This window comes from Copidosoma floridanum, unplaced genomic scaffold (genome assembly GCF_036245765.1).
Source record: "Copidosoma floridanum isolate Cflo_tuat_1 unplaced genomic scaffold, Cflo_Japanese_pri ptg000043l, whole genome shotgun sequence".
In the NCBI taxonomy this organism is placed as follows: Eukaryota; Metazoa; Arthropoda; class Insecta; order Hymenoptera; family Encyrtidae; genus Copidosoma; species Copidosoma floridanum.
This window is the reverse complement of record NW_028321920.1, coordinates 196,268-267,629: the sequence shown is the minus strand read 5'-3', so window position 1 is coordinate 267,629 and position 71,362 is coordinate 196,268. Positions and strand designations below refer to the sequence as shown.

The window sequence follows — 71,362 nt, the reverse complement described above, 5'->3', positions numbered from 1 at the left end:
AAGTCAAACAGATAGTTTGTATACTAGCTCAGGACTCTATCGCTCGGACAACGAAAAATTTATCCGTGACAAGAAAAAACAATTAGGATTCTTTCATGACAAGCTTATCTCCAGGTATTCACTAATAACACGCATAAATGGGTGAACAAGATAAACAGCATGTCTAGATCTCTATATTACTGTTGTATAACTCTTTCATATTGTAATTATTTATTTGCGTTGAAGTACAGTATTAATTGTATAAATTATACCAATTTAATCAACATTGCATATAAAATATAACTCCTATTCTGTTGAAAGTTGTCCAAATTAAATTATTCTAATATTTCAACTACTCGCTGCTACATTTAATGATATTTAAAGATGTAAAAAATAAAATGCATAATTCCACAACAAGGTCAAACACACATTAGTTGATACCGACAATAACTTGTATACTAAAGAATTTCTCGTCAAACAATACATTTCATTATTTTCTACCTCTTTATGATGGTAAAATACCTTAAAGCAACCGACTCGGATTATTTGTCCTTGAAAATCATTTCTGCGCTGATCAAAAGTCAGATTAGTTGCCCCTAATCCTTTTTTTTCATCCCAAGTTCCAAAATGACTTTTAATCAATTCTCGATCCCTTGCAATTTAGTAAACTTCGCTAAGCTCTCGAGCATTTATACCCGTAATTTTCTGCACTACGAGAAAAAGGCAGTTGAAAGGAATGTAGTTGTTGGAGAAAAATTCTTCAGCTTTTGTTTTTTCACTCAAAAAAATCATCCATTGAATGTTGTCCGTTACAAACCACAAGGATATTTCCTAAAAGCGTATCGCACACTCAATTACTGTGATTACAAAAGTAGTATAAAAACGTACAAATTATAGTTTTTATGTATACAAATAAATAAAAACTGCTTATCAAAAACTATCTTCAGATCGTGAAGTCTGAAAAGTGGTTCTTGTTTCTTTAATCAAGTTCACGACTACAAACATTTTTGATCAAAACAAAACAACCAAAATTAACATAATGCTAACTTTAAGAAACTGTTTCATCTCTTCGGAGTCATTCATTAGCACGATCAAGGTATTCTGCAATTCAGAAATATCAATTTTCATCTAGAGAAAGAAGTATCAGAGAACGTTGGTGGCATATAAATATTTTAATTAATGATCAGTGATTATTACGAAAATCATTAAATAATTCTAGTATGATTGTCTGTCAAATCATGCATGTATTAGATAAACTGAATGCATAAAAATGATGGTTCTTTTTCGAGTAGAAATTTTTATGTTTTACCGAAATGAGAATGTCATATATAATTCATTGCAAGGCCATCATCACACGTAACAGCGCAATGTATAAAATATTTTTATGCTTGCAGAGCCCAAAGATTTTAATTCAAGGACTATCTTGTGCACAAATATACAAATAAAGCTGTTTTTCTTCTTATGGACTAAATAATCAAGTATATAATCACTTTCATACGCAGCACAAGACAAACTTGACTTTTTATGCTAATAATTATTTTTACCCCGTCAAATAGTATTGTAATGCGTCCAACTACTTTTATTTTTAATTAAAAGCCACTGTGTACTGATAATGCCTGAAAACGATCTCGGTGATCCTTTTTAAAATGTACAATTAAATAATATTAAATGTTTTGTTCAAAGATTTTTTTAAAGTCAAAAAAATGTATTCAGTTGCTAACTAAAAGTTTTGTTTCATTACCCTTGATTTAAAGACTTCTATCTGATTAAAACATATTTTTACCATCGGCAAATAGATTTTTATGGTATAAATAAGCATATTAAGCACGTGGTATGGATTGAAAAAAAAAAATTGCAAAAATTTGGGTGCGCACAACCGCGCTTGAGCCAGGTATTAGCTGACCTGTCATCCCTAGTAGTTGTTATTACAATCTTCTAACACCCTAAGTGAGGCTCCTGGCTCAGTTTCCCTATCCTACTTTATATCTGACCCTACAACCCCTCAATGTGCTACTTATGATTCTACCTTAGATCTAGGTATTAACTCTACCTTATTTCTATTTTTCTTATTCTATCTCACACCTATTTTTTTATTCTACGTTATTTCTAATTATTATTCTAATTATTCTACCTTAAGATCTACTCTTATTGTTATACCTTACATCTAGTCTTACTACTCTACCTTCAATCTACGATTTTTAATTCTACATTAAAATCTATTTGCTTACTGACTAAGGCTTATAGATTAATTAATTTCTACCCAACACCGCTTAAAACTACGTCGAAGGTTGGTCTCGAACCCGGACCTCCTGGCAACTCAATATCTGATAGCTAAAGCTTTCATACGCATTTAACCACGCAGCTACTGGGCTCTTGCTGCCCGGCTTGTTTAATAGTAAATTTTAATCATTAGTTTGGTATAGATAAAAAAATGCCTGTAAGTGAGATACTTGTGTATGTGTTGATTGCTTGGCGTATCGGTAAGTATATCTATATGCCCGACCAACTTGACTGTAATCGGTTATACAGATATACTGATATCATGCTAGGCCCACATAGTTATCAAATTTCTCGTTGGAGGGCGCCGTTTTTGCAACGCAATTGAGGCCCAGCTGACACATAATGATGTGCAAACGTAGCCGTGGGTGTTTGCTTAAAATAATTACAATGTATCATCTTATAATATTGTATCACACTGGAAGAAAAGTGGCAACAAAAAGCCAATGCGATGTTAAAAGCGTCGCATTTCAGATGATAAGTTTTATCTTCTACGCCCCCTGGCGTGAGAAAAACAAAGCGTCTACGTGAGTAACATTGCAGCTAATGTGCAGCTGAATAAAATTAAAAGCGTATGACGTGCGCTATTGAATGACAAATGAGCGGATATTTCGTATTTATTTGTTAAAGAAAATGAATCTTTGATCTCCAACTGAAAATTTACCAAAAACTGGCGCCTCACGTGTTTTGTTGGTATAGCAAGTGCATTTGTCGGTCAGCTGGATCCCTAAGTGTGTTGAGTATACCTATACGTACGTAATTATTATTATATATTATCATAACAACTCGCCGCGACGATGCGCTGGTATATAGATATACAAAACTCGATGGAAATCTGACCGACCGACTGAAAAATGCTAATGATACTAATTACCAGGTCAGATTATGTTCATCACTAATTATTTTTCCACACTATAGATGGCATATAAGCTTTGCTTTGATAAGTATAAGCTCACTTGTAAAATAATAAAAAGTGTTGTTCTGCACACAGGATATAGTATTGTGGTCGTTGTGAACGATGACGGTTAATCAAGTCCGAAAGAGGCTGTTTCGAATTAAATGTACGTGTATGTGTATACACGACGAGGCTTGAGCACTTGTCCATTGTAACGTGTATTTACGCGCCTCCGCTGTTCATCCGTACCTACATATTTATATCATCATCATCATCGATAGGAAGTTGAAAGTTTGAAGATCAGTCAAATGTGCGTATTGTGTAAATACATTTAGACGTATCTTCCCCATCTACTACATCGTAATCCATAGGCTCGAGAGGGTTCAAGCACAATTAAATACGTACAAGAGGTGCCACTTTTTTCTGTTTTTTTGTTTATTTGTTTCTCGTTAATTTAATTACTTTCATCTTTTTTTTTTCTCATCATCAAAGTAGTCAATTTTTTTTTTCGACTCGTCTATACATGCGTTTTTCTAAACAATCACGAGATGATACGGTTTACAATATATGGCGTAGAAATCTCCATTGTTCTTCAAGTTACTGGAAAATCTAGTGATTGTTTCTTTCCCGATGCCATCACTACAATTATTAATTCAATGAGACATTTGGCTGACCCAGTTGTTGATGACGTGATGAATTTTTTCAACCAAATGTCCTAAAACAAAAAAAGGGCCTTACAAGATATAAATGTAAAAATATAACATCGAAATCATTGCACGTGTACTATAGCGTCGGAAAGACTGTCATGTATTTCGAGTTGCGATGGTCGTGTTGCACAACTGATTGTTGTACATGTTTCCAACATTAAAACTCCCGACGGTGTACGACACGATCTGACAACGCTACACTATAAAATACTGCCTAATTAAAATAAAAATATCTTACAATAGGCGACGTTACGTAGTCAAAATTAGTAGTTGTATTTTTTAAATTACTGTTTGACGAGTAAACGTTCATATGTTACACGATTCATTTATCTAGAAGCAGTTGTGTTTTAAATATTATTTGAAAATGTTACTGAAAACTTTCATAAATATGTATACTAACTGCACTTTATATTTTTAATATTTATTTGTTGCAAAAAGATTTTAATATTTTCAACGTGTTACGAAATGCAAATAGTTTAAAAGTATTTCTAGAATCATTTACATGATGTTTTCTCAGTAATTAAAATTCATACAATATTTTAGAACCGCATCTATGCTGCTAAAAAAAATAGGCGATGTAAAAGATTTCTTTCATCGACATTGCAATAGTTTCTTGGAGAAAACTTTGTATAACTAGTTAAAACAAGTTGATTGTATGGTTTAGTGGAATTTTTTATGAATCACTTGCGCATTGAATTGCAGGAGTAATTTAAATTAAAATAGATGATCATGAAAATAAAATAAGAAATAATACAAACATAATTAAACCTACTTGATATTTTTATACTCTAAAAAAATATATTCACGCCAAAGACTTAATTTGGTTCAAATGGAGACAATATAAAATTTCACTAAGTTTTTCAATACATCTTGCTTTAATTATATTACGTCGCTTGGATTTCAAAAAAAATTATTTTTGAACTACCGCTTATTCGTTTAACGATATTGCATTAAGTCTAAATATTAACAAAATGTGTTACCCAAATGTACCCGACTGTCAAAATTGCCGAACTTCTTGTCACAAACAAAATCACAGAGACACGACGCACCACCTGTATATACCTATACCAAACCCATCAACCGAGAATCTGCATGAAAGTAATAATCCAACTCACGTTGCAATTTGCAGAGGGAAGGGAAAAAAGAAAAATTCACACGCACAACACAGAGAGAGAGAGAGAGAGAGAGACGGCTCAGCTGGTGGGTGCTCTCGCCACGAGGTCGGTGCCGTGCATCCCGCTATAAATAAAATATCAGGTGTATAAATATATACATATATAATTAGAAGGAGCGCGAGAAAGACGTGGCGGGACGGGAGGAGGGGTGGGAGATAAAGATTGAGCCGCGGGCGACCAGCTTGTAGTTTTGTCGGTTGCAAAAGATGCGGCCCGTGTCTACCGCGCGCTCACGACCCGCGACAACGCCGAGAAAAACCGCGAGGTGATCGCCGATTCCGTCGCCACCGTCTTTTTTAAATCATCCCCATCGTCGTTCAACCCGACCCCAATTGCGCCCCCCGCGCCGACGACACTCGAGCAGCCCATGGCTGTGGATACCGATTACGAGGATTACCCGCCGATTCGCAGGCTCCAGGTATACACACTTTAGTCATTTTTAACGGGCCCACGTATATATACTTACGTTGTTGTTGTTGTACATGCATTATTGTCAATCAGCTCTCTCATCTATAAATATAATATATATATACGTAAGCTGACGCGGGCTTGTGTGTATTGTACTTTTACTTCTGATGTGTGCGTCGGTATAAGTAAATATATGTGCCGATGTTGACGAGAGCGACTCGCGTGCGTCAAACCGATTTTTTTTTTTTTTCGTCTATTTTACCTTTTACATGGCCGAGCGCGAAGGAACCATCCGAACTATCGATCGAGGAACGACAACAAAAAAGTGAATTTTGCAGCTACACGTCGTATCGCAGCGTCACATATCGGTAGAAGGAGATAGATACATGTATGTAATACCGTGTGCGAGTGTAGCGACCTGTTCTCTGGCGCCTGTTTTTTCTTTTCCATCAAAAATAGCCGCTAGCCAGCGGAAAATTGTGTCATTGTGACTCTAGGTTTCCCCCCCCCCCCTATCTCGCGCTTTCTCTCATTTCATTGACGAACCGCAACAGCAGCTCTTGGAAATTCTTGGAAATTTTTCGCACGGGTACTTAATCTCCGATTGTTGCTCCACGGTGGTATAAATAATTGTAGTTTCCGAAGTAAACGCCCCATCGGGTATTTAGGGCGTTTTTTGAGATGTGTGATCGCACAAGTGACAAATGCCGTTTTTCCTCCCTTAATCGGTATAATTTACACCGTACGAGTAAAAATACTTCCAATTTTGGCGTTTGTAATTTTTTGCCCAGCTAAAAGTGTGCACTCGTGCATTGTAATCCACCTTAATAAATATACGTATATGCCATTAAATTTGTACACAATTACAGAAGGTGGTGCGCTGTCGAGTATATTCAATACACACAATATAATATAATCGTAACGAGGTACAAGTGTAAACCCCATTAGAAAACTGTACGTAATTGGTTTTCGAAAAGCGTTCTCGGTGTGGTCGTCGCCACGCGCGTCTCGGGAAATAAGCGACTCTTGGCCGGAGGGGGTTATAAATAGTATACTTCACGAAGGTTTCCACAGCGAGCTTTTACGCTTTTGCCGCCGCTATGCTGGTTTCATTCAAGAAAACCAGCCGGTTTTATTTTCATTTTAACTTTGCCACTTGTACGACCGACCGCGGCTCGTTCGCTTGACGTTGTGTACGTCTAGTTTGTTATTTATTTATTTTTTTTGGTAACCACGAGTATTCAAGATTTTTACACGGCAACGTTAAATTTTATCCCACCGAGCGAGCTGTACACTCACATTGATTGTGAAACAATCGGTCAGTCGCGGAGACTTGTTTATCTATCGCCGAGAGATAAGATAGCAATTGTTTATTATCTTTTTGCAAAAAATGTGAATACATATATATATATTACCTCAACTTATGTGACTACAGTACATTTTCGCGCTTAAGCTTTAAATTGAAAAAAATTTTAATTAAGATTTCACATGGGTCGTAGGCGCACGTGTAACAAGTCTCAACGATCGGATTGCGTGACTCGGGCACCGGCGATATTTCACTAGAGTGTTAACAATTCTAAATTGATATAGAGACCGGTACACTTGCACCTATACGTGCATATACTACTCGTTGGACGGCACATCATATTCCTCAAGGAACTATGACGCGAGTATCGCTATTTTTTCGATTGCCCGTCCATTGAAGGTAAAATCGGTAACAAAGTGTGATGCATATGCTGCTAAAGTTGTTTAAATTATTTTTTGAGAGAATTTTCAAACTTGTTTCTTTCGTTATTATTAACGTGGGTCTCCTGTGTCAAAGCTAACGATCAATAGATCGGTAAAACGAAAGGACCCAAAAATCGTTGAGTCAGGGCGCATTATATGTTGGAGCAAGCCAGTAGCTTCTCTAAAGTTCTCCCTACAAAAATACCGGACAATATGAGAAAAAAATCGGCCCTAAACTCGTACATTTTTAACATTTAATACAAAACTGGTAACAGGTACTTTCTCGTCTCTGTTTCTCTATACATCTCCGAAAAATGTATGCATCTCGCGAGACTGGTGGTTGTGCTAGCGAGTGGATAACGATAGGAAGGGGAGGTAGGTTCAACCTAAAGTTCCTCTGGCCTATCCTGTTTTAGTTTATTTTCACCACCGATAATACCTACCTATAAGCGCACAGTCACCTTGTTTTCCAAATCGTGCGGAGGATGAGGAAGGACACGTATACAGTGAAACTTCGGCGAATGGAAATTCTGCCCCGCGAATAAAGCTCGAAATCCAGCTCGGGGGACCGGAATTTCACGCTCCCTTGGCCCACCGATTTCCTGGTGAATAGTTTTCGTCCTCTTTATCCACGACCGCATCGTTCGTCCCTATATTGGCATTCGTCCCACGTATGTGCCTACACGCCATACGCAAGTTTGGGGGGGAAGAGATACACAAAGTAGGTATCCGAGGAGACGGAAAATCCTGGCGTCTTGGCCCATGTAATGTAACCTTATGTGTGCACAATAGACTCAGAGATGAGAGTGCTGTTTTACATGTACCATTCCCAAGATATTATTGTTGTTTTTTTTTTTAACAGTAGTTGACATAAATAAGTAACGCTGGATAAATTAATCGAGTGCCGGTTCAACTGTCGCAAGCTCGAACGAGATAAAAGTTGCAGACGATCGAGTTGAAATAAAAAAAAAAACACGAGAGGTAAACAAGTGGCCAACCCAAACTCGATCCCGCCCCGAGTAAACTCGCCAAGGTCGGCCCCTCCAGATAAGACATAGCCAGCCTATACAGCTAGCTACCCTCCCCGAAAAAAAAAAAAAAAAAAAAAAAAGTGGCGTAGTAAAGCCGCCGCGTCATGCACGCACACCCTCGCACTTGTTACGGAGTACCATATACCTTATATTGATCGGTAGAGTGCGAGCATGAGATACATGAGCGCGTGTGCCATGCACGCTTGGATATATGTATAGTATAGTATATTATCGCAGGGACGTATTTTATTTATGGAGTTTTTTTTTTTCCTCCCAGACGGAGGAAAAAAAGTGTTTTTTTTTTGTCCACCTCCTTTCGACGATTTTGGGAGAAGCTGGGTCAGGGGACCTTGAATTATTCAGGAAGGACGAAGAGCATGCAATTCTCAACATCGGGGAGAGAGAGGTGGTGCATATTACATTTTGCATTCCCGATACAGTATATTGATGCCGATTCGGCACTCGTGTACACACACACACACACACACACACACACACATAGGCAATGGCTTTCAAGAGTTTTATACGTATGGGGTGAGGAAAGCTTACGACGAGAATCATTATAGGTATATGCATCTCTATCTCAGGAAAGGGATGTTTAAAGCTGATTTGAAAAAGACGAATTTTGAATAAAAAATGATTAACGTATACGATCGGTTTCGCTCGAGTTTGTCGCAACACGTGCCCAAAACCACACGATCGGTTAATCGGTATGCATATATAGTATATTTATATATGCAGCTGTTGAGCTTGCAAAAGCTCCGTAAACTCCGAGTACACTCCAGCTCGGTATACTTGAAAATGCAACACATGCTGGCGCTGAACGTATAAGCAAAGGGCTGCCGTTGTCGAAAAGAGGGGATTCGCGGAGGCCGCGGAGATGAATCGGACGGTGAGTCATCATGTAGGTACCGGTGCATCGGTGGATTTCGCTAATACCGGAGCATTGAAAATACGACGACGACAACGGGAAGTATAGGTATCGTTGCGTGCGAGGGGTACATCAATGTGTGTAATTAAAACACATACACCCAACGCTTTCCCAGCTCCCCACGGACCGAAGTCAACTAATTTAATTAATTAAACCATGGACAATCGATAGCGTGCCGTTGTTTTTTCCCAAAAAAAATCATCGGTCGCAATTAAACGAGATGAAAATATAAATGATTATGTATATTGAAGGAGCAAAGCGACACTCTCTGCGTCCCTCGCACAAGACGGGGGAAGAAAAAATAAACAAGCCCGTCGACGCACCTCTCAACCTTATACGCGTAGCGCCTGATAAAAAAAAGCTCTCCACTCTTTTGCGCCGCCCAATGTGTATATACGTGCGGAGTCCTGATGGACGGAGGATAGCAGTTGCATTATCCTCGAGTAATCACGGGGACAAAGCGGGTGCCAAGGGCCGAGCAGAGGACGAGACAAAAGGGACCACGAGAACACGCACAGAGAGGCTCGATGGGTGGCTGTATAATATATGGATAGGTTGAAGAGAACCAGCCGCGTGTGCAGTGAGCTGTAAGAGAAAGAGAGGTACAATCGAGGGGACGTTTTTTTTTTTTTTTTTCATATATAGTGTTCGCGGGTTGACTGCGGAGGGAATAAATAAGTGATGAAGCTAAATACGTAATAAGATGCGCGTCTGAGAGAGAACAGCAGCTGACGGCCCGGCCGGTGTGTGTATACGACATGGATGGATGGATAAGGGGTTAAAAGGGCCGATTAGTTGCTCGTTAATCAGTTCGATGATTCGATCGTTTTGTTTATAGGTGCTAACGTGCGCGTGTGTGTATTTAGTTATATAGCGTTGAGTCGGCCGATGGATATAATATCGGCTCCAAGGGTATCGACGTATACGTATACGAAGAGCAAAGCGAGGAGTACTTACATACGCGTGGGGCAAAATTTATTTTTAGACGCGTTGAAAAAGAGAGATAGGAGAGGAGGAGGGCTTATCAATCTTGGCGTTTATATTTGGGCGGTGATGGAAGTTGACGGTATATAACCGCGTGGGCGTGCTCGAGTACACGTGTGAGGTGCGCGTCAACAAACAATGATGGTCCGTGCATTTTTTTTTGTTTTTCAACTGCTCGATTGATTCTTTAGGCGGTGGAGGACATGGCTTTTCTTTATTATTATCATGTAACATGATGGGTGTAAACACATCTGGTTCCATCATATAGGTACTCTTTGTAAAATGAAGCAACCGATCAGTTAAAAACTTCATCATTGCCACTTTCAGGATCGATTGTGTCGGGGATCCAATTGTCAAAACCGCCGATTCGACATCGATCGGCGCGTGTACTCGATACAGGACAAATAGAAACGGGAAGACAAATGGAGCACGCACGTAAGCTTTTACCCCCCCTTCTCCGCACGTGTGGTCGCACCTGTGAAAAAATAATGAACGTCGATCGGTAAGCGGAAGCGAACCCGGAGGGTCGTGGGCAGTTTTTCTCCGGTTACCACTGGGCCCTGTTCACCGCACCTGCCAAATACGACTCCGATCGATCGGGTATTTTTTTTTTAAGTATCACCGAGCGATCCAATTCTTTGAATCAAAGAAAAATTTCTTCACCCTCATTCCGTTAAATATTTTCTTATAAGTAAAAAAATATAATAATTAAACAAAAATATTTAACGGAATGAGGGTAAAGAAATGTTCTTTGATTCAAAGAATCGGGTCGCTCAGCCAAGGCACGAAAAAAAAAAAATAAATAATAATTTCAAACAACTCCCAAGGTGAGAATTGCACGACATTGCCACAGAAACTTCAGCCTTCATATAAACGACGGGAGAGTAAAATTCCAGGATCGATCTGATTAGCGCTCAAACGGAGCCGAGGAAAATACGAGCCATCCCTCGGTTATACCCACTCCCCCTTGGTTACCCTCACGCAAACCTTTCGGGAGCTACGTAATCATCATGTATATGTATGTCTTCCAAAGACACACTCGCTATAGTTTCGTCGTCGCGCAATATAAGCACACGCATGACGATCGAGAAAGCAAAAAATCACAATGAGAGAGAGAGAGAAAAAAAAAAGAATTAAAAGAAAAACTCCTCCCTTCTTGCTCTGCAGGATGTATGTGTGTATATATACAATAAAAACAAAGTGCGCGGGCGCGTGCGACTGCGCCCATCCGAGCTTCTTCTTTCCACCCCCCTCGATATCTCGGTGTGCCGGTGTAGCACGATCGCGTGCCGGTTTTGTTGCGTGTATTCCACATCAGGGGGGTGAGCGCGCGCGTGTGTAAAAGCCCTCGTCTTTATAGGTATACGAGGAAATCCGCAAAAAATATCCCGTTTTTGTCCCCCATTTTAATGAAAAATAACATTTTCTTTGAAGCACACCCTCTATATAGGGCTCATTTTATTCGCGATGTCATGTACATTTTCAACACGGATTTTCAGTGAGGGTGACAATGCTATTATTATTTCTATATAAACATAATTTTAACATGTAAATCGTGGAAATAAAACAATGTCACTCTCCGTGTTGAAAAATGTTTTCCTCGTAGTACGTGACAACAACAAAATATTTTGTGCTTAACAATGTGCTTTTTTTATTAAAATGGGGAACAATTTTGTGGGATAATTTTTGATATATTTTGTAAAGGATGTGCACTTTTCCAAGAATAGCTAATCAAGTTCAAACACGCATCGCCCGCCTAACTAAACCACTGTTCCTCCAAAAATGCGCCCATAGAGAGTTGACTTAGTTTACCCGCTGAAATTGAGACTTGTATAATTTTTCCCTTTTCCATCACCGCGTAGGCGTGGTTGTAAGTACTTTTTTTTCCAACTAAAAACCCATTGCTAGTCCCAAGGGGAGTCGAGCTCTACCACGCGCCTATCAATCTCTATGAGCTCTAATAAGAGATTCTACGATTCGGCATCCTTCAAATCGAAGTCACGAATGTCCTCACTTGCATCTGCACGTGTAACTTGAATGACGGTAAACTTGGGTACAACTTTTGCGTGATAGGTGCACATTTCAGGGAGAACCAAAGAAAAGAGAAAAAAAAAGAACCCCAACAATTTTCATTCTCGGTGCGGCTATTTAATCCGCCTTGATATGCATGCTAATATCGGCAGTACGATTTACATAATGCCGTTCACCGCGTGCATGCACACACGTACATACGCGACATCGCCGATCGATCGTCTCCAAATAGAAAAAAAAAAATATATATATATCCTGCAACGTAACGAGAATAAGGGATTCTCACTGACGTTAAGACAGTAATCCCCGAAAAACACTGTGCTGATATGAAAAAAAAAAGTCACCCCTCCCCCCCTACACCTCCCGACATGGAAAAAGAGCTACACCAGTGCAGTGCATATATATGTACACAAAGGGAACTAGAGGGTGGGTCGCGGTGACGCGTACACACGGACGTCAGTGGGGGTGGAGTGGTGGCGTTGGAGCCCGTATATGTATACAACAACACACACACACGTAGGGGTGTAGAACGGGCGTCTCGACGCCCTTAGCGCAACCTACACACGCTCGGCCGAGGAGAGAGAGAGAGAGAGAGAGAGCAGCAACCGGGGAAGAAACGAACAGAAGGTTGCCGCGAGCGGTGCGTGCCGCGCCGGCCAGCCCATCATCCGTATCATACGTATAATACGCACTGCTGTCATTACATCGCGCACGAGTACATCGAGTCGGTCATTTTTCTTCAAAATTGAAATATATATAAAAAAAAAAGAAAAAGTGCAATATGCCATGATCGACCATTTTGACAACCCCTGTGGGTGATCCTCGAGGGTGTACATGCCGTGAGGGTGTAGTGCGCGATAAGCTCCGGTTGTGGTGATTGTGTTGCACGAGTGCCCCGTGTGTGTGTGTGTAGTGTGATTCGTTCCGATCCTTAAGGAAGAGGCTGGCAGGGGCGCAGCGCCGCGATGGTTACCGACAACCAGACCACCAGCCAGGTACACCCTCGCTCTACAAATTATCTTACAAAGTCGAAAAACCCCTCGATTGTCGTGCCGATAGATCTGTTTGTTTGTTTTTCTTTTTTTTTTTTTCTCCTCCGATCTCACCGTCACGTTTCACGCGTACACCTCGAGTGGTTTACAACACCGAAGGGTCGTGAGAGCTTTTTTTCCCCTCCCCCTTCGTGTCTGTCCACATTTGTGCACGCAGGGGGGCTTTCTTCCTCCTCCACTTGGTGAAGGGGGGAGTTGAAAAAAGGAGAGTCGGTGCCGGAGAGAAACATGATTATCTTTCTCGTGGGCTCATCGCGTTCTTCTTACGTCAAGGGAGGGACCGATCGTCCTGGCTTCCCCAAACGAAAACGCGATGAAAAAAAAAAAAAAAAACAAAAAAACAACGAGAGTCAACGCGTCATCTTGATCTTCCGATCAATCGATTCTTCCACCTCCATTATTTACCCTCCCGTGGCCTTAGGACCTCCAAATGGATACGTACAGCGCTCGAAATGATTTACCCGCAAGCTCCCCTGCTCCCATCGGTTACCTGCATACTAAAGGCTGTGGACGATGCATGTTGTACTTGTGTTTGTTGTACCCTGTGGGATTCCATATAATGATAACACCAACAACAACGGAGAGTCGATCGCAAGTGTATACGTGGTATCATACACCGGCTGTGGGAAATATGTACAAGTGCTCCCTGTGCTGTGTGTGTAGGCGTATACATATATATCATGTACAGCACAGCCGGCGGATCGAATTCAGCCTCGGCGCCGTCGAGGGGCTCCACTGACGCGCTCCAGCTCCCTCTTTCTCTCTCGCGGTCTTTCAGGGGTGTGGAACCTACTCGAGGGTGGAATATATGTACATGGTACACTAGAGAAAGAGAGAGATAAATACGTGTACACGTGTGTACGTGTGTGGGCGTCAGTGTCGAGGGGAGGGAAAAAATATCCAGGGGGTGGCCAGGAGATGCCGGCTCGTGACTCGTTTTCGCCAAGGTGGACATCGAAGTGGAACAACAGCGATGGCTTTTTTTAAATTTTATTTTATTTTTACCAGGGACGACGTTTGTTTCTGGACGTAATTTCCCCACGCGACAAAGGTACATCCACGCGAAAGTTGAGTTGAATGTCATATTTTGGACGATGATATACTGTTGAAAAATAATAAACTACATCTTCATCAATTACTTTTTTTTTTTTTTTTTTTTTTTTTTTTTTCATATTCCCCTAGAAGAAAGGGATACCAGATTCGTACGCGCAACAAATATGTGGGTATCGATCACGAGTGAGCGACCGCATATTTTCATGTACACGTACACCCCCTTAAAGATAAAATGAAGGTTCGACGAGTGACATGCGAGTGTTGTCATTTTTGTTGTGCAATCTTTTTTTTTTTGGGGGGGGGGGGAAATTATACTCTAAAAAAAAATTGTTTTCTTTTTTTCTTTCTCCTCTTTCCGAGTTTAAGTAAACCCACATTGATCTACAATGTACATAAAGAACCTCAGCCAAGTTGGATTCCTCGTGAACCCCGTACGGGATACATCATGCATGTTATCCGGTTGGTTTGCCATCTTTGAATTCGCAACGTTTTTGCTTCCGTGATTTTGTTTGTGAAAAAACATCGGCAGCTCCAGTAGACCCGGTAAAACCCCAGTCTCCGGTGCGTATGAAAAATACACGCAGCAAGTAGACAACTGCCAAAAAAAAAAAAAAAAAAAAAAACAATAGTCCAAAAGGAGCACACGCGCGTGTGCTCGATTGTGTAATAGTCACTACGGATAAAAACACATATATGTGTGTGCACATGTACATGATGGAGGAGAGGCGAAATATGCGCCGACTTGGCACGAGTAGCGCGTTGTTCCTTGTTTTGGTCTAGTTCGTCGGGACCGGGTGGACGATTCGACGCCACTCCTCCACACACCGCTATGGCCTCCTTCGTTTTTTGTTTCCCTTCATCCCCCTTGGCTACCGCTCTTGGCTGGGATGAAAATTTTTTTCCTTCTCTCTCTCTCTCTCCTCCATCTGTTTCTTCACTGCTAGCTTGTAAGTATATACGTCATGCTGCAAGCGACATACTTTTCACGCTTGCTCGAGTGGCTGGATGGGGTATCGGAGAGGGGACTCTCTATTTTCTTCCAGGGGGTGGGTTTGTCTTCCCTATGGGGTAAGAAACAACGCGAGGAGGGGCGGCAGCCGATGGACAAACACGGTAATCAAGATGCCGGCACTGTCTACGTAGAGGCAAGCTTGAACGGACTCATCCCCCCCCCCCGTTGTAGGCGTAACTCATTTTCTTGATGGGTCATTTTCATCCGATCGATCGAGCGTGTATTATGTACGTGGGTGCGCATTTTTAATTACTCTTTTTCTCGAGGGTCCATTACTTTTCGAAGGTTTACGGTGCGCTTGAACGATATACGTATGTGTTTGTACAAGAGTGGCGTATGATTTATTGCCACATGCAGAGAGACCGATTGCCAGGTCTATTAACACTCGTAGGAAATTTATGAGCACGAAAACAAACGTTACTTAAGGTTTGGTTGAAAAAACAAAAAAAAAAATAAACAATTTATTTTCAATTCTGTCCTACGTCTTGTAATCGTACAAGTTTTTTTTACGCTTTTACGCTTCAATGACAACCGATGCTGTCCGATACGATCGATGAAAGACGGAGTAAACTGATAACAAAGCACACGGGGCAAAAGGGTAAACATTATTTTGGAAAAGTAAAATTTTCTTTCATTTGACGTTTTTGCGAGTCTTGCCTGCGTAAACGCCGATAACGATAGTGTTCAAGGGCCGTTTGGGTAAATGTTATATCGGGATTTATCGCCAAGAGGTACTCCACGCGAACGTCAAGTGTTTTCGCGTGGCTATCTGATCACGTACACTTTTGGCGCGATTGTCTTATAAATTTGCAACAACTAATATCTAATCATAATTGTTTTTTAATTGCGTCGCGTTTAGTTGGAAACTGAACGAAAAATTTTTCCATACAAAAAACAGAAAACAAATATTCAAGTATGGTTTGATGCTTTTGAAATTACAAATGGCACTATGTATTGACTAGAAAATATTCCCAGAGCAAATGTCTGCAAACAAAACAAAATTTATGCGAAACACTTTGTCTTGCATGTGACTATTTAAATAACAGAATTCAATTATTATTCTAATTAACAAACTTATGTGCTACAAAGCACTTTTTTAACCATTTTGAAACTGTTTTCGATATTTATTATATTATAACAACACTATAGATGGAATCAGTCAATGCAAACAAGTGTATTTTTGGAAGATCTATAACTTTTTTATCAATCATTTCGTCTAAAAATGTAATGTACAAAAATAAGATGGTGTAAAACGATTTTTGACGATTAAATCGTTAAGAAGGTACTTGACAGACAAACTTGCTTTACAAAAAAGTTTCATTTTAATGGGCTTCACAACTTTTGTATTTAACACTTTGTTGTAGGATTTAAATTTATTTCTGTAAGTGGCAAAAAACGGGTTTTTCTCGTTGTTTTCGTGCATAAATTTTGCCTTACAGAGCAACACGTATTATAGAAAAAAGTTATATTTTATCGTGATCTACAACTTTGGATAACAATTGTTGGTCAAAAAATTTGATAACATACATACATCCACAAATACACCACATGACCAACTCAGATAGCCCTCATGCTAAGTTAAAAATTTGTTTTACACTAAAAATAGACGATTTATAAGTGGCTACACTTTTTGCTCCGACAAAATTACAGGGCCCCTAAAAATGAAACAACACCGTCAACTCGCGTGCCTCGATTTCGTCCCACAAAACGCCCCAATGCCATAATGTCCACATGTTAAACATCGTTCCAATCCTTCTGGGCATTGTTCTTGTACACACACGCGTCGGGATCAAACTCGCGAGCCTGGGCCGATGGTTTCCTGACCATCTCGTCGACGAAGAACAGGTCCTTCAACCTGCCCACGTTGAACTCGTTGAGAAGAACGTCCCTTTCCTCGTCCGTTGGCACCACATTGGCTATGTGTTTCACGTAGTCCTCGGCCGGGCAAAACTCCCCGCAAGCGCCGACCCTCACGGCTATCGTTTTGTCCTCGATCGGGCTGTACACTAGAAACTACAAACCTGATCTGCCGATTGTTTCAAAGAGAAAACATATGAATAACACAAACAGTTACCCTCACGAAAACCCGATTATTGCGGGAGTCCCGGAGCTTCTCGAGTACGATGGTCGTGCCAAAGTCAACGTGATCGTGATCGCCGACATCCAACGCCTTGAAAAACCCATACAGGGTCATGTCGTGTCCGCTGTATAGGTACATCTTTCGTGGATTGGTCAAGCTCCCGTTCAAGTTCATGTTCTCCAGGGTGGTCCTCACCAAGGGGCCGCCGTCGAGTCTCCTTTGCCTGATCGTGTGGGCCTTTGACCGCATCACCTCGGCGTAGGCGCTCCTGTGCTCCCTTTTGACCTCCTCGGTGTACCAATCCGGCAACGGCAGGCCCAATTTTTCCTACGAGAAGCCAATAAACGGTCTCCACCAAATGCCTCTTTCGTGCTCAAACCGAGTGCGCGTGTGTTTTGACTCACGTTGATTTGAAGCAGATTGAACATACCGATCACCGGGTTTGGACAGTGATACGACACGAGCATGTTCGTCTTGTTCCTCATCAAGTCGAATACGCCCGAGTGCTTGGACACGGCTCTCACATACTCTGGCCCTCTTCGCACTTGTTGAAGCATCTGGTCGCACCTGCGTGTTGTATAATCAACGTTTATTTATCGAGTAGAGTATATACGTCAACCGATTTACTCCATTTTTGTAATTTTCGAGAAAAACGGCTTTAACGATTGAAAAGCTGCTTTTCGACAGTGCAGAAACTGCGCGTTTCTTGCTGTGACTAAAGTTAAGCACTAACACAATACTTTAATATTGTCGCTTTTGGAGAGTTATTCGGTTAGGCCGGGAACATAGAACTTATTAGATTATTCGTGAATATTCAGCAAAAGGGTGTATTTAACCAAAAGGACATGTATGCCATGCCTGCTTGCCAATTAGTTGTCATCGAGTAGTACATTTTTATTACTTAAACAGAGCATTGCGGTACTTCGTGCAGTTATAGCAACAAAACAATGATCCCAACCAAAAGTAACATGATTAGTTCTTTTTTTTTCCGTTTAAAATTGACATTGAAAAATTTGAATCGAGTACATTTTTGTAGGAAACAAGACTTGGACTACAATTGCAGGGATTTTAACTAAAGTAAGTTAGCGTTAGGTGACGAATTTTGATATCTGCAAGAGGTGAACGCTCTCCTACGGCATAGGCCCGACATCAGTGCCTATATTTTACACCCCTGTATAAATTTTTCTAAAGTGTGGATATTGGAGTCCAATATAATACACATTACCCTTATATATCCTTGTATATTGCAGTAAAAAGTTTTTTGCTCTCTCTCTCTTAAAACAGCCAAAATGTGACGTAAGTTGCACATACCGTACGTATGCATACTATACGAAGGACTTTGATTATTTATCCGTAAAAGCCACATACTTACGCTGAAAATTACTAAGTACGGTATTCTTCCATGATTTTCGCACCTTAAATCAACGATTTCTGCTGTAGCAACGAGTTTTTTTTACATCACTTATTCAGTTGGCCCGGGAAAATGTAAGTTAATCCATGAGGAACCGATAACTCGAATTATTTTAAAAGTTTGACAAATCAGTTTTGACAAAAACACAGAGTTTATCGGTTAGACCGGTATGAGCCATATATAGCGTAGCCGCGCAAAAGTAAAGACTTACTCTTTACTCTCGTAGGATTTCATGAGCACGTCGACCTCCCTGGGAGTGTAGCGAAACGGAAGGGGTATCCACTCCAAGTTTGGGTTCCAGACGAAACCCGGAGTTGGCGGGTAAAGCCCGGCCAGGACCAACTGGAGGGACGTTTTCGTCCGATCGTCCGCGCTCGAGTACGCGTACACCTCCTCCGAGACGTACTTCTCGCTCAAGTGGCCGTCGTACCGCTTCCGCAGCATCCGGCCCACGTTGTACATCTGCTCCTTACCCCTCTGGGACGCGCCAAGTTTTTTTTTTTGAGAAAACAACGACAAGGCTGTATTCATCGGCTGGTGTATACTCACGTTGGTCAGCTGGCCGAATCCGTAGGGCTCGTACACCGATGCGTCGAGGTACGGGTACGAGGCGTACTCTATCGGCAAGCTCGTCCTCTCGCCGTGCCTGAAAAACTTGGAAACCAACGTCACCAGGTGCAATACGCGAGTCGATCCGAAACACAAGCGCCCGCACTTACGGCCTGAACGAGGTCCAGTTTGAGCCCCCGTGGAACGGCGGAGCTCTCGTCCCTCTGGGCCACCGTGGCGCCGAACAAAAGACCAAGGCACACCACCGTCGTTACCATCGCGAGGCGCACTTTCCTAGGATACCTTCCCGAGTTGGCTCTCTATTTATACGCGATCGTCCGACGCGGCCAACGTAACGTGTAGGAAGAGATAAGAAAGTTAGAAAAAAAAAAAAAAAAAAATGAGCGGTGTAGCGGTCAATTGGAAGCGGCCGTTTCTTTTGAATCGTCCTCGCGCGTGCTTGCAACGATCGGGTTTTTTCATTGGCTCAAGTGGCTTTGACTCTTTCGAAATTAGATAGAGTATAGTGTTGAAGCTATTGCGGTGCCGTCGGATTGAAGGACACGGTGATGTAATATACAGCGCGTGGCAGGGGCTGGATGATAATTGGAAGCATCCGAGACAAATGTGATTTGATTGATTTTTTTTTCTTTTTGTTTCGAGTTATCGCGTGTTTTCAGATTTAACGAGTTCGCGCGTGTCTTTTGGATTATTTTATTGGTTTCATCCGTAAAAATGGTCCGAGACGAAACAAGTGTACACAGCGAGTTGATATATTTATTGTTTACTATGTGTATATTCATTGGATAAACTGTGCCGTTTATACACTGAGAGATAAAAAATAATAAAAATTACTGTGCCAAAATGGTAATCTGGTGGCTAAGAACTTTTTACTTTGGCTAACCAAATTTTTACCATTTCATTGCTGGACAGTAATTTCTATTTTACATACAGTAAGTATTTTCACTGTACTTAAAACAAAAATTATTGTTCCAAACGATAAAGATCATTGTTTAAATAATAAAAAGTCTCTAGACGACCGAATAGTACCAGATTATCATTGTAGAACAGTAATTTTTATTATTTTTTTTCTCTCGGTATAAATACTTGATATAACAATGTACGAACAAAACAATACGTCATCGGCATAATAATAATGCACCATAAAATACTGTCAGATATTTTGAAAAGCAAAATTTTCTTGAACCTGCATATATATTTGTGTATGAAAAGAAAGCACTTTGGTATTTTTCTCGACCACCTATAATTATAATACCCCCTTCCGATCTAATGCTTGCAAACACTTGCACTGTAAACGCACTGGTAATGTTCGTCACGGAAGCGCTGGATTACTTACCGAGGGCACGGCAAACGTCCAAAGAAAAACGCCACGAGGGAGGAAAAATATTATTTTCAAAGATAGTACTAAATGGCACTTTTGGTCAAATGGTTCCAAATGAATTCGACGACTGTGAATAACTGACGCGAAAAAGGCACGAAAAATTTCACTCGCAAGAGATGGGTACCGTTCCCAACCATCAATCCCAAACGACTTCCTCGTCTCTGCTTTTATTGTCAAAGAGCGACACTCTTCTCATTGGTAGGATATGCACACACTTGTGTAAACGAAAAAGGCGCGCCTCCGTGCTCGTAATACGAATTTTCCACTCCATAGTTTTTTTTTTTTTTTTGGGTACCTCGCGTTATACTCTACACGTAAATTAAAAAAAAAAAGGGGCGGGGATTAAGGGGTGGCGGAAGTATTGAAGGCTCGTTGGCAAGTACACCTACTTGTACTATCGATTTCACGTTTAACCAACGGATTAAGTGACGCTCGGCACCGAACTCACTTCCCCTCGCCCGTTTCTCCTTAAAAAGGCAGAAACTCAAAGTACACCCACATACAATTGCACCGTGTGTTGATTACCTTCGATTGGTCCCTTTGTTTTTTTTCCTCGCTCTCATCGATACAAAAGTGGTTTTTTGGTGGTTTGGTGATTTCGAGGAAATTTCCAGCTGTTCGTATAATATACATAATATGTACAAAAAGGGTTGGCGAATGGCGTTACGTAACGATTTTTACTCCGAGCTCTTCAAACGGATCGCGGATGTAAAAGAAAAAAAAGATATAAGAGGCTTAAGCGAATGCATTTTTTTCCCCTCAATGCACTCGCAAGCTTATACATCAGCTACAAGTTCCTCCGTTGGGATGCATTGCCAATGTTTCTACGCGATTACTCCTGATTTTCGTTCGAGGAAGCAGTCGGAGCTGATAAAACTTTCTTTCATTGGCGCGTTTACCATTTTCGAGTCGATCGGCACAATGTCGCGAGATAAGGGGTACACGTGTACGGGAATCCGCCCAGAAAGCCGATCGTCCCCCGTTGATCCATCGCGAAACAGGTGACTTTAAACTCTTCAGTCCTGTGCGATATCCCCCCACCCCCCTCACAAGTTTTTGTTTTGTTTTTTTCTTTCTCAAGAGATAATTGGCAATTATCTTTTTGCAGAGCGACGCCACCACGGCATTTCTCCGGGCCGCGCGGTCCGGTAACCTCGAGAAGGTCGTCGAGTACCTCGACACTAACCTCGACATCAACACAGCCAACTCGGTAAGTTTTTTGTTTTTTCATTCATACTATACGTACATTTTATCACGCAACAATGAATATTCTGATAATGATGAGTTACTTTGTGACCTTGGCTTTGACGTTTTTACGTGTAATTGAATAATTTCTTTGGGTAAAAGATTTTTTGAAAAACGAAGAAAACGCACTTAAATGATAAATACAAGGTTGTTGATGCAAGTGCATTGAAACGACACGTTTGAGGCGTGCAATTGGAAATTAATTTTTTTTTTGTTTGTCATACACCACCGATTCGAACAATTAATTGTTCTCTTCGGCAGTTGATGGATAAATCGTGGTTGTTCATCGAATGGCGGCTAAAGCTGAATTTATTGAGCAAAAAAAAAAAAAAAAGGGAGGGAGGGGCAAGTATAACGTGAATAAAATGGATGACGCATTGGTTTCAGAACGGCTTGAACGCGCTGCATTTGGCTTCGAAGGATGGCCACGTGGAGATCGTGACGGAACTCCTGAAGCGGGGCGCAAAGGTCGACGCCGCCACGAAAAAGGGGAACACCGCATTGCACATAGCGTCCCTAGGTTGTACATGAATCACCCCTACTCTTCCACCCACCCAACAAACTTTCTCCTCTCTCGCGTGAAAGATCTCGACTGTACTCGAAGGAAACTCATTTTTTTTTTTTTTTTTTTTTTGCGCTCAATGGATTATTTCTGTTTTAAAATAAATGCTTGTTCCCTCGGGTTACTCGAGGATTAAATATAAATTCCTATCACCCCATTGAGTTGCCATAAACTACATTGCCCATCCATGAATGTATTTTAACGTCGTCTCATCCTCACAGCTGGTCAATCGGAGGTGGTGACCATTCTCATCCAATACGGCGCCGCCGTGAATATCCAGTCGCAAAATGGATTCACGCCGCTTTACATGGCCGCCCAAGAGAACCACGACCAAGCCGTCAAGATCCTGCTCGGCAACGGGGCGAACCAAAGTCTCGCGACGGAGGTACGTATAAACGACGTTTTTGTTGAAAAAAATGAAGCAACCTTAAACTTATCGCCGGTTTATCCCAGGATGGTTTTACACCACTGGCGGTGGCGATGCAACAGGGCCACGACAAGGTAGTCAGCGTGCTATTGGAGAACGACTCGAAGGGCAAAGTGAGGCTGCCGGCGCTGCACATAGCCGCGAAAAAGGACGACTGCAAGGCAGCCGATTTACTCTTACAGGTGAGAAAACAAAGCGACTTTATCGATTATCGGATCACCTTTCATCCTTTTCGCTCTATTTTTCTTTTTTCCACAATTTATTTATACCCTTTGTTGCCCGTTCATGGGAGCTAATTGTTTTTTTGTTTGCGCTTCGCTTCTGACCGCGTATACGCGTAATCGTCTATTGGAACGCGATCGAGCGAAACGAGGCGCAAAAAGAATAATGAAACGCACGCTCGAGGTGGTATGAGCACAGTGACGGCGATTGTTGTTACTTTTCAGAACGACCACAAGCCGGACGTGACGTCAAAGAGCGGCTTCACTCCGCTGCACATAGCCGCTCATTACGGCAACGAAGACATCGCCCGGCTACTCATCAAACGAGGAGCCGATGTTAATTATTTGGCCAAGGTAAATCGACCACCCCACCCTCCCCCTTTGTCTCAATGTACCTCTTCTTCAACTTATACATTTCGATCTCTCGCTGCGCTGCCGTAATTAATTGTCACGTGTCACGGAGCGCCGAGGAAAGAGATACGTGTATTGACGCGTTAATCGATCGGTCATTTGGAAATTAAAATGTAAGAGGCTCGCGACCAAAAAAGGAACTCGATTTGCCGTCTGACCACAGCTCGACTGTTTCTACTTGGTGCGTCAAAAAAAAAAAGCCTGTATACATCATCGGAATACTGTTACAGCACAACATAAGTCCATTGCACGTGGCGGCGAAATGGGGGAAAAACAACATGGTGAAAATCCTGTTGGAGCACGGGGCCGTCATAGACGCCAAGACGAGGGACGGCCTGACCCCGTTGCACTGCGCCGCAAGATCGGGCCACGAACAGTGCGTGACGACCCTCCTCGAGAGCTCGGCGCCCATCAGCGCCCGATCAAAGGTACAACGGTTTATCATTACAATTGGAAAAAGTAGGAAATAAAAACTTCCTTCCCTCCCCCTATCAGAACGGCCTCGCGCCGCTGCACATGGCCTCCCAAGGAGACCACGTGGACGCCGTCCGGGTGCTCCTGTACCACCGTGCCCCCGTGGACGAAGTGACGATCGACTACTTGACGTCGCTGCACGTGGCAGCGCACTGTGGACACGTGCGGGTGGCCAAGTTGCTGCTCGATCGTAAGGCCGATCCCAACGCCCGGGCCCTCAACGGGTTCACGCCCCTCCACATCGCTTGCAAGAAGAACCACATAAAGGTCGTCGAGTTGCTCCTGAAACACGGGGCGTCCATCGAGTCCACCACCGAGTCCGGCCTCACGCCGCTCCACGTCGCCAGGTTTGCACCGGCAAACAAATAAAAATAAAATAAAATAACAAAAAATAATGGTCCACCCCGTGAGCATACTTTGTGCTTCAGTTTCATGGGCTGCATGAACATCGTGATCTACCTGCTGCAGCACGAGGCGAGCCCGGACGTGCCCACCGTGCGCGGGGAAACGCCGTTGCACCTCGCCGCCCGGGCCAACCAGACCGACATCATACGGATACTGCTGAGAAACGGGGCGAAGGTTGACGCCCGCGCGAGGGTGAGGCGTTTTATTCTTCTTTATAGGTTTTTTTTTTTTTTTTAATTTTTTTTTATTTTTTTATTGAAACGATGGTGTAATAAAAATGGCGTGGATTAATTTTTGGAAAATTTCCCTTCCGGCGACAGGAACAGCAGACACCTCTGCACATAGGTAAGCCAAGTGTCCAAAATTTGTTTAGAGCGAAAGAAAAGAAAAGAAAAGAAAAAACCAATTGTCCGCAGCCTCGCGTCTGGGCAACGTGGACATAGTGATGCTGCTGCTGCAGCACGGGGCGGCCGTGGACACGACGACCAAGGACATGTACACGGCGCTGCACATAGCTGCCAAGGAGGGCCAGGAAGAGGTAATGACGGACGCCGAGCGCTTCGAGCTCGGTCGCATCGCCGAGCTCGTGAGTCTGCGTAACCTGAGGTTCCTCTACTGGAACCGGCGCCGCGAGTACCTTATCTGATGAACCTCATCTCGTTTTGCCGCGTTTTTTATTTATTTATTTATTTATTTTTTTTTTTTTTTTTTGTCGACACGACGCTGTTAGGGTGTATTTTTGGGTGCACCCACTGTGAAAATGTATATGTGAGCTGTGTGTGCTATGATGGACTGTACTTTGAGTGTACTTTGTACGTCGACGGTATCCGGCATCCCATGAGAAACGAGAAAAAAATACAACCCGCCCGAACTGCCCCCTGCGTAACATTGTTACACCGTAATTTTTAAGATTTCATCTTTCGTCGCTGAAACCGCCGCCGTTTCCTTTTTTCTCGCCGAATCATATATATATTTTGTACAGTCACACGCGCAATATATCCACCCTTACGCTACTTTATGTCATCGTACCGATTTTCAATTTACTTCTCGTCCACCGGATGACTATGTTTTTTTTTTTTTTCTCTTTCTCGTTGTCAATTCACTTCAACTCAACGATACCTTTTAATTTCTGTACTTGCGACGTTTTGCTTGTTTCATCGATTTATTTTATAATTCACCCGTAAACAATAATAATAATAATAACAATAAAAGCTGTTATTCGTTTGTACATCACTTTGTTTCACGTTTTATTTTTCACTCTTTTTCTCCATCAGCTTCTTGCGACACCTCACTCAACATTGAACATGTACATTTTATTTTTTTCACTTTAATCGTCGTAAGTATATATATATATCCATGCACTCCCCATTATTTAGCTGAGTGCACAAGCAGAATAGTTGTTGATACACACTTGTTGACACGAGTGGCTTTTCATGGCTCTCATGCCCCCGCGGGACAGGTAAGGTATTTGTATTAATATCCTGCCTTTATTCACCAAGGTGCTTTTTGTACTTTCACCCCAATAACCGTAAATATATATACGCTCACAAAGTTGCGTCATTAACCGTGTCCAAATATACTCACACGACTAACGAAAAACCCTCACTGTTGGCGCGTCGCTCACACCCTTGGTCGTACTTTGGCAGGTCGCAGCGATTTTGGTGGACAACAACGCGTCGGTCACGGCGACGACGAAAAACGGCTTCACCCCCCTGGCGGTGGCCGCAAAGTACGGCAACATGAACGTCGCCAAGATACTGCTGCAAAAGGAGGGCAAACTCGACGCCCAAGGAAAGGTATATTATTTTACACTTGGACGATATATATATATATATATGTATAATCATATCGTGTTTTTGCCTCAGAACAACATAACTCCCTTGCTGCTGGCCTGCCACTACGACCACCCGAACGTCGCGCAGTTGCTGATGGAGAAGGGCGCCTCGCCGCACCTCGCCTCGCAAAACGGCCAGACGCCGTTGCACGTGGCTGCCCGTAAAAACCAGGTAAAACAATAACCCGGCTAGAAGCAAGTGTAAGAACGTTGAATAAAGTGTACGCTTGGGCCGTTGCAGATGGACATAGCCATGACTCTGATCGAGCACGGGGCCAAGGCGGACGTGGAGTCGAAGGCGGGCTTCACGCCGCTGCACCTGAGCGCCCAGAAGGGCCACTACGACATGACGAACCTGCTCATTGAGCACGGGGCCGACCCCAACCACAGGGCCAAAAATGGCCTCACGGCTCTGCACCTGTGCGCCCAAGAGGACTTTATCAGGGTGGCGTCGATCCTCGTCAAGAACGGGGCCCACGTCGAGAGCCAGACAGAGACCGGATATAGGCCCATACACGTGGTCAATATACCCTTCTCTTATTACTTCGCACTGAGATTTCTTTTCCCACCAATATCCCGGCTGTTCCCGGAATGTTGCGCTACAAGCGGCTTTTTGTCCATAAAGTGCCATTGTCAAACTAACATCAAAGAACGCCGCATCTATATTTCAAGGGTTTTTTTCGGTTGATTTTCATTGCGTCTGTACGGCGAACTCGAAAAATTACATGATTACTTGAGTCTGTAACGATCGTCGTAACGATATAGACTGAGCCTGGCGAGGTTGACAAACATCCAACAGTTTGGAGTTTGTTATTCTCACTCCTTGATCAGCTCTTACTGATAGTGTGCTTGTGCACTGACCCTCAAGTAATTACTTTAACTATTTTGAGTTTGATTAAGTGAACGAAGAAATAAATTTATTTCAAAACAAGTCAATTGGGTGCCAACAGAAAATATTTACAAACGGGCTTCCTACGTATTGTATACACCTTTTTTATTTTTATTTTTAAATGATTTTTTTTTAAATCAACCCCTGTACAGGCGGCCCACTTTGGAAACCTGTCGATGGTGCGTTTTCTACTCAAGCACGGAGCCGAGATAAACGTAAAGACCAAACAAAACTACACCCCTTTGCATCAGGCTGCTCAGCAGGGACACGCTCACATCGTCTCTGCTCTTGTCGAGGGCAATGCTTCACACCGTGCTCGCACCAATGTAATTTTGAATTTAATTTTTTTTTTTTTTTTCGAACCTTTGGACCATATTTTTGTTGTTGTGTTGCAAAATCATAAAATTTTAACTCACGTTTCGCAGGACGGATTGACTGCCCTCAACGTAGCCCAAAAATTGGGGTACATCTCGGTGATGGAAGTACTGAAGGGCCTGTCTTACGACGGCGTGACGCCGGACAACAAGAATTGGGAGGAAAAGTACAAAGTCATCGCCCCGGAGAGCTTACAAGAGACGAGTCTCATGTCAGATTCCGACGACGAAGGAGGTTCGTACCGATTCCCATGCCGATTTTTCGTTTTCGTGAAAATTTTTATTCCACAAATCACGTGGGCGAAAAGATACTCACAACGTAGTGCATAGAGGATTTGTTGTGCTCGACAGGTTCGGATGCTCTGATGAGCGAACAGCCTTACCGGTACTTGACCGCTGATCTGATGAAAAATCTGAGGGACGATTCTTTGCCGATCGACGTCACGAGGGATGACCCGATTCACAGACAGGGTGAGTGAGGCTTGATTTGGTCCCTCTGGATATTGATAAATATTGACAATTCATTCGATATTTCTTGCATTTATTTTACAGTTTCCAAACAAGAACACAAGGACTTTGTTCAAAGTAGCAATTATTGTTCTGCTGAGAACTTTGACAGTAGCGACTACTCGAAGTAAGGATTTTACGTTTTTAAATTTATTTGAGAAAAAAATCATCGAAAATTAATGCTATAGACACAACTTACTAACACTAGAAAATTTTTTGTATTTTCATGCATCACCAGACCTCATTTTAAATCGTTAGTATACATCAATCTTCTGCAAAAAATTCATGCGCACGAATGCACTCTTGGTCATAACTGCACTTGATTATTTATCAATTTCTCTGCTTCTATTCCCATGTATAGTTTTCTTAACCCAAAGTAATATTAATTCATGTAGTGTTGATGCTAAAAACTGTGTCATAAAGATAAAAGCAATTTTAATGTTTACCGAAAAACAACCAACAATCGTCAAAAATGAAAAATATTTGCAGGTTCCTCGTGAGCTTCCTAGTGGACGCTCGGGGAGGCACCATGAAGGGTTGCCGACACAGCGGTATCAGATTAATCGTGCCGCCGAGGCGCGCGACGATGCCGATCCGTGTGACCTGCAGACTCGTGAAACCCAGCAAAATGACCAATCCTCCGCCGTTGATGGAAGGCGAATCACTCGCCACCCGCGTCATCGAGATGGGACCCGTTGGTGCCTCCTTTTTGGGGTTCGTTTTTACTTTGAGAAATTAAAAAACAAAAAGAAATATGCATGTAATGTGTCCCGTTATTTCCTAGACCCGTCTTGATCGACATACCCCATTTTGCCTCGGTGGCCGGCAAGGAACGGGAAATCATCATTTTGCGCAGCGAAAATGGCGAGACTTGGAAGGAACACGACAATTCCACCGAAAACGACGGCAACGACTCGTTGCTCAATACCCCTTACGGTACAACAATTTATTAATGTATTTTTTTTATTTTTTTTTCACATTAAAATTGTATCCAATTGATGTACGTAATCAAATTCCAATCGCATTTTAGACGCCCACATGAGCACCGTCCATTCGGGCAGGATAACGCGAATAATGACGACCGAGTTCCCGCAGTACTTTGCTGTGGTCACGCGGATCAAACAGGAGGTTCATGTGATCGGGTCCGAAGGCGGGATTTTGGTCTCCAGCGTCGCCGACGAGGTCCAGGCCGTCTTCCCGCCCGGCGCTCTGACCAAAAAGATCAAAGTCGGCCTGCAGGTACATTCATATTTATCAACCGATCCTTGAAAAAATCGGCATTAAATAAAAAAAACCCCTTGTGTATAACGTTCAGGCCCACGTGATCCCGGCCGAGTTGACGGCCAAACTGCTGGGCAACTGCGTGGCCGTGTCCCCGGTGATAACGATAGAGCCGCGGCGGCGCAAGTTCCACAAGCCGATAAGCCTGACGCTGCCGGTGCCCAGGGCCGCCAACAAGGGCATGATTAACCACTACGGCGGCGAAACGCCGACGCTACGGCTGCTGTGCAGCATCGCCGGTGGCACGAGCGAGGCCCAGTGGGAGGACGTGACGGGCTCGACGCCTCTGAACTTCACCAACGATCGGGTGTCCTTCACCACCACGGTGTCGGCACGCTTTTGGCTCATGGACTGCAGGAACATCCAGGAGGTCCCCAAAATGGCCACTGATCTCTACCGCGAGTCCCTCTTCGTGCCGTTTGTCACAAAGTCAGTTGGACACAGGTCCTTTTGTTACTTTTTACTGGGGATGAGCGTATATGTTGTGTTAATACCGGGGTGTTTTCGCAGCTTCGTCATTTACTCGAAACGAATGGAGGAGGTGGAAGCCATCCTGAGGATCCTGTGCATGACCGACAGCAAGGAGGGCATCCACACGTTGGAGAAGCAAGAGGAGTTCTCGGAGATCGTCAAGAGCCGCGACGTCGAGGTAAACGAATCTTTTTTCTTCCCCCCCCCCTTTCTGTAACCCTGGACTTTCGCTTCAGACGCTGGACGGCAAGGATCTTTACATCGAGTTCACGGGGAACCTGGTGCCGGTCACCAAGTCCGGCCAGCAGCTCAAATTCACGTTCAGAGCCTTCCGGCAGAACAGGCTGTCGTTCCAGGTGAAGGTCAAGGACCCGCAGCTCGACCCCGTGGCGCGGATGATGTTCATGCGGGAGCCGAAAGTCGCCAAGGGCGAGCCGGCCCAGCAGCCACTCTGCGTCCTCAACATCGTCCTCCCCGACGTCACCTTCAAGGACAAAAACAAAGGTATACCCTTTTACTGTTCGTTTCTCCACTCTCGCGCGGGCAAATTTAACGCCACTCCTCTAAAATTATTATCTCGTATACGCTGCAGCCATGGAGGACGCCCACATACTGGCCGAAAAGTTGGAGCTGCTCAAGTCGAGCTACAAGCTCGACTATCCGGACGAAAAGGGCGATTACCCGAAGCGCACGTCGCCCGGCGAGAGGAAGTTTATCACCGACACCCTCCAGAAGGAGCACCCAGGTAAGGAACGGTAGACTTTACCCGTGGCCCCTTTGTAGGAAAGTAGAGCATACGTAAATGAGCGTGCAAGAGGAAATCCAACACCCGTCCAACTAACAAAGATACATTTAAAAAAAAATAACGAGCACATTTCTAACGGCATTGGTAAAACTAAACATCCATCAGCGATCGCGTGCGCTTGCATTGTAACGATACATTGTGTGTGTGTGTCGCAATGATAACATCATACATCACATGGATGTGTTGTGTTGGTATCGGTAACGAGTAGCGAGCGTTTTGAAAAAGAAATGAAAAAAAAAAAAAAAAAAAAAAACAACCAGACAGTCGATCCGACAGAAGCTTTGTACCGAATTAACGATCAGCGACCCACCGAAGCTCAAGGTGTGCTCATCCGATGCGTAAGTATGTATACAAATGCGAGCACGCGTGTGTATAACGATTCGATGATTATACGCTTTGTTTACCATTTATTCCGTCTTCCTGTTCCTGAGAGTTCGGTTCAACGCGCAGCCACGCGCACATTCCACACATCTGGAACATTGTGTGTACGCCCATCGGGGTAAGGATGAAACTATGCCTGTAATCCAGTTATGGAAAAAGCTCCCAGACCGCGCGAGGCTTCTAATAATTCAATTACCCGCTAAGAGCATCAACGAATTTCTCTCGCGAGGTCCCTCCCCCCCCCTCTCTCACTCTGATCCAGTCCATATTTGCCTTTTTTTAGTGTACATATAGTCGGTACTTTGTTGTTGTTGTCGCCTCCCGACTGACCCTCGAACCGACTGCGCGTGGACCTGCGCTACTTTTCTTCGCTAGCGTACCCTTAGGCGACTAGAAGTAATAATCGTCGCTCACGTGCTTCTTCGCGGAGGCTCAGTTTTTCCTTGGGAGCCGAGCTGGCATATCATCCGACAGTTCCAAGACGTGAGTCCTGCCCTTATTTGCTATACCTCTTTACTAACTGCTGTGTGCGCGTGTGTTATTTCCACCCCCTTTATTGTGCTTGTTGATCATATATTATATCGTGATTTGATTATCATCTGTCGTTTGCGTGGGTTGATCGCTTTTGTTGGTGTTGAACGAACATTCGATATGCACTTGTTCGATAACGGCTTTTCGATCTAACGGCGTATACTTCAAAATCATCGCTTCCAGTAACCCTCAAAGAACCCAGAAATCATCATCATCGCTTGTCACATCTCCAAAAACGTATAAAGCCAATCTTTTGTTACTTTGGTTTTTCAGATTTCTTTTCTCCCTCCCCCGCTAGAATAACCCTCACGAGTGCCAGTTAGGCCCCACCCGCGTCTACACGGTAAAAAAAAAAAAAAACAAAAAACAAAAAACAAAAAAAAAACACACCAAGTGGATCTCGTTGCGGAATCGGTGACAAGAAGGAGTAGAAATGCAGGAGCAGCAGGTGAGCTCGCCCGTGATTCAAGTGACGGCCTCAGAGGGCGCCGCGAACGGCGAGTGCCCGCGCCACGCCGCCAAGGCCAAGCGCAAGGCCCGATCGACCCGCCGGCGGCTCAACGCCATGATCAACAACACCTCGCTCCACTTCTCCGACACCGACTCCGAGGGCGAGCTTGCCACCCCGAGGAACACCACCCCCAACCACCACCACCACCACGCCAACAACGCTAACCTGTTGCGCCCCGTCATCTCGGTGACCCTCGACGCGAGCGACGACTCGTCTTGCGGCGCCGGCCGGCGCAACAGCTACCTGGAGAACCTCACCGATGTCGACGAGATCTACACGAGCGACGTCGAGAACAACGAGCCGACCGGCAGGGCCACCTCGCCCCGGGGCAGCCTCGCGGTCGAGGTGGACAACGCCCAGCAGGGCGAGACCGATCTCGAGGAGATGTCCAACGAGGAGGACGAGGAGTCGGTCCAGCCGCCGATCCTCGTCAAGCGGCGCTCCGACATCCTGTGCGACTTTAACGGCGAGATGATCACAACCAAGGAGGGCGACGGGCCATTCTCCGTGGAGATCCGCAACCAGATGTCCGTGGATGAGTCCTCGGGGCCGGCTTGCGAGACGCCGGACTTGCCGGGGCTGGCGGTGCCGGCGACGGACACCGAGGACATGGAGGCGTCCGACGAGGACGTGGAGGAAGCCACCTGTGGGCTGCGCGCGGTTTACGAGGGCTTCGACCTCATAGCGGCGTCGCAGATCGTTATGACCAACGTCGACAAGATGGAGCCGCAGCTGTTGACCGTGCGGGGGGACGTTGAAGATGCCATCAGCGACAGTCACACCGATGTCGAGGACATCGAGTAAACTGCAAAAGGCCGAGTGTGTTGGGGGTGGGGGGAGACTTGCGTTTCCGTGGATTGGTTTCTTTTTTATTTTTTACTCGAGCTGCGATTGCGATTAGCTGGGGAATGGGGGTGCTACGTGTACTCGAGGGGCGGAATTTTAATTTTGTTTTTTTTTTTCTTTGGTGATTTCGTGTGGCTTTCATCAGGTGGGAGTTGAAAATATTTCGAGACGTTGGCCATTTATTTACACTGCTGATTTGACTCACTGCAGTGCAGTGCCTTTTTTTCTACATGGAATTGAGTCTATCGTTGAGCATCAGCTTTTATACTCGACGATGAATAATTTTTTTAATCAGATTGCGTTGTTGGAACGGTGTATTAGATGAGATGGTTTTCTCTTGAACCCACGTTTCTAGTCACGTAATCTCAAACAGATTCAATTTAGGGAAAAATCTAATGATGCGAGAAGCCGATTTTTCCGTCGGGTTGAAACAAGACGAATAATCAATGTTATCGCTGGTTGGCGGTGTTTTACCTGTTGGTTGCAGACGAAATTGCCGTCCTTGATATTGTTGTAGACAAAGTATTCAAATATGAAAAACGATCATAGATACATGTTGCTATAATTAAATTGAGATAAAAATTCAGTAGCATATTTTTACTGTGGACTATTTGGGAACGCATTTAAGAAAATCTGATAGATATGTATTTTCATCATAAAAATTAATCGTTTAATAAATTTTTGATGAATTTTACTGAATTTTGACACTCAATTTCATGAAAAAAATTGTTGACGAATATGGTACAATTTATACAAATTAATATATTGAATGTTGAACAATTATACAGATTATAAATTACCGTTGTTGCCGTCATCATTGTTATAATATGATTCAAGATGTTCTATTTAATCGTTGTATAAACAAAAAATTATATATATAGTTATTTTCACTATAAAATCAAGATATCGTAGATACCTTACATGGAAAAAAAATGCTTACCGAACATTGCGTAAATATTGACTCTTTGCTTTTCGAAAATTTTGACGCCCGTTTTACGAAAAATTTGCGAGAATGTGCAACAAAAGTGTTGTTTATGTTGTTGATATGATGTACAAGTCCTTGAATGAAATAAATGAGATTACATTGGAACTGAGAAATTCTTATTTTAGTTTTGTCACAATAAATTTCATAAATAATACACTACAAAAAGCGTGATGCATAGATTAGAACAAAATACCTTTAAAGAATTGTAAAATACATTAAAGTTAATTATTATATCGTTCTGATGTTTATTTATTGTATCTTTACTAAATCTTACAATAAAAAATCCATCCCATTGAATCGTGTAATAAAGTGTATGCTTTAGAAAATGTTATGATTATAACAAGCTTACACAACATTATTTAACGATGATTGTTAGGTTGAAAATAGCCATTATACCAAAAAAGTTGCCAAGGACAAATTGATGAATAATTTTTCGCTTTTTTTAGATGCAGTTGGTAGTTTGCTTGCTCACAAATCGACCATCCCCTTAGAATCCGTAGATTCTAGTTACTCGGGCCAAGACCTCTCTCCGACGACTGAGAAGAAAACTTATTCGGAAAAGCGGCGCTTTTGGGAAGACATAGCGCGTAGCAAACGTGAAAGCTTCCAACGAAGTGAATCCGAAGTGTCACACACTTCCCAACTGACATATCACGATAGCGACAGCGAATGCCTCAGTGAAGTACGAGAGCGCAGCGAGGATGAGGCCGTTGATCAGGAACATTTGGTCGATGCCGGTCTTTCGGTGGACATGTCGGAGTGTACAGTTGCGGAAAAGGCGCATTACTTCGAAGAGCAAATACAAAAGGAAACATCAGCTGCTAGGGAATCACTAAAGAGTCAGTCTTCTCAAGAATCAGCAAGGATTGCAGCAGCTAGGCTTTCAGGAATTTCTATGAGTAGCGAAGATGATAGATCTCTGGAAGTCTTTGAAGAAACGGAAAGGATTTTGGAAGAAAAGGCTAGGCAGGAAATCGAAATGAGAGATAAGACTGGAAAGGTTGATGTCAAGGAGTGGGACGAAAGAAAGGAAGAAAAGAAAGATTGTACTACAGAAAAAAGTGAAAAGCAAAAGAGTAGAGGAGAAATAGCTTTGTTTGATAATAAAGTTGTTGTTAAGGAAATGAAAGATGATAAAAAAATGGGCAAGGGTGAAGTTCCCAAGAAAGGAGAAAGAAAGAAGAGTAAGGACGAAAAGGAACTGTTTGGAAAAAAAGACTCTGCGAAAGAAGAGAAAAAAGATGAAAGAATAAAGAGCAAAGATGGAAAAGATGTACTTGGAAAAAGGCAGGATTCTGAAAAAGATAAAACTGATCAGAAAAATGATAAGGTAGAAAAAGAACTTTCAGTTGGAAAAAGTGATTCGAAAGAATTTAAAAGTGAACAAGAAAAACAAGATAGTGAAAAGAAAATAAGCGTGAAAGGTGAATCTACAGAAATGGGTAAGATTACATCTGAGTTAGCTTCTAAAGAAACAGTTTCGAAAATTGATAAAAAAGTGACGAGCACAAAAAGTGATTCAAGTGAAACTAAAATTAAATTAGACACAAAATCCAAAACCGTCACAAAGACTGACACTGATAAGGAAAGCAAAGCCAAGGCAACCAAAATGCAAGAAAATGTGTCAAAGCAACAGAAAGTGGTTGAATCTAAATCTTCTGTGGTAACTGCAAAATCAACTAAAGTTAAAGAAGAAACATCTCCAAAATCCATACCACAACGTCAAAAGTCAAGAGAAGAATCTTTCTCTAAATCACCACCGAAGAAAGACAAATCAAAAGATGAGCCTCTTTCTAAATCTCCACCTAAGAAAGATAAACCAAAAGATGACATCAAAAAACCTTCACCTAAACTTGAAAGGCCGAAAGAAGCAACAAGTAAGATGCCATCTAAAGCAGACAAAGGAAAAGAAATTACTACAACAAAATCGAAAATTGAGGAAAAAGTTAAACTTGTTTCACCAAAATCTATTTCTCCTACGAAAGAAATATCAAAACAGGAAACTTCACCGAAATATCCTTCAAAAAGTGAGAAATCGAAAGTTGAAATGATTTCTCCAACTAAAAAAGAAAAAATGCAAGTTGAAATTCCTCAACTATCAATACTTGTAAAACAGGAATCGAAAGAAGAACTCAAAAAGTTTTCAGAAAAAGAAGCAGAGCTTGACGAAACTGCATCGTCGAAAGCAGACTCAAAAATCTCTGTTTTAGATACTCGAGATAAAATAGGAGATCCTGTTAAACATGCCGCTATTACTCCTGCTACTACGATCGAATCATTAGTAAAGGACTCAAAAAAAGATACAATATCAACAAGCCCACCACATAATTTGTTAATAAAAGAGTCTGTTACCATTCTTCCTGTATCTCAAGTAGTTGAAAAACAACCTGAAAGTATTGCTGGTGCTCTAGGATCAAAGAACGATAATTTTCAAAAAAAATTAGATCAAACTTTAAAAGATTCATCGCAAATGATCGAAGTTAAAACTATTCTTGATACTCCTGCTGCCTTAACAAAAGACATTAAACAAGACAAAACTATCGAATCAAAACCAGAAACACAACTACGTCAAAGCTCTTCAATTGAAACGTATGAAACGGTAAAAACGCAATCAATGTTTGATGATACGAGTGTATATCAAATAAAAAATGAAAAAATAGCTGCGACCATGACACAAAAAGATACATTCCTAGAAAAAAGCTTTGCAGAAAAATCTTTAGAAGAAGCAAAACCTGCAAAGCTGCAAACAAAAACTCCTGAGCAAGAAAAATCTGTAGTTGATGTGATTGATAAAATCCAAAAGCCTACACCATCAAACAGGACAAAAACTGTATGTTATACGCTATCTTCTACTGATATTAAACCAACAGCAATACCACTCATAACATCCAAACAAAAAGTGCCAGAGCGTGAAAAATCTAAAGATGAGATTTCAAAGTCTGCAACAGCAAAAAGAGAAAAATCTAAAGATGAGTTTCACGTTACATCACCTACTACAAATAAAAAACCGACAGAGGCTGAATCAATTGCTCTAAAAAAAGAAAAATCCAAAGAAGAAATTTCCAGTTCCGTGATACTACAAAGAGAAAAGTCGAACAACGAATTTTCTCTGAAATCGCCACCAGCAGACAAAAAACCATCAGAGATATCTTCAATTATTCCCAAGCGTGAAAAATCTAAAGACAACATTCCAAAGTCGATGATACCACGAAGAGAAAAGTCAAAGGAGGAATTTTCTATAAAATCATCACCTCTTGTTTATAAGACACAAACAGAACTATCGTCTAAAGTTTTAAAGCAGGAAAAATCTGACGATAAAGTTTCAAAGGTAGAAAAACTCAGAGACGAACTTCCAACGTCATCCCTCGTGGATGAAAAATCTGTGAACTTACCATCAACAGCTCCCAAGCGGGAAAAATCTAAAGATGAAATTCCGAAATCGATGATACCACGAAGAGAAAAATCGAAAGAAGATTTTTCTGTAAAATCAAGTCTGTTGGATAAAAAACCAATAGAGCTGCCATCTACGGTCTTGAAACGTGAGAAATCCAAAGATGAAATTCCAAAGTCCATGATACCAAAAAGAGAGAAATCTAAGGATGAATTTTTAGTGAAATCAACATCAGTAGATAAAAAATCACAAGAGGTACTGACAACAGCTCCTGATCGTGAAACATCTAAAGATGAAATTCCAAAATCAATGATACCACGAAGAGAAAAATCGAAAGATGAATTTTCTTTGAAATCGCCTCTGCTGGATAAAACTACAGTAGACACGCAAGTAATGGCTCCTAAACGTGAAAAATCTAAAGATGAGATTCCAAAGCCCATGATACCAAAAAGAGAGAAATCTAAGGATGAATTTTTAGTGAAATCGCCATCAGTAGATAAAAAATCACAAGAGATACTGACAACAGCTCCTAAGCGTGAAACATCTAAAGACGAGATTCCAAAATCTATGATTCCGAAACGGGAAAAATCGAAAGATGAATTTTCGTCAAAATCGCCACCAGTAGATAAAAAACCTTCAGAGATACCATCAACTGTTCCTAAACGTGAGAAATCTAAAGATGAGATTCCAAAATCAATGATACCCCGAAGAGAGAAGTCAAGGGAAGAATTTACTTTAAAATCACCTCCCACGGATAAAAAACAAACATTATCGTCAAGTACAGGTCTTAGTGAGGTTAAATCTAAGGATGAGATTCCCAAGTCTATGACGGCAGAAATGGAAAAATCTAAAGATGCAGTTTCAACAACGTCACCCCATTTAGATAAAAAACCCACAGATTTACTGTCAACAGCTCCTAAACGTGAAAAATCAAAAGATGAAATTCCGAAATCAATGATACCTCGAAGAGAAAAGTCAAAAGATGAATTTTCTCTAAAATCGCCTCCATTGGATAAAAAAACAGTAGAATTGCCGTCTAAAGTTCTACAGCATGAGGAATCTGAGGATGAGATTCCAAAGTCTATGATATTAAAAAGGGAACAATCAAAAGATGAATTTTTGGTGAAACCCACACCAGCAGATAAAAATAAATCAGAAGTACCGTCAACAGCTCCCAAGCGTGAAAAATCTACGGATGAGATTTCAAAGTCTATAATACCGGAAAGACAAAAATCTACAGATGAGTTTTCTTTAAAATCACCTCCGTTGGATAAAAAACCAATAGACATGCAAGCAATAGCTCCTAAACGTGAAAAATCTAAGGATGAGATTCCAAAATCAATGATACCACGAAGAGAAAAGTCAAAAGACGAATTTTCTGTAAAATCACCTCCCACCGATAAAAAACAAACAGAATTATCATCTACAGTTTTAAAGCGTGAAAAGTCCAAAGACGAGATTCCAAAATCCATGATACCGAAACGGGAAAAGTCTAAAGATGAATTTCCGTCAAAATCGCCACTAGTAGATAAAAAACCTTCAGAGATACCATCAACTGCTCCTAAGCGAGAGAAATCCAAAGATGAAATTCCAAAATCAATGATACCACGGAGAGAAAAGTCTAAAGATGAGTTTTTCATGAAATCGCCACCAGCAGATAAAAAATCGTCGGAAATATCTCCAACGGCTCTTAAACGAGAAAAATCTAAAGATGAAATTCCTAAATCTATGATACAACAAAGGGAAAAATCAAAAGATAAATTTACTATTAACCCACCTCTTACTGACAAGACACAAATAGAATTACCATCAAAAGCTCTTGAGCAGGAAATATCAGAAGATAAATTTACAAAGGTAGAAAAATCTAAAAAAAACGAATTTTCTACATCATCCCTTGTGGATAAAAAACCTATGGACTTACCATCAACAGCTCCCAAGCGTGAAAAATCAAAAGATGAAATTCCGAAATCAATGATACCTCGGAGAGAAAATTCGAAAGAAGAATTTTCTGTGAAATCACGTCCTCTCGAGGATAAAACTAAAGATTTACCATCTGTTATATCCAAAAGAGAAAGATCTAGTATTGAAATTCCAAAATCTATGATACCTAAAAGAGAAAAATCCAAAGATGAATTTTTAATAAAATCTTCTCCACAAGATGTAAAAGACAAAGGATTTCCATTTAATACTACTAAACGAGAAAAATCTATTGGTGAAATTCCAAAGTCTATGATTCCTCGAAGAGAAAAATCCAAAGATGAATTTTTAATAAAATCTCCTCCACAAGATGTAAAAGACAAAGGATTTCCATTTAATACTACTAAACGAGAAAAATCTATTGGTGAAATTCCCAAGTCCATGATTCCTCGAAGAGAAAAATCCAAGGATGAATTTTTAATTAAATCTTCACCAAAAGATGACAAAGATACAGTATTATCATCTGCTGCTCTCAAACGAGAAAAGTCTTCAGGTGAATTTTCGAAGTCGATGATTCCTCGGAGAGAAAAATCTAAGGACGAATTTTCCATAACATCTCCGATCGGTAGACGAGATAGTAAAGAGTTATCATCAACCAGTTTTAAACGTGAAAAATCTTCAGGGGAATTGTCTACTTCAATGATACCACGGAGAGAAAAATCAAAAGAAGAGTTTTCCCTTCAATCACCTCCCAAAAAAGAAAAGCTGAAAGACGAATTTGCCTCAAAACCTCTGCCGAAGCGAGAAAAATCTAAAGAAGAAACACACAAAGCAGTTCCGAAACGAGAAAAGTCTAAAGATGAAATCCTCTCTAAACCAATAATGAGAAAAGAAAAATCTAAAGAAGATGTAACACCTAAAGTTGGTGTAAAACGTCAAGATTCAAAAGGTGAAGAGTCAACAAAAACTGGGGTAAAGAAGACGGAATCATCTGGAAAAATTTCACCGAAAAAAGATGATGTCAAAGATTTACCTTCTAAATCCGGTGTTAAACGGCGAGATTCAAAAGAAGAACAATCCAAAGGTAGTACGAAAAAAAGTTCAGAATTTACTCCTAAAGTTACACCTAAAAGAGAATCGTCTAGGGAAGAAATACTTAAAACTTCACTAACTAGAAGACGAGATTCCAAAGAATTGAAAGATGAGATACCAAAGACTCCTGTGGCAAGAAGAAGAGATTCTAAAGAAGAATCTCCGAAATCTTTAACGAAACGTGAAATACCTCTAAAAGATTCAGATTCAAAATCTAGTTCTAAAAGTAGTTTGCCTTCTCCAAAATTCTTAGAAAAATCATCGAAAAAAGAATCGGAAACAGTAACCGTGACTAAGACAGAAAAGAGTAAAGAAATTACCACTCAAGAACATCAGGAGTACACAAAAAAACAAAGTAATATATCTCAGTTGTACTCTGGTACCTTCAGGGGTGACCCAAAAGATGCCTTTGAACTTTTGGAAAACACAAGTGCCTTAAAAAATTCAGACTTGATTGCATCCCCTAGTGTTATTACATCTAAAGTTGACCACAAAGCTACAAGTTTGTCTGAAAAAAAAGAGGTCAAGTCCTCTGAAATAGATACTGGTAAAGAAAAAATTATTGCTCTTGAAGAAAAAGAAGATTTCCAGAAAAAGGAGACTTCTATTTCGATGTTACAAAAAGATTGTTTTGACGATAAAGTTAAAGAAAAAAAAAGTAAAGGAAAAGAAACATCTGAAAGTGTAACTCAAAAAACATTAGTTAATTTAACTGATGACTTTGAAAGAGTCCAAGCTTCTGCTTTACAAAAAGGACAAGATAGCAAACATAGTGTGGAATCAAGAAGTGTAGAAAATAATGAAAAAATTGTGACCACGACAGAAACATCAAATTTATTAAAAGAAAGTACTGCCGGTACACACTTTAAATTAGAAAAAGATCTACAAGATGAAAGTACAAAACCAGACGATGTTGGGAAAATCCTAGAAAAATCAATATTTGAAGAGAAGATTAAAGATGGTTCAAAAACATTTGATGTAAAACAAGACTTTAAAGAAGATGTAGGTGCAACAGAAAAAGATTTAACAAAAACGATGATTGAGTCAGGTAAAAGTGTTATCGATGTCGTTACGATTCCAGCTGGTGGAACTATTGAGTCTGAAGATTTTCATGACAAGATGGCTGATGATCTGACACAAAAATTAAGTACAATGCGTAATGTCATGGACGATTTGATTAACCCCACACCATTAAAATCAATTCGAGATAGCGAAAGTCTTAGTTTGAGTGAAGACATAACAAAAGATGAATCGTCATCACTTCAACTTTCTCTATCTCAAACAAAATTATCGGAAGATATTACTATTAGTCCAAGTATGTCTGAAAAAGTAGACATCAAAGACATAGGTGAAACAGGTAAACAAACATCGATACTAAAAAAAGAAACAACGCCATCGCTAGAAGCAACTAAATTAGGCAAAAAACTTGTTGATGGAAAATTTGTTTCTGAACTTTCTGGAGCTCGAGTGCTCGAAATATTAGAACCAGAGATTGAAAGTCAGTCCAGACAGGATTCCATCGATGTATCTTCAATTGAAGTAGATGAGATTAAATTTTCAACAACAGGTCACGATGTTCCAATAAAAGAAGAAAACCTGCACGAAAGTCCAGCAATAGATTCATTAGATGCCTTAGAGCGTGATATTTCCATGAGTTCAGTCACATTCTCTGAAGATACAAATATTGACTATTCTCTATCACAAGATGGTAATAAAAAACAAGAGTTTGGTTTTGATAAAGTTTCCATTAAAAGAAGAACTGAAAAAGACTCTTTTGAAATAGAAAGTCCACCACTTGTTTCGCCTAGATTGAAAGTCAAAGAATTAGAAATCAAACCAGTCGACTGGATGATTGGTGATGAAAAAATAGAAGTTTCGGAAGCCTTGGAACCCTCTGAAGCATTTGACAAAGAACTCGAAGAATATCAAATGTTGCTAAAGCAACAGCAAGAAGGTGTTTACATTCCTGGTGAAAGAAAATTCGAAATACCGCAAATACAAGAAACATGCTCAACGTCATTTGACGAGTCAGAGTCTACAAAGCTGAGTGGAAAATCAAAGTTTACTGTGATTCCTGTAAGTGAAGAAGATTTTGATATGGAGAAAGAATTGGTAGAAAATAAATTGGAAATTAGTTGTCAGGAGTTAATGGATACTCTGCAGAGAGAATACGATGCTAAAACACCAACGGATGATAGATTAGAAGAAATGGCTGCAAAATCATTTCATTTCATAACTATAGATGACGATGACGGTTTTGATTGTAGTGAAAAAAAATATGAGACCCAATTAACGAATCTATCGGAAACCCGCAATGAAAGCTTAAAATTCTCTGATATACCTTTCGAAACAAAAACCGCCATCAACGTTATAGAAGGAGAACAGTTTACAAGTTTGGTAGAACCTTTAAAGCTAACTGAAGCAGTTAGTCAATCAAGAGACAGTGAATTGCTACAGTTATATGAAGAACAGTTTGAAGAAACTATGCAAATAAAAGACTTAAAAAAAAATCCCATTGAGGAAAACAAAAGCACAAAGGTAGCAGACAAACATGAGACTAAAACATCGGAAACAGTTGAAAAAACATTGGATAATTCAAATCAAGCTGGAGAAATAAGTAATTCAAAAAAAGAAACGGACACAATTAGTAGTAAAAAAGTTGAGCAGGTAGCAAACTTAGATACAAAAGACAAAGAAAAGTTAAAAACAGAATTTGATGTACAGACTGAAATTGGAAAAATTGATAATTCTTCTGAAACCATAAACAAATCACGTGAATCGCTAAACGAAAAATTATCTTCTGAAGTAGATACGTCTGAAAAGGATAAAGAGGACAAGAAAAAACAATCTTATGATTTAGAAAACTTTCAACATCCACCAGAACCATCTGAAATGTTGTTAAAAATGGATGATGAAAAAAGTGAGAATGAAGAAAAAAAAGATGTTCAACTTTTGTCGTACAAGACATTTGATCCCGAAGATTTGAAAAAACAAGATGGGAGTCAAGGCGTGACAGGCGTTCAAAAACTTCCAAAAGCAGAATTTCATAAAGAAGGAAGAATCGACATGCGATCAAAAGCTTGGGACGATCACAAACGAGTTGGAGACAAACGTGAAAAAGCACATTCACACCAGGAAACGAGTCCGTACAAAGTAAAAAAGGAAGATTTTCAAAATGTCAATATGAGTGCTCGTTATGCTATCACAGTCTTAGATCAAGTTGTAAAAAAAGAAATAGCAGAGGTAAAAGAAAATCTTGAGGCAGCTAAGCAAGATCTCATTGAAGAGTTGAGTGAAAATAGTGAAAACATGATACAAATAAAAGATTCACCTTCGGAATTCCAGTTTAAACTTCAACCTGAATCAATTCCAAATGAATTACCGTTTCTTTACAAGGCACCATCTCTCGAAAAAGGAAGTGATACAGAAAACTTTTCTTCTTCTTCATCGCCGGTAGCGAAACCTCGCCGACACTCAGAAATCACTCGGGAAGAAAGTTCTTCAGAAAGTAGTTCCGCCGAAAAGAAAACGTCAGAACAAGATAAGAGTAAAACTTCGATAATGGTTGAAAGTGAATCCGACCAAAGTTCGCAAAAAGAATCAAAAGATACATTCGAATCATTTTCATCGTCCCAAAAAGTAGTAAGTAAATCAGGCTCTGATGCGGAGGTAGCGACAAAAGATGAAACTTTCTCATTACAACCACCTCAACCAGCACCTAGACGTCGACCAAAGCCTTTTCGTGGTCAGCATGGTATCACCTCGGAAAGTGAAGCTGACGTTTCTAGTAGCGGCGAGAGCAATTACCAATCCTGTGAATACGAGAGCAGCAGTCGTCCATGTTCCTCTGACGTCGAGGCTCTGCAATCAGCAGCTCACCCACTTTCTTCTACAGCGTCAGAATACGAAACAGCAGCAATGTCAATGGAGCATTCTTCGAAAGGAACTTCACAAGATTACTTTACCGCTATGAATACATTAAGTTCGAGAGAATCAATGAAATCGTTAGCTTCAATTAGTTCCGGACAAATGGGTAGTCTAGACAGCGCAAGTGAGTTATCCGAAACGATTATGGCGTCTGAACCAGAGTTGGACCAAGATGCTTTAGATGAAAATCTGGAAAACATATTAGACGACGATATGAAGAGTTTCGACGATGTATCTGATGATGAGGAGAAACATTTAAAAGTTGATCCCGAAATCCCTTGTATGATGAAACGTTCCAGCGAAATGATCTTCAGTCAAGTGGTAAATTATTTGTGTATTAAAGATATTATTCATTTGCTTTTATATTATTTTGGTGAAAAATTTTGTTTTTACAGATCACTCAAGAATCATCAAGTGAGGGTCAAAGTTTGGGTGCAAAGTTAAGTGATTCTTCTACACTTACAGATAAAGAAACTTCATCGTCCATAACTAATTCAAAATCTGGTAGTGTCTCATCTGAAGCAAATGTCTGTGTTACGAAAAGTACAACAACTCAGAAAGTTTCACAGCAGATCATGACCACTAGAAATATTTCGGAACAGCCAGAGTCTGTGGATGAATCGATTTTGAGCTCGTCCGATTTAAAAGCTGAAACTTGCTCATTCGAACCAGATTCATTGGAGGTAAAGAACACTTCTACATCGAGTCTTGATGAAGAAAGTGCGGAAGGGCATGGGCCTGGTTCCGGATTGACGTTGCAACAGCAATTGAGTATGACATCTTCATCGATGTCGGGCGTTTCTTTGGAAACAGTTATAGAGAAAGAACATGCCGATCGTAACTCTCCAGACAGCGACTCGTTTGAATTAGTTGATAAGCCAGACATTATTGACGATTTTGTTGTTATAGAAGAGGTTGGTCGAGAAGCCGATGAGTTTGATTCCGAAGGTATTTAAATACTCAAATACGCGTTCTTTTAGTCTTGAAAAGGTCTTGTTTACATTAAAATATTTTTGTAGGTAAAGGTATTCGTATTAGCTCCACATCTTTCGTAAGTAGTAAGATCTACGATCGAGACGTGGAAAATCTTATAATGGAAAAACAGGATCTTCAAAAGCCTCAAGCTCAATCGACGAGAAGTACGGCTGAACTATTCGATTTTGAATCTGAAGAAAGTCCACCTCAAGCATCCAACGAAGATCAGTATTCACAATCTTATTCCGACGAGGAGCAGTACAGTGAAAGCGGTAAAAAGTGGGTTGAAATGCAGTTCCAACAGAACGAAACTCGCATATACGATCTTGAATACGAGCGTGGCCCTCTGGAAGACATAAAAGAGGAAGAAGTTGCAGACTTTGAAGCCGGAAGCAGTCGTTTTGGTAGTGTTGGTAGCCAGAAAGAATCCATCGGTAGCATTGGCAGTATGAGAGGCAGTTTCGGCAGTACTCCTGACAATTATGACATTCTCACAGCCAAACGGTACTTCAAACCAACGGACCATGACAACGTGTCACTGAGTTCGCTACAAGAATTTGAACACCTGGAAAATGCAGTGGCACAGGAAAATGCAAAAAGACGAGAACAGCAGCATAGTAGTTCCCAAGATTCATCGAGTAACGGCAGTCTACCAAGGAGGTATCACGCTAGTAAATCGGGCCACGGCGATGACGTTTCGATATCTTCGGTGAAAGATTTCGAAGTTCTCGAAAAAGCTTGCAAAGAAGCCCACATGATCGAACTGAGAGCTAGAGAGGAAGAAGACTTGCTGGATCACGAGAGTCCCGAAAATCGGTACAAACTCGAAAGCTTGGCCAGAGCGAAAGCTGAAAGCCAAGGTAGTGCACCCGGATCCTTTAACCCGAGCACGTCGGGATCCGATGATTACGAAAAGAGAATCAAAGAAATCGATGAAATCATAAGATTGGCGCAAGCAAACGTTGAAAAAATAGAACGACACGACGATACCACGGAAGACATATCTCAAATTGATCTTACGGACGATAAGCCGACTGTGCCAGTAACAATCATTGCAGCTGAAACGTCAACTTCGTCTGCTCCTGTAAAAGGTTCGTTAATCAAATAATCAGTTATCGTTTAAATTATATAATTTTGTTACATACAAACATATTAATATTTTCAGCGCCACCAAAAAGCGCCAGTGATATGAATTTAATGGACACGAGTACTGATTCCTTGGAGCTGGAAGGCAACGGTGGACGAAACTACAACGTCATGTGCCAGAGTTCGGATTCCTTGGAGTTAAAAACAACATTGGATTACCCATCGATTAGTTCAGACTCGTTAAATAACGTGAAGGATCCCAAAGAGGAGCAAGAGAAGCGGTTTAGTAGTAGAAGGATCTCGTCGGATAGTCTGGATTTACCTGCGCAGGAATCGCAGGAGTCAAAGGATAAAAGCAAGGAGAGCTCCACTGACAGTTAAACTAGAGTCTAAAGATTCGAAATATAGTAAGATTCACTTTTTAATATCTTTCATCATAATTTTGATAAGAAGGTATCATTAAAACTTTTCTATCAATTTATTTGTATATATTGTCTATAGAAAATGGACCACAAGGTGAACGAAGCGAATGGAAGTCAGCTTTAAAAGCACGAGCTTCCGCGCGCACATTTAAAAAAAACCGTGAAGTAAAAAAAAAACATTCCGAGGCACGTGTTGTATGTCTCGAGGAGGGTGAGTGGCGGAGGGCAGACGGAGGGTTATCCCGAATTCTGTAGGCACCGCCGCGAGTCACGGCGCCGTAGCAAAGTATGCATTCCTTTATTATATTTTAAATTTTATCATAAAAAGGAGGCATCATCGAATTTTATCAATTTCGCGAAATTAAAATTTCCTCGTCGTTTTTATCGTAACTTATATATATATATTAAACCTAAGAAGCCTCCAGTTTCATTTACGCGAGATATATAGTTTATAAAGAGTGCGGTGGAGGAAAAAAAGAAATGGTATTAATGGAGTCTGACAATTTAATACTCGATTAAGTGTTTAAGATTTATAATGACTGTAATGGATAAATTGAAAAATTTTATATATGTATAAACGAAAGAAAAAAAACTATTGATTATTCAAATGTTCAGGGAGGGTTGCACAGAGAAGAAACGGAAAGATGGATAAATGACGCTTGGGCACACGTAGATTTTGTGAAAAATCTTTCCTAGGCAAATTTTAATGAGACATCGTTTTTTTAATGCTTTTTTATTTGTGTACGCTGATGAAACTGGACGTTTAACATGCATGAGACTCGTTTTTGTGATGCAGTTACTGTCTAAAACGCGAAAGCTGAAAATAAATACATTTCATTGCTTCTCGTTGCTGATGAAAAACAATTTAAGTGACAAATTAAGAAAATGAGCGCAAAAAAATTATGTACGCATATAAACAATTTTTTAATGAAATGCAGTTTGAGAAAAAAAATGCTTGAAATCAATTTGTCGTGAAATACAATAATCATTATTTCTATGTATCGCAGCTCTATCTTTAATGTCACTCAGGTAAAATTCAGTTAAAAGCAAAATTCTGATCGAACAAACACTAAGTATAGAAGAAAAAAAATAGTGTAATCCATGATGTACTTGATGAGTTGTACAATAAAAATGTTAACAAATACACACGCAGTCACAAAACACACAAACGTACTCAATTATAAGAGACAGAAAAAAAAAAAAAAAACTAATGGGTCGCTCCCAAATCGCTTGGCCGTTTATTCTTAATGTTTCATACGACACTATGCATTGCGTTTGTAATAAATCGTCATGTTTGCGGAATGCTATTTGTATGTTCTCAAGTTGTATGATAATAGTGCTGTATTAAAAGTGGCATATTTTATAAGCATTTCAAAAATCGATTTGTTTGGCTTTATTTCATTCGATACCCTCCTCTTGCACTTTTCAGATTTGATTCTCATCGCGATACAACTATTTACAACTAACTACAACCTCATATTTTATTTACAAAGTAGAAAGTTAATATATATCATTACATTTTTTTTAAACGCAAATAAGAGTATAAAAGTTTTTTCGTAGAAAATTTTCAATTCATAGTTTTTAAGTACGATAAATGTATAAGCATACACTTCATTTTCTTTTTAAAAATAGCTTATAAATTGAATACAAAAAATTTTTTACAACATAATTATAATTAATTGAAATACGTTTAAATTGTATATGTTAAAAAAAAAAAAAAAAAAAAAAAAAAATAGTTAAATAAATTATTGCTAATCTTATAAAATTCTAGGTTAAATTTAACTTCGTAGCGTATAAATTATGTTTGATTATTTCAACGTATAATGAATTTTTCATAAATTTAAATTAATCATTAAAAGTAAATAAATAAAATAATATGTATATTTTGCGTGTTAAATCTAGATGCGCGCAGTTAAATGACTTACTGGCCCTGTAAACAATTTAACACATTTGTACGTTATCAGCATCAGGTCAAGGCAGCTTGTTTTGCAATTTTTAGCTAATCTGAAAGTAATAAATCATTAAACATGTAAATAAGCTATTCGAAAAAGAACAAGATATTTTTTAAATAATTAACTATTTCATTGAATTAAAAGCTGTGAAATATAATTACCTAGTTAAGCATTTGATTCTCCTCGATGTGCGGCAGCAAAAACAAAAAAATTTTTTTTTCCAATGTTCACTGCGTTCAGTCCTTTGTATCTCTTTTGGGTGCAAAAGTCGGAAAACCCGTTGACTACCTATGTGCGACGGTCCGAAAAATATCGTAAAAACAGAGGCAGCAGGAAACGACGTATATGTAAGTCATCAACGGGTTTTGATAATAACGCAAAAAGTAGAGGTAGGCGCAGCATCTGATTAGTTCGAGAACGTTGGCGAATTTCGAACGATCGAAAAGCAAACCGATCGTCGTCAAGGCGCACACGTTGTTGATGACCATAGCTCCGGGTAAAAAGTTGTACGGATCCTGCGAAAATCAAGCCCACACATTTTTGAACAAGTTTCACTTACCACCAAATTTTTTTTGCCAACCACTTACTACTTTTTCATCGTAAAGCTCTGTGTGTTTGTAAAGAACGAGACAAAAGTGCAATACTACGTAGCAGCTCTGCCACGTTGGTATCGATGGATCATATTTATTCCGCGATGTCACCTAAAGTTTGAAAAAAACAAACAAGCAAAAATTGGTTAAAGAAATAGATTGATTGAAAAAATAATCGTTATTTTCTGGAATAAAAAAAAAAAAAAAAAAAAACAACAACAACATTTCGAATAATCAGAAACACGTTTCCGATTGTAATAATTTTGATTCTACGAAACCGGTTTATTTATATTTTTCGTTTGACTATAATCAAGCTACTGACAAGATCATCAAGCGTAGCCGAGAGATACTACACACCGATAACTGCCAACATAAACCTGACGTTTGCAATTACGATTAATAAATTGTCGTCATTATGGCTTGCTTGTCTTTTTTTTGTTTTTTTTTTTCTCATACACTTTGTAAACTGATGATCGCGCGCACTTCGATTCAATTTTCACGTGATAAACCAGTCAACTAATTTTTCACACCGTTATTTCCTCTCTCACGGGCATTTAAACTGATAAAGAAAAAAAAATATAGTATCACGCCGATAACGATCGTTCATCAAAACGAAGGAAAATGAGAGGTCGAACGACATCCTCGACACCGCAAGCCAGACCGGCACTTCCTATTCGTTATCGGATCCTCCCCGGCAAAACAAACAAACAGACTCGCGGATGGTACACCAAAGACGTAATCATAAACTTACACACACACGCAACGCGCGTCGCTCGGCCTCCCGATAATCGAAAAACAATTTAATACGCACTGCTCATCTTTCTTTTATCGGAAAAGACCTCTAGTCCGTGCATATTTGCAGAACCCAAGGCGAGAGCGCTTTATGGAGAAAAGATGCAAAAATAAGCCTGCGTGCGATGCACCGTTGCAATTAAATGTGTACACATAAGAGGAAAAAAAAAAAAAAAAAAAAAAAAAAAAAAAAGGTCCAAGGCCGGTGCACGTATCGCGTATCGGAGAAAAACCGATATCTAATACGGCTAAGGCAAAGTGCTCTCGCTTGTATGTACGTATGTATGATGTATTAATATTGTAAATCGTGTGGTGGACTTACGTTCACTTTGAACTCGTCGAGGCCGAGTCTCGGCAATCCGGGCCGCCAGCTCGGGCCCTTCCAGTACACGGCCAGTCGGTCTCTCAGGTTTCCCATGCTCAAGCTACGCCCGACCATCGACGCCGCATAGAAAACCTGAAATCCCACGCCCCGTGGGGCTGCATCAGGGGAAAATCGAGACCGACTCGGCTCCAAGCCGACCACGAAAAATCCAGCCCCGAATTTCAGAGAGATAAGCATTCCGATCATCGGCATGTGCAACGCAAGCGCGAGGATTACCATCGGAAAGGTAAAACTATCGTTTGTTTTTTGCGCGAGCTCGAAAAGCGAGGCGTGTAATCAGCGAGTGCGTTTATCATCTCGCGAAAATCTCGGCAAAGTTTCATCATCTGTCTCGCGTTAATCCCTAGCTGTCCGCAGGCGAGGGATAAGGGCACGCGTGTGTGTTTACCAACCTGGAGAAACAGAGGATTGTACGTCTGCGGGCTGACGACGAGGCCGTAGATGATCCCCTCCTTGGGCCGTTCCTCGGCAAAGGTCCCGAAGATCCGGTCCCATATTATCAGCACCCCGCCGTAGTTCGTGTCGAGGCAGTACAGGTTGCACCCTGCGGTTCAAATGCAAACAAACAATCCGTCTGATTATGTTGACGACACGACGATTGAAAGCTCGAAGACAGAGAGGGAAGAATTCATTGTCGCGGTGGCCATCGGGCGCCTGGTAAATTATTCACGAGACTGTCACTCTCGATTGTATTTGCATGCACGTATATGTATATGCTGCGGCATATCGGTGTAATGCGGAAAGATGCCGGTCAATATTTGAATGTACCGGTGCACGTGAGGTGATTGTTGCGGTAGAAACGAAGAGAAAAAAAAAAATACGTTAGCGCGGATGAATCGGCACTTTTACGTAAGGAAGATTCACTCGCTTTTGTTTTGAAATTTCCAGTGTGTCCATTTACTGTTTTGTCGTCGAGAAATCGGTAAAAAAATCGGCACTCGATTGTTGCCGAAATTACACTCGGTGACACGAGACGATCGATGAAAATGAAAAAAAAAAAATTACCTGAAAAATCGATAGTTTAAATGAATCCATAAGTACCATGATGAACGCGGTGGTGATTCGGGGTGTTGAAGATCCACTCGAGTGGGCCGAGGTCGTTGATGACGGTCGTGTGGATCCAGAGCTGATAAATCAAGTTGAATTGGTGGTGAGCGACGAAATGCGACGGTGGAATTAACAAGGCCAATGGTAAATAAAACATCTGCAAACACGCAAGATAAACCGAACGTCAGACGCTTCGGCGCATCGCTTATTTGATCCCCAAGACCATCAGTGTTGGCGATTTCATTTAACGACTTTGTACATATGTGTATTGGTGACTTCCAACCGAGAGAGAAAAGAGAGGTATACGAAAAAAAAAAAAAAAAAAATGAAACGTTCGTCAATCGATTGATAATATACACATGTTTTGTTTTTTTCGGACGACACAGCAGGAGTCACTCAATCGTTTAGCAATATATCCGCTCAAATTAAAAGTAGTCGCGTCTGTAGGTCACCTTATACAGAAAAAAAAAAAAAAAAGAACATCATCAATAATACATGCAACAAAGGTAACTCGTAAGAGGAAGCGTATCTATGCAGATGTAATACAGAGTCTCGGCGTTACCAAAGACCGCACCGTTACGCTCGACCCCCCGTGCAGTCGTCAAGTTTACGGGTAATCGAAACGCGAGTAGGAATTTAAAAAAAAAAAAGGGTTAGAAAAAAGAAAACGAATCAGAGTAAGATCGGCTTCCCTCTCGCGATATCGAATGTACACGCGTATAAGTGTATACACTGACGTGTGTCAGGTCGGCATATCGGACACGCGAGCCGATCCGAGCGCGTAGTCTAGTGACACTTACGAAGCTGCACCACTGTTGCAAGACCGACTGGCGCAGTCCGACCACAAGATTGAATTCCTCGCTGCTGTGATGGACCTGGTGATGGGCCCACAGGAAGAGCACCTCTGAGCGGAAAGACAAGCGTTACACTTATGATTTTATGTGATGGTACGGTACATTGTGTATAATGGAACAAGAGTAAGATGAGAAAAAAATCTGCCGATTGCAGATAAGGGATGAAATGGGAAAGTTATTATTTTTAACGGTTGAGATTATTGTTTTAGTAGTAAAAATTGCAGTTCGAATAGTAAAAATTATGATTAGAACAATAAAAATTACCATGCTGGAACAAAAAACCTTAAAAAGATCGCTTAGTAAATTTTCCTTTCCCGCATTGAAATTTTTACTGTTAAAAATAATAACTTTTTCTTTTTTTGCCAGCTTGTATCCGATTTATTGTGCGGAATGGTAATTTTAGCTGGGAATTTCTCTATAATTTTTATTATTATTTTTTTTTTTCACAGTGTATGATTTTAAAGAGGTGTATAAGTGACGAGTAAAATTTACCATGATTAGCTCGATGCACCCAGTAATAGCAGAAATCAACACCGATCGCCGTCACGTACCACGTCCAGGGTGAGTCCCAGGGTAAATTCCAGAGGCGGAATCTCTCGTATATGTAAATGTATGCGTAGTACTCGGCTCCTCGAAATAAAATTCTAAGAGAAGCATCAATTAAGATTTATTACTATCGTTTTGTTTGTTCCCTATTAATTTTCTTTTTGGGCACAACTGATATACCAGAGCAATAAGTATAACCACCACTTATGATGACATGTGAATCGATTATCTTACAAATTTACATCCAATTGGGCTGAAATTTGATTTGTAGCTTCATTTTCATGCCACACAACCTAACATTTTCAAATTACGCAGGTTAAAAAATCATTTTATTTTTTGGGTACATCTCAAAAAGTAAAAGAGTTGCTTATCCGATGTCAAAAAGGGAGTTGTAGATTTTATGGAAATAAATTTTTGAAGTATTTTTTATACATTTTTTCAGAACCATCTTAATTCTTAAAAAATCGAAGAAATTACTGTAAAGAATAAAAAAACGAAAATCATTATTATTACGATATATCTTTTATCTTTTTCATATTTTCATTCAAACGGGTGAATGATAAAAAAAAAAAAAAAATTTAGATCTCATCAAAATACAACTTTTTTTGTGTTGTAAAATTTTATTGAAATTATAGTCCTGATGGTCTATAGTAAGGCATTAAAAATTTTTTTTAAATTAAAAAAGAAATTGCCGATCATACTTAGTTTAAAGTTGACATTATACGACAAAGTTATGGGTACAAAATTTGTGGATCTTAAAAAAAATTCTAATTTTTTAGTGTTTTGATGTATTATTTAATGACTTGTTTCATGCTCTAAAAATAAAAAAATTAAAATTTCAGTATGAAAAAATCGGTTCTTTTTCTACAACTTTTTTTAAAATTTATGTGTGATTGAAAGAAATTTTCGATTTGTTCTACGTTATCATATATTCACGTTTATATTTAAATAACAATAATTTTAAAAACCCGCTAAAAACCGACGTATTCGTGCTAATTAGTAAATTAAATTAAATTAAAATATAATAAAATAAAAAATTATTTTCCATTCAAACGAATATGGTTGTACTTTTTGCTCTAATAAAAAGTGGAGCAATCGGGTGCATTAATTTAGCTGCTTCTTTTTCCCAATTATCAAAGTCGACTCGAGCAGTACGTCCTTTACAGAGTTGACGGACAGCTTTTGACGGAGAAAAAAAAGTCTCTCTCATTGAAAAATATTTATGAAAATTTATGCGGATTATGTAAGTTGACGTTTGTCTGGAATCCACCGAAGGCAGGTAAACGTCAGTTAAATCCGATAGTCAGGAAAAATTATCATTGTTATGAAATGAACGAGCGATCAAAGACACGCGAGAGATTAGATTACGATCATTTTGTAATAAACGCACTCCTAGATGTAATAATTACCATCTGAAGTTTGCGATAAGGGGATTGTAGGTTTATGGATTTTCTGATTAATTCAAACCGTACGAAATTCGATCAAGGTTATTTTGTAACGCAAACAAAAACGATCATACAAACAAATGTACAATAGAGATACAGCGTAGTGTTACCTACGCTTACCGTCCAGTTTCTTGTAGGATCCAATGCGATACGGAACTCACGTGGTCGTTCAGCCGAAACGTGCCACCCTTTTTCGCGTAGAGTATCGCGTTTTCCAATGCGATGAGGACGAAAAACGGCAACCATACCTTTACAATGAAACACAGTTTTGGTACAATCTGGAAAGAAAAAAAATAATAATAATAATAATAATACTCTTACCTGGAGCTGATAGTCGGGCACGTCCTCGTGCCTCTCGAACGTCGTCTCGTAAGGGTTGACGATGTACAATAGCATGCTGGCGGGCTTCATACTGCCCAAGAGCTCGCCGTAGCCCTCGTACTTTGTCACGTTCATTTTGCCTGTGTCTTTGCATGTACAGTGGACACAGGTTGTTCAAGACTCCCTTGTGCTGGACTGAATCTGTAAAATGTTTGTGATTTTTTTTCAAAGGAAAACGATGACAAAGGAATCGAAGGAGATTTTTTTCAGCAAAACTTTTGTTTTTCAACGCGATAGTCGGTACTTTAGCTTCGAATACGATTGCACCGAAACGATCTACTGTTGCAAGATAACATCAATGCGTTATTTGTTTCTTCCACGTATTTTTCGTTAAAAAACATTTTACGTAAGATTCATTTGCAGCTCTCGTATGTATACTTGATAGCAATACCATTTAGCAACGTAACAAAGTTGGTTTGCACGTTTTTTTTTTCTTTTTTCTTTTCTTTCCATTAGGATGTAGAAATATATGGGTCGTTACACAGAAAACGGAATATCCCGAAGGCCAGGATGAACAAGACTAAAAAGAAATTTTTTATTTTACTAATAATTTTCTTACATTATTTGAGACTAAAACGAACCACGATTTTCAGGGTGCCGCCAAAAAAAGTTGGCTTTTAGTTTTTATTTTGGGGACACTGACTTTACTAATTCGCGTACTTGTAGATCCAGCTTATAGGAATGGAAAAATCGGAAAAAATTTCTGCAAAACATTGAATTTCCGTAGAGTACCCAACATCCAAATTGGAATGTCCAAATTCAAATGCGTGCATTTGTGTGAGCATTTTCTATTAAAATGTTAAATTTTTCAAATTTCGGTCCAACAGCATCCAAGTATTGGATACAATTTTTTTTGGTTCCTTAAAATGCGTGAAAATGTTGTTTACGTTGATAACTTTGAGACACTATATGCGGCGAGTGAGACACGAGCCCCTAATACTAATTTAGCCCCTTTTTTGCATTTAAAATTAAAGGACTACTTTTTGATGATTTGAATTCGGTTGTTCCCTCAGTAGAAAACATCCGTTGATTATTTAAAAAGTTTTCAGATCGGTACCTGTTTCCACGACGTTGTAATCATCTGGAACCTGAAATATGCCGTTTTCGATAGAATGACCCACACATACGTGCGCAGATGATTAAAAAAATCGTTTGCAAAAACGTCGCACCATATGATATACTGTTGCACAAGTCAACGAACGATTTTGGGTTAATAATCTCGTACCCGTCGAATTATTCAATGAAATTCTTTCTGCATTAACCAAAAATCGAAAATCGGCAAGAATCAATTAATTTTTTTTTCCAACAGCAATTACAATAAAAGAAACGTTTACATGTACAAGTTCTCTGGTTTTTGTTTTACTCCGTTTAAGGGGTTTTTATAACCGCCATCACCGCCGTTTAATAAGAAAAAAAAAAAAAAAAAAAAAAAAAATTTGTCACCCACAGCTGCGCCCTAATTAATGATAAAATATTGGATTATTTCAAACCTTGTGTTTTCCAGATAAAAATAGTTAGAAACCTTAGTTGCCGTACGTGGCGTGCTCTTGAGTAAAATACAATTATTGATTTTCACTTTGGCTTACCGCATGCATAATTACGACAGGCAAACTGATAGCAGTTTAGAAACTGTACGTTACGTCGGCTACAATGGAATTTTAATTTTTAAAGTAATACTTTTTATTTTTTTACCGAATAAACAAAATTTTTAGTCTTTAAAAAAAAAAAAAAAAAAAATTGTTGACATCGTCTGTTTCCAGAACCAGAATAACCGGACCAAGTAAAAATATATTTCTACCCAAATAGTGACTCGTTCCCCTTGAAGTAAACAGAATATTTTTGTTTTCAACCAACATAAACAAATACCTATTGCTTCCTTGCAAAGGTAGATTTTTAATGGCCGTAAAATTCCGTATCGAGATAAAAGTTGTAAATATGTTTTCTAAACTTGTAAATTTAGAATCGAAATACACTACTCTGGCTAAAATGTGTGCGTGCATGTTAGTAGTTAGTCATAACAAAGCTTTCTTTTTTACATTATAAGCACTGCTGGGAAAAAAAAGATTCGGGTTTTTTCGTCTTGTTTATTTTTACTTCAGTTTTTATTGATTTTTTAAATAAAATAGTTTTTAGTTATTTATAATAAAAAATCAAAAAGATCACGAGCTTTCCTGCAATGAAACGTATTGATGATTAATCGGCATCGAAAACAATGACTTCATTGTACCATAGAGTAGACGAAATCAAGCGAATATTGTATGATCAATTTATTATTTTGATCGAAGCGACAAATGATGTCATGAAAAGACGTTTAGCAATTAAAAAATAAACAACAGGGGCTAGGAAGCTTTGTGGCGATGAATTGGCCACAATAACGCGCAAACGCGCGATGTTTATTACTCGTAAGAGGATGTAAACAAACCAACGATTATTTGTTAATTTCTTTTTTATCTCACCTCAAGTACGCAATAAACCACGTTAATATATAGCTGTAAAGGTATGCGACGTAATATTGAAAAATACAAGCTGATAAAAAAAAAAAAAAAAAAACGGTTTTACGTACCACAACAGTTTAACGTCAGAACCAAATTTGTCGGTTCCACTCCTTCGACTGGCGGTTGATGTATTACAAGCAAAGTTGACGTGCTCGTAGAAACGCAAAAAAAAAAAAAAAAAAGTCGCAAAAGCTCCTATCCACCATTCGCGAAAATAACTCCGCTCCAATTTTCCTCCTCCACCGTACAACTTAGATGATAGCTTGGTTGAACCGTTGTGCGAGTCAAAAGCGTTCCTATTAGCGTCCGTTGCCTCTTGCACTTGAACGCCGCACTCGATGCACTTGCAGCGCTTTTATTTATCCCCTCCTATGCTCGTATCAGCTGTACTTTTTGCACTCAAAAATCCCCGACGGCAAACCCATGTCCCCAAAACTATTCGAAACTGATTTCTTATTTCAAATCATCTTTCGAACCCAATGTTTGTATCAAGAGCGCGATCGCGTGCGAAATTCGGCCGCGGCGTTGGGGGCAGCGGGTAAACCTGCACATCGGCGGCCGAGAAGAAGCACGAGAGACTCGGCTTATACTCGCCGCATGTGTGTTTTATAAAGCCCCTCGGGGTGGGGCTGTATACGTGTGTACGTGCATGCGCCTCTCCTCTCGCATTATATAAGCCAACGAAGACACGACGCTATTAAGAGTGTGCGATGCATTTGTGCTGCAGCAAAACATTATATAGGTACAAGAGAGACTTTCCGCGGTGGTGGATGGTGGGTGGTGCTCTCGTGAATCGGCGACGCATCGCTTTATTAGCCGAAGACGGAGAAGGGCTTGTACACGCACATATATATAATATATATACTTGTACTCATGTCGCGTAGTGCAGCTGATACGTGCATTACGCATATAATACCCATATCTCATACAAGAGTGACTTCCTCCCGACCCTTCTTCTGTCGCGACTCTTCTTGTTTTTTTTTTTTTTTTTTCGTTTTCCTTTTATTGAGATGTGAGTCGCGATTCAAGTTTTAATATACATATGTACGCCGTGAAGATCGAGATAAGAGTATATCTAGTACACGTTTCGCTTTGCACGGGTACATTTGCACAAGGGGATGGGAAATGGTTTTTATTTTCAAACCAGTAATTCTTATCGATGAAAAAAAAAATATATAAATATATATATATTTATTTTCAAATATTTTTTATTAATGCCGATCGTAAATATTATTTTTGACGTGTGAGCACAGTAGTATAGGCCACATGAAAAATGGAGCACAAAGTATAGGTATACGCGGCATCGCGAAGAAACACTTTAACGATATGGCGTGCACGTAATATATACTCTCGCTAATTGAGGACAATAAATTACCACCTGCCGTGGCTGTAATTTTTGTTCGCTGACCTGTTATTTGGAGACTGCAGGCACATTTTTTTTTGATCCCACAAAAATCTTATTATTTTTTTTTGTTTGTTTCATAGTAATAAATTGCTGATAGGTGTTTTTGCGCTTTTATAACGAGCAACGGTGCAATGCTGTACGCGATTGTTTTAGGGTACATTGATTGTTCCGACACGATCCCGTGCTGATTGCAGGGAGCTTGCAAGTTGAGCTTTTTGTAGTAGTTCCGCTCGTGGTGGTTGTTTAAAAAATTGCACGAAACGGAGGTGCTGGTCGGGCTTAATCGCCGTGCGGTGGAATTTTCATATCACAGTAGTAATATACGTGCTTTATGACTCGTCTCTACCTCGAGTCTGACACGAGGTTATTATTGTTTTTTTTTTTTTTTTTTTTTTAACTCAAAAATCAGACGGGTGGATGATTAAATTGCGGTGATTAGGAATCAATCAGGAACGATGATACGGCGAACTTGGCCAGACGAGCGATGCTTTTTTTTTCTCGACAAATTGCCTCGTTACGCGAGTCGCGAATCTCGTTTGGTGTGATAAACACCGGTTTAATCATTTTTTTAAAAACTTGTATCACTTGAATAGTGTCACAGATAATAGTTGGGCTTTTATATGCACTCGATTGACGTTGACAGTTTCAATTGTTTGAATTAACTTTTCCACGTAAAGGGATAAAAGAGTTCACTCGATAAAACACCCCGTTAGTGTATATCATTGTCTTGATGGATGACTAAGGGAAGTCAATGTGATGCTTGACTATATAATGTACCCGACAGACTAAGATGTAATTTTTTTTTTTTTTTTTTTCTTTTCAACTCAACCGTACCTTATAACCGTGGGTAAATTTTTTGTAAGTAATTTCGTGAATATAGAAATATAACATGTTGTCGGATAAACATTTATGATTTTCATCAGTAAAATATAAATGGAGTGCAAATCAATTGTCATTTCCTCTCGATAATTTTAGACAATCGAGGTAAGCTACTGATAATCAAAAATTGTGGGGACAAAGTGCGCAAAGCCACGCGTACTGTACGAGTATAAATTACGTAAGTAGTGTTACACAAGGAATTTGCTTTACGTTACACACTGCATGTCCTTTTTTTCTCAACGAACGAAAAATAAGCTATCATGATTTCAAGAGTTGTATCGTTTTATCACCCTAGTTTGATTATCATCCGTAAGTGTAAACAAGAAAAAAAACTTTTGTTGTATTTTTTTTTTTTTTTTTTTTTTCAGTTACAAATATCCAACCATACTAATCTCACTGATAGTAGAACAATCATCAAAAAAATGTATTTACTTTGCAGCGTCTCCGTAGTTTGTTCTAGAAAATTTGAGTAAGTAAGGATTATTATAAAATATGATAAAAAGAAAAAAAACACATGCACAAGTTCATCGGCATTTTCATGAAAAACAAATTATTTGCATATTATTGTACAACGTGACTAATGGGAAAAGTCGTGGTCACCTTTCATAACAAATGTCATGCGTCGTTTTGGATTTTTGAAAAATTCGAAAAACTTTACTTCTTTGCTTCCAGAAATGGCGAATAAAAAAATCGAAAGCACGCAGATACCTACAAAAAATGCGAGCTTTTAAATAAGATGTATTGTTGATGTTAGCTATCGTACATTTTTTTTTTTTAAGTTAAAAGCGGCAGAAGTGACATTTCCATCAATTTATATTCAACTTTGTTTCATCGAATTTTGAAAAAAATTCCACATCTGCTGATTGAATTTCTTATTTTAGAAACAAATTTCGATGGAATATACGACAAAATACGCCAGCTAAGCTTTTAAAAAGGACCAGTAGAGCAAAAAGAAGAAATTAAATTGGAATCAGTCAGAGCTGAAATTATTAAAATTATTGCAAAAAAAGTTTTTTTTAAATTCAATTTCAAAGCAATTATCTACGTATAATATGTTACATACTTTATGTAAAAGTGACGACATACACGCAAAAAAGAAAACGCAAACGGGGCCACAACTGCGCGCGTCAACAACAGCACCCAAGACTCTTTGTATACAACGCTTAACTTTTTTTTATTTTATTTTTTTCTTCCACCGCACGTTATGATTATAGAAGAGTTAAAGAAACGAAACGACAAATAGATATAAATAGCGACGCACCAAACGACAGCCACCGCGGCTTTGTTTTTTCCAGCCCATCATCATTGTCGCCGCTTTTTTTTATCGTCTATCCAGTCGCACTCTACTCTTCTTCTTCTCCCAAACAATTACAAATAAATATCAGTCTTTGAACAGCTCTGATGCCAGTCACGTGCTTATGTTTGCCTGTACATACGCAATTAAGCTATCGCCCACCAAAGTTCAATAGCTCGAGGGAAATTAATTTTTATTCTTATCGCTCACTCTGTATACGCTCCGGCTCTCACTGTACGTACATTCTCGTTTTTCTTTTTATCAGTCGCGATAAAAAGTTATTGCACCTTGGCCACGCATAATATGCGCACACACACAGACACAACGCTATGATGTGTGCTCTCTGAATTGGATTTGCGAAACGTGCGGGCGAGTAACGGACAGGGACCGTACCATGTAACTATTTTTCTGTACATTGGCCTATGTTATAACACTGGCCCCCGAAGCGAAAAAAAGTTGTATGGTACGGCCACAGAGTGAACTTGCAAGCGACACATATATCTATACGTTTCTTATTTCGTTTACTTTTTACGAGAGGGTTTTGCAAGCAAGTGCGTGCGCTTAGGTTTTGTAATCAGTAGGGATCGCGGTGGCTCTCGAGAAACACTGGAATATCGCAAGTTTCACAATGCGATGGCCCATCATCCGATAGATCTTTTTTCAATGTGTATTCGATTTAATGACGGTTATGAGCGGTTGATAATGAGATACGGTTCCGGTCAGGAGCTCCAAATCTATTTCGTTGCATCGACGAAAAAAAAGATAAGATCCGACGTTACACAGGATATTTTGTAATTGACGCATCTCTGCTTCGAGGTTTCTCTTTTTCCATTCTTTTTCGATGATCGTTTGAACCAATGCAATGTATTATCTTATGGATCGGAGTGAAATTCGCGAATAACGAGGCGTATTTTTGAATTTGAAAAAATTTCCCGCCTCGAGAACTGTACGTCATTCGATGCCATTTTTCTTTGGGCTACAGCCGTTTTAGCGTAGATTCTAATCATAGCTGTGGATATAATTTTAACATGTAAATCATGGAAAAAAGGGTGTCACCCTCACTGAAACCTGTGTTCAAAATTTTTTTCTCATAGTACATGGAATTACGAGTAAAATGAGACTGGTTTCAAGGGTGTGCCTCAAAAAAATTTTTTTTATTAAAATGAGGGATAACAACGGGATATTTTTTGTGGATTTCTTCGCATGTGCGTCATTCTACCAAAAACAGTATATTCCGTATCCCAGTCCATTAAAACGTCGTGTAAGGAGATATCGATCTGTTTAGAATAATAAAATAACTTCTTAAAATAATCAACGGATGTTTTCTACTGAGGGAACAACCGAATTCAAATCATCAAAAAGTAGTCCTTTAATTTGAGATGCAAAAAAGGGGCTAAATTAGTATTAGGGGCTCGTGTCTCACTCGCCGCATATAGTGTCTCAAAGTTATCAACGTAAACAACATTTTCACGCATTTTAAGGAACCAAAAAAAATTGTATCCAATACTTGGATGCTGTTGGACCGAAATTTGAAAAATTTAACATTTTAATAGAAAATGCTCACACAAATGCACGCATTTGAATTTGGACATTCCAATTTGGATGTTGTGTACTCTACGAAAATTCAATGTTTTGCAGAAATTTTTTCCGATTTTTCCATTCCTATAAGCTGGATCTACAAGTACGCGAATTTGTAAAGTCAGTGTCCCCATAATAAAAACTAAGAGCCTGTAACGGTAAATAGTGTCATGTAACTTTGCGAGGAGTTAGATTATTATAGCTAGTTTGTATAATTTATAGGTGCAGTAGCAAAGTTTAGTTTTCATTTGGTGCGTTTTTATATACAATCTCGATTTTTCGACGCATTTGTAGGAGCCCGTGACCGTCCTTTTTTGTCCAAAAGCCCGTAACGAAAAAAAAACGCATTTTATCTTTGTTTAATGTTGAATTATCGACTCGAATAGTGGATTGTATGAATATTAATAGTACATGACATAAATGTAAAAACAAAGTCATAACATCATTGACAGTGCCGTTATATCGGTTGTAATGAGATCGTATATAAGAGCCGGTAATGCACTTATTATTCTTGAATAAAGTAAGAAAGTCGTACACATTTTTCTCGTGCGGATGCAACAGGGCCTAAAAATCACGGACAATACGAAAAAAATTTTGTCACAATTCAAGATTTTAAGGGGTTATACTATGCTGCCTCTTAAAATATTATGGTTCTCGTAAAATGACCCATGTCCCATGTAATAGTTACTGACAAAGGAAAAGTGACTATCGTATCTATTAATAATAGAGTTTTCACATAAAAAAAAAAATTATGCATAGTGATAACTAGTGCTGTATTTCCTGTTACTGTTATAATTGTTGTTTTAATTCGTGATAATTTGATATTCAGTTGTTGGGCGGGTCTGATGTCAACTGGGGTAATGAATGTAATTAATGTCTTAATGTGATCCTTGAGGATCACTAAAAACGAATTATAAAATGTATTACAAATGAATAACACACTGTAAGATGAAGATGCACAGTTTATAACTCGTGTCATAGCAAAAATGTAATCCAAACGACGCGAACTGAAAAATGGACCAAATTTTTTTAAAGGTCGATTTTTTGGTGGAAGATGAATTTACATCTAGCTACAAATTGCATAATTAAGTAATAATTTCATATTTCCTAGCTGTTCGTCTAAATTGCGGCTGGTTTATAAAATTTATTACATAGCACTACTTCAATTACCCTATAAATTTTCTACTAAAATTAGATATACCAGAAATAAATCAGATATCTGCTAATCATAAGATTTTTCGGTTTTGGTGCAAGGGTTGCGGCTGGTTTAGATTTTCAATCACCTTGGGCTTTAGCATTATGGGGCTATTGGATTTTCAAACGGTAAAGTAGGAAGTTGGCGCTGACCTTTATCGATTGGAAAATTATACGAACACATGCGCAGTGTTGGCTTCAAGATGGCGAAAAGTGGTCCCCCTACCACTCTCCCGTCTAAGAAGAGTGGTAGGGGGACTGCTTTTTGGTCGCGACTGCGCGACAGCCAAAAGCGTCGTCTGTTACGACAGCGGTTCTCAAATACTAGTCACTAGTCATGTATGATGTAGCTATATATATACATGTGTGTATATAATGTATACCAGCTGATTGTTGCGCTATATAGTAGTTGAGTGCTCTGTGTTGTCTGTTCTGTCATTCCTGTCTCCTGTACCGGTGCTGATAACTGAGATACCAAGAGCTAAGCCAACGTTAATGCTGGTACTTATAAGTACTGACCAATGGCTTGACCTTGACTTCTCTTCAACCAACTGTGGCCTTTTTCACCAAGTCAAACGATGAGGTGAGCAAAGATACTACTGTTAGTGCTAGCAGTTTGACAAGTAGCTGCTAAGCAGATCTGACAAGTAAACTGCATATTTCAGTTATAAGCCCAACAGTGTTTGGTGAGTTGCAGTGCTTGTTTATTTATTCTCTTTTTGTATATTTTTTTGTCTCTCTTAAATTTGTATATAAATCAAGCAGGACTTTAACGTGGGATTGCTAACAAATGAGTAATTCCCACAAGTTTCCAGTCACAAAGTTGTGATTTACTTTTCCTGCAATCAAATCAACCAAAACAAAAAAAAACTTATCAAGAAGCAAGAGGTTAAAATTTAGTTTTATCAAGCACAATTTTGGAGGATAATAAGAAAAATCAAGGGCTGATGAAGTTTGACAAGAAAATGTACCTGAATCTCTGAAATCATCGAATGGCTGTGAATTCCAGTTGCTTTAGAGGCTGTAGTAAAGAGTTTTTTTAATAATTATTGTTCACAATGGAGGTACAGAGAAAAGTCACTCAACGCTCTCATGAAAACTTGGTGCCATGTGATGCTAATAGCACAGTTAATAATAAAAATGAAGTTCAGACTTGCTCAAAGTTAACAAGTGCGCAGCTCATCATATTCCAAACATAAAGTACAGTTGTGGCAGATGGTCTTTACAATCATTCAAATGAAGTAAATAATGAAGGTTAAGAAATTTCATGAAGCTGTAGATGTGACCTGGTCACCTCCAGTCCAGCAGCCCACCAACTTTCCAATTTTGCTGGCTGCAGTAACAGTTGCTTAGCAGTTGGATATCAGTTTTAGTATCGTAATGCCAGTTTGGATTTGTATTCTCTCGACCTGGAGCAGCCAGGCTGTATGATACGTACATCAAGATCAGTGTGCCAAGTGATCAAAGGTTTTGTCCTTTTTTTTATTCATGTGTACCTACAATATTCGTAGTGTTGAGAAATTTAGTATGATAATTATAATTACCATCAAGATTTTACAAAATAATTTAGGGAGCTGGCGGAACGAATCCAGCTGGCATTATTGTGAGTTGCTATGATTGTGGAAAAATAATGATTCACTTTGCTGACAAGATGTTTGAGAACGACAGCAACTGTTTGATTAGCAGTCCCGACAAACACAAAGGTCCTGTGAGAGCACTGGACTTTAATCCATTTCAGTCTCATTTTCTAGCTACTGGTGCGACAGATAGTGACATTTATACTTTATATATTAATTGGACAAATGAGCCTATGTCTCCTAGTTCCAAAAAAATTTACCACCTGAGGATGTACTAGATGAATCATGGAATACACGAGGTACCTTACTTGGCAACATTTTTTTTTACACATTCATAATTGACATTAGAGCATTTTGTTGTTTACAGTGCAACACATTCTTGCTTCAACATTTTCACAGCGTTGTGTCATTTGAAGAATTAAGCCATGGTAATACTCACCGATGCCAATTCAAGAGCCTCTATAAGCATTGTCATCAGGAATTGTAACATAATAATTCTTCATCATTATTGAAATATAAGTGAGATGGAAATCAGTACACTGACATCCTTATATATAGTCACACAGCTGTCTCTTGCTTCAGAAGAGGATTAAAATCCAATTATTGAACTGTGGGATTTGAGATTTGCAACCACACCGTAAAAACATTCCAAAACCATTGAAGGAAAGTAATATCAATTGCCTGGAATCCTTATTATTCTGATCTTCTCAGTTATGCAAAAGACAATAGAATTCTCTCTTGGAATCCTAATTTCGATATTCCAGTACGTAGCAGTTGAATTTTTCTCGCAACTCTGTTTTTTTATTGTGTGATGCTTATTTTTTATTACAAATCTTATTTTAGGGTGGTGATATTGTTGGCTAATTGGCTCAAACAAATCATGGAAACTTAAATGTATCTTAGTGTCCTAGATGAGCTTGCTTGGTTGTGAGTACTACTTCATATGGCCAGGCAATAGTACACTCTCTGTAAGGTGGAGCTGACCATTGATCTGCTGAAACGTTGAATAAAATGTTGATTTATTTCCTGGCATGGACCCATTCCCACAAATCTCACCGGTGATGCAAACAGAAGTATATTATGAAAATAATGCTGTAGAGTCCCCAGTCTCTGGTTTAATGGTAGCTAACTATGCGAATAATACCATAGTTGAAGTTATACCTTTTATTCAACTAACAATGAGAGTTGGAAACAAAAATAAATTAGTACCCGAACCAAATAATATACCAATTAAGTCAGACTATACACCTGAAATTCATGATCAAACTGATAAATTCCAACTACTCCAATAATTGTAATTAAAAACGCTTCCAACTACTGTTCTCGTAATTTATGTAGCTCTACTAGAAAAAAGTAAGCATTTGCAATTGACCAAATTGTTTAAAGAGATACTACTTTCAAAAATTTAAGTATTAGTTACATTTCAACATTTTTACAAATTAAACTCTAATTTTTTTTTAGAAATAACAAACATTTTATTACACCTGGATCTGTCCTTACTCTTATTTTCCATTATCCTTTTTTCACGATATTCTCTATTGGATTAAATTTTTCTTTGAGCTCATTAATAGAGAAAACATTAATCATACACAACGTTAAATATCAAAAGAAAATTGCAAAATCTACACCTATAGAAATGATGTAAAGTCAAAGACAAGATTATTTAAAGAGTAAATAAAAAATAGAGAGGTAAATGTAGAGATGAATAAGAGGTTTAGTCAAGTTATTAAATTGTATATTCGTTAATTTACCATAAATCAGTTATTAATCAATTTTTTTTTTTTTTTTCTTCTATTTAATGATTTTAATTTAGAAAACAATTTTTTTTTTCGTCTCATTTTTCACAGTAAATCTTTCTCAAAGAAAATTGCACCTGGTAATGAATATGCAAAAGTTGGACTCAACAATAGCTTAATAAAAAATCAGGTAACTGTTAAATGAATATTATGTATACACCGGGTAAGATTTGCTCAAAAATTACATAAATATATTAATATATAATTACAAAAACATTCTAAATAATAATTAAATTATTTACTGGGAAAGAAAGCGCCAGTTAAAAAAGCCTTGCTGTTTCGGAGATTTTAACAGTAAGTAGAATAATTCTTATGTAAGCAAGCGGTGGTGATAACTAGCCCAGTCATTTATTAATTCATTTAATGAATAAATTATTCCTTCGGCGAGCAAGTGACGGCGATAAGTAGCTTTACCATTTATTAATTTACTTAATAAATATATTATTTCATTGGCAAGCAAGCGGTACCAACAATAAGTTTATCGATTTATTAGCTTATTTGATAGATAAACTTTTTTTTTGACAAGCAAGCGACAACAACAAGTAGCTCAGCTTTTTGATGGATTATTTAGTTAATAAATTCATTCCTTGGTGAGCAAGTAGTGGCAATAAGTAAATTAGCTGTTAATTAGTTTATTTAATAAATTTATAACTTCTTTGGCGAGCAAGCGATGGCAGTTCGTAGCTCAGCTATTAATTAGTTCAGTTAAGAAATAAATTATTTAGTTGGGGAGCAAGAAATGCCAATAACAAGCCCAGCTATTTCTAAGTTTAATGAATAAATTATTTTTTTGCTGAGCAAGCAAAAGCGAAGAGTAGCTCAGCTATTTATTAATTTGTTTAATAAATATATAATTTTTTTAGTAAGCAAGTGATGGCAATAAGAAGCTCAGCTATTTATTAGTTTATGCAATAACTCAGATGATTCTTTGGCAGGCAAGCGATGGCAAGAAAAAGCTTAGCATTTTGAAAGTTCATTAAATAGATAAAATATTTATTTGATCAGCAAGAGACGGCAAAAAGCAGCTCAGCTACTTATTAATTTATTAAATAGATAAAAAAAAATCTAAAAATAAATATATCTCTATAGCGGGAATGCGACGTTAATGAGAAGCTCAGCTTTTCATTAATTTATTTATTAAATAAATCATTTTTCTAGCAAGCAAGCAGCTGCAAAAAAAAAGCTGAGCTTATCATTATTTTATTTGGAAACTACATTTTTTCTTCGGTGAGCGAGTGACGGCAACTACTTGATTAGCTATTTATGAATTCATTTATTAAATAAAGCATTTTTTTTGTAAGAAAGCGACGGCAATGAGTAACTCTGATTTTCAATAGATTATTTAATAAATACAATATTCCTTTGGCGAGCAAGCAGTAGCAATAAATAGCTCAGCTTTTCATGAATCTCTTTTATTGTTAAACTTATTCTTTGGCGAGAAAGCGTCGGTGGTAAATAGCCCAGCTTTTTATTAATTCACGCAATAAACAAATTATTTCTTAGGCGAGTAAAAGTAGTGGCAATAAGTAAATTAGCTATATATTAGTTCATTCGTCAAATGAATTATTTTTATGGCAAGCAAGTGTCGGTAATGAGAAATTCAGCAATTTATTTGTTAGGAAAAATCGGGTTTCACCTGGTGCGTATTCGACCAGGGAATCACGAGTCAGCCAATAACGCTACGCTTATGATGCTTTTTTACTGCTAGCCTATAGATAAACTTTTTTTTTTGACAAGCAAGCAACGACAACGAGTAGCTCAGCTTTTTGATAGATTATTGAGTTAATAAAATTATTACTTGGTGAGTAAGTACTGGTAATAAGTAAATTAGTTGTTAATTATAGCTTATTTTATAAATTTATAACTTCTTAGGCGAGCAAGCGATGGCAGTTTATAGTTTAGCTATTTATTAGCTTAGTTAAGAAATAAATTATTTATGTTGGGAGCGAGTGACACCAATAAAAAGCCCAGCTTTTGATGAGTTCATTTGATAAATAATTTTTATTTTTGGCAAAAAAGTGATGGCAATGAGTAACTTATCCATTTATTAGTTTCTTTCATAATCAAATTCATTTTTTGGCAACGAGTAGCTCAGCTTTTTATTAGATTATTCAGTAAATAAATTCATTCCTCGGCGAGAAAGTGGTAGCAGTAAGTAGCTCAGATTTTTATTACATTATTTGATAAATGGATTATTTATTTGATGAGCAACTGTCAGCAACTAGTAGCTTACCTTACTTTTCGTTTGTTGAATGGATAAATTATTTTTTTTGTGAGCAAGTGGCGACAATGAGCAGCTCGGCTATTTATTTGTTTGTTCGATTAATAAGATATTTTCTTGGCGAGAAACTGACAGCAAGGAACAGTTTCGCTTTTTTTCAGTTCATTCAATACTTAAATTATTTCATTTGCGAGCAAGTGCCTATGTTACTATTTTATCTATAAATGATATATCAAAACTGTAATGTTGTTTAGCAGCAATGTTTGATTGCCTACTGGCACTTTGTTTTTTAAATACTGAGAATCGATTAGATTCTGCTTGCTGATACTTGCTTTGCCAGAGATATAATTAATTTTTCTTTCTTTTATGTTTTACCTGGTTAAGTACCGCGACAGTCTAAGCATCGAATCCAGGCTAATCTCTACCTGTATCACTAATACTGTTTCGCATTCACCCAGGCTCGAAGACCTGTTCAACAAGGAAAAAACTCAACAAGAAAATTATTTTGACATAAAATTTTACGGAAAAACCTTCCCTAAAACAGACCGTAATTCATAGAAACTTTTTCCAGTCAAAAAAGTTACTCCAAAAATCTGTACTAATAGGAAATTGAATCCAAGACCCCTAGAACAGCATTAAATCCATAACGAGCACGATTACCACCGAGCCAAGGAAAAACAGTTAAATTTTTTTTAATAGAATGAAAAGTGGGTGATTGACTTAATGCCAACGCATGCTCAAAAACAAATAACTTATTTAATTAATGAACTAATAAAAAAGTGAGGTAATCTTTGCTGTCACCTAATCATCATAAAAACAAGTTCTTTATTAAATAAACTGATAAATAGCATAGATTGTCCATGATGGGAACTGAAAAACAGCTATGCAACTTTTTGCCGTTACTCTCTCAGCAAAGTAAAAATTGATTTGTTGTATGAACTAATAAATAGCTGAGCTACTTATTGCCGTTCCTTGTTAGCTATTGAGATAATTAATTTATTAAATGAATGAAAAAAAAGCTGATTAACTTATTGCCGTTACCTGATTGCCAAATAAATTATTCAATTATCGAATTTACAAATAAATAACTGAGCTATTTATTGCCACTGCTTGCTCACTAAAGAAATGATTCATTTCTTAAATAAACTTATAAATAGCTAGGCTATTCATTGCTATCACTCGGTCGCCTAAAGAAGAATTTACTTAATAAACAAATAATTAAATAGCTGAGTTACTCCTTGCCAATGCTTGCTTGCCAACCAAAAAAAATTATTTATTAATAAACAAATAATCAGCTGAGCATATTATTGGCACCTTTTGCGCCCTAAATAAATGTCAAGAAAGTGAGCTTTGAGCAATCAAAGTTCCCGTCTTGCTCACACATGCGCCGCCTTATGGATACATCGGGCACTACAGTCACTTGAGCTCTTCGTGGTTGTCTGGCGACACTCTCTACTTCTCCGGCAGCCGACCGATACACTCTCTCTTCTTGATCGCCACGTTACCGCTGTTAAATTACTTTCTCTGTATCAGCCTAAAGCTGACCTTGCTGTAATACGGTTATTATAATACTTTGTGAGATTAAATCTTTTGTGCTTTTTCCTTCGCGAGTGCCTACCGTCATCTCTGAGCCACCTACTCTGACAATAAATAATTAATTTATTTATTAATTGAACTGATTAATAGATAAGCTACAATTTGATGCCACTTGCTCACCAGAGAATCATATTAACTTATTAAACTAATAAATAGCTAATTTACTTATTGCCACCGCTTTTTGCTTGCCAAAAAAATAATTTATTTAACAAATACCATAACAAATAGCTAAGCAACGCGTTGCCACCACTTGCTCGCAGAAGAAATAATTTAAGTATTAAATGAACTGAAAAAAAGCGAAACTGGTCCTTGCTGTCAGTTTCTTGCCAAGAAAATATCTTATTAATCGAACAAACTAATAAAGAGCTAAAATACTTATTTCTGTCGGCTAATTACCAAAAAATATTTCGTTGATAAAAAATGTATTAGAAAGCTGAGTTACTTCTTGCCGTATCTTGCTGATCAAATCAATATTTTAACCATTAATTAAACTTATAAATTGCTGAGCTCATTCTTGCTATCACTAACCTGCCAAAGAATCATCTTAGTTAATTATAAACTAATAAATAACTGAACTATTTGTTGCCACTGCTTGCTCGCCAAAGGAATAGTTTATTTATAAAACAAATTTATATACAGCTAAGTTACTAATTTCTAAGC

At 39.1% G+C, this 71,362-nt stretch overlaps 4 protein-coding genes and 1 long non-coding RNA gene across 6 annotated transcripts; 3 read left to right on the top strand and 2 right to left on the bottom strand.

Annotated features, from left to right (window-relative positions):
- Positions 1–16,350: 16,350 nt before the first annotated feature.
- Positions 16,351–19,579, bottom strand: LOC149373077 (testicular acid phosphatase homolog). Its single transcript, XM_089597972.1, has 6 exons — positions 19,474–19,579; positions 19,304–19,408; positions 18,966–19,231; positions 17,748–17,910; positions 17,338–17,670; positions 16,351–17,276 (listed from the first exon to the last, which is right to left on the bottom strand). The coding sequence occupies exons 3-6, from the start codon at positions 19,214–19,216 to the stop codon at positions 16,998–17,000; spliced, it is 1,026 nt and encodes a 341-aa protein (XP_089454098.1). The 5' UTR covers positions 19,217–19,231; positions 19,304–19,408; positions 19,474–19,579; the 3' UTR covers positions 16,351–16,997.
- Positions 19,580–20,821: 1,242 nt separating this feature from the next.
- On the top strand, positions 20,822–46,653 carry LOC149373076 (uncharacterized). The gene is made up of 32 exons (XM_089597971.1): positions 20,822–20,953; positions 21,814–21,915; positions 22,338–22,470; positions 22,734–22,897; positions 22,966–23,126; positions 23,376–23,514; positions 23,802–23,999; positions 24,067–24,392; positions 24,474–24,642; positions 24,771–24,795; positions 24,867–24,988; positions 26,097–26,246; positions 26,316–26,456; positions 26,526–26,804; positions 27,326–27,499; positions 27,599–27,782; positions 27,899–28,018; positions 28,100–28,181; positions 28,293–28,307; positions 28,544–28,768; positions 28,839–28,990; positions 29,085–29,293; positions 29,370–29,764; positions 29,846–29,984; positions 30,043–30,325; positions 30,399–30,551; positions 34,312–39,048; positions 39,175–42,803; positions 42,930–44,513; positions 44,588–45,140; positions 45,212–46,271; positions 46,334–46,653. The coding sequence occupies exons 1-32, from the start codon at positions 20,822–20,824 to the stop codon at positions 46,632–46,634; spliced, it is 16,236 nt and encodes a 5,411-aa protein (XP_089454097.1). The 3' UTR covers positions 46,635–46,653.
- Positions 31,891–32,859, top strand: LOC106645469 (uncharacterized). The gene has a single exon (XM_014361341.3). It carries the CDS (start codon positions 31,957–31,959, stop codon positions 32,836–32,838), a length of 882 nt encoding a protein of 293 aa, XP_014216827.2. The 5' UTR covers positions 31,891–31,956; the 3' UTR covers positions 32,839–32,859.
- A 1,736-nt stretch (positions 46,654–48,389) lies between the features above and the next one.
- LOC106645451 (alkylglycerol monooxygenase-like) lies at positions 48,390–57,311 on the bottom strand. The gene is made up of 11 exons (XM_023391552.2): positions 57,231–57,311; positions 54,608–54,808; positions 54,407–54,534; positions 52,788–52,939; positions 52,242–52,345; positions 51,436–51,598; positions 50,787–50,938; positions 50,332–50,466; positions 49,215–49,328; positions 48,789–49,142; positions 48,390–48,679 (listed from the first exon to the last, which is right to left on the bottom strand). The coding sequence occupies exons 2-10, from the start codon at positions 54,740–54,742 to the stop codon at positions 48,912–48,914; spliced, it is 1,314 nt and encodes a 437-aa protein (XP_023247320.2). The 5' UTR covers positions 54,743–54,808; positions 57,231–57,311; the 3' UTR covers positions 48,390–48,679; positions 48,789–48,911.
- A 6,690-nt stretch (positions 57,312–64,001) lies between these two features.
- Positions 64,002–66,453, top strand: LOC149373075 (uncharacterized). 2 transcript variants are annotated; one of them, XR_016293488.1, is made up of 4 exons: positions 64,002–64,198; positions 64,275–65,388; positions 65,457–65,852; positions 65,933–66,453. It is a non-coding gene; the product is annotated as an uncharacterized LOC149373075 (long non-coding RNA). The 2 variants fall into 2 exon arrangements; XR_016293487.1 differs by having other exon boundaries at positions 64,275–65,852.
- Positions 66,454–71,362: the final 4,909 nt, after the last annotated feature.

What these genes read in the sequence shown, in the direction of transcription:
- LOC106645469 (XM_014361341.3), top strand. Translation starts at nt 31,957, where the DNA reads ATGCAGGAGCAGCAGGTGAGCTCGCCCGTGATTCAAGTGACGGCCTCA.
- LOC149373076 (XM_089597971.1), top strand. Translation starts at nt 20,822, where the DNA reads ATGGGTACCGTTCCCAACCATCAATCCCAAACGACTTCCTCGTCTCTG. An exon ending in ATGTTAATTATTTGGCCAAG is followed by an intron (nt 23,515 to 23,801) that starts GTAAATCGACCA and finishes ATACTGTTACAG; the next exon opens with CACAACATAAGTCCATTGCA. An exon ending in GTAAAAGGTTCGTTAATCAA is followed by an intron (nt 46,272 to 46,333) that starts ATAATCAGTTAT and finishes AATATTTTCAGC; the next exon opens with GCCACCAAAAAGCGCCAGTG.
- LOC149373077 (XM_089597972.1), bottom strand. Translation starts at nt 19,216, where the DNA reads ATGTACAACGTGGGCCGGATGCTGCGGAAGCGGTACGACGGCCACTTG. An exon ending in TCAATCTGCTTCAAATCAAC is followed by an intron (nt 17,671 to 17,747) that starts GTGAGTCAAAAC and finishes GGCTTCTCGTAG; the next exon opens with GAAAAATTGGGCCTGCCGTT. An exon ending in ATAATCGGGTTTTCGTGAGG is followed by an intron (nt 17,277 to 17,337) that starts GTAACTGTTTGT and finishes TCAGGTTTGTAG; the next exon opens with TTTCTAGTGTACAGCCCGAT.
- LOC106645451 (XM_023391552.2), bottom strand. Translation starts at nt 54,742, where the DNA reads ATGAACGTGACAAAGTACGAGGGCTACGGCGAGCTCTTGGGCAGTATG. An exon ending in TGCCCGACTATCAGCTCCAG is followed by an intron (nt 54,535 to 54,607) that starts GTAAGAGTATTA and finishes TTCATTGTAAAG; the next exon opens with GTATGGTTGCCGTTTTTCGT. An exon ending in TGCAACAGTGGTGCAGCTTC is followed by an intron (nt 51,599 to 52,241) that starts GTAAGTGTCACT and finishes GCGTGTTTGCAG; the next exon opens with ATGTTTTATTTACCATTGGC.